Here is a 72,089-nt window from a genome sequence, read left to right on the forward strand (position 1 = left end):
TCAGTGTTAACAGGATATCAGTTGTTACACTTGATGAGCAGTGGGAGCAGCAGTACAAGATTGACTTTCCTGAGTGTGTCAAAGATGACCAAGAACCTTCAAAAGAAGATCAGCAGTTCTTGGAGTTGGTTTCAACATCTGCAAAGCTGGTAAATGGACATTACTGGTTTGGCTTACCATTGAAGGACAGGAAAATCTGCTTGCCTGACAATAAGAACTGCGCTGAACAGAGGACACTAAACTTAAAAAGGCGTTTCCAGAGAGATCCATGCTATCACTTGGAGTACACCAACTTCATGTCTGACATGATATCCAAGGGTTATGCAGAGAAAGTACCAGAAGGGATCTTGGAACGTAGTGATGGCAGAAAATGGTATCTACCACACCATGGAGTTTTGCATCCACAAAAGAAAAAACTTCGAGTAGTCTTCGACTGTGGAGCTACATATCGGGGAGTTTCACTGAACTCTCAGCTCTTACTGGGGCCAGACCTCACCAGCACCTTGATTGGAGTCATAGCTAGATTCCGTAAAGAACCTGTTGTCATTGCTGCGGATATCGAAGCGATGTTCCTCCAAGTGCAAGTACCAAAGGAAGATCGGGACCTGCTACGGTTCGTCTGGTGGCCTGATGGAGATTACAGTCAGAACATGGTGGAATACAGAATGACGGTGCATTTATTCGGAGCAACATCATCTCCAAGTTGTGCAAATTTTGCCCTGAGGAAATGTGCTGAAGACAACACTGGCCAGTTCAGCCCACAAACTATCAAGACCATCTTGAACAACTTTTATGTGGATGACTGCCTCGCTTCAGCAGCTTCAGAAGAGGACGCAATAGCTCTTTATCACGAGTTAAGAGCCATTTGCTCCAAGGGAGGCTTTGTACTCACCAAGTGGATAAGCAATAGTCGTCATGTATTGGCTGCCATACCTGAAACGGAAAGAGCAAAAGAAATGAAGGATCTGGATTTGGACCATGACAAATTACCTGTGGAGAGGATGTTAGGTGTACAATGGTGTGTTCAGTCTGACGTCTTCAAGTTCAAAATCATCCTCAAAAACAGACCACTGACAAGACGAGGGATTTTGTCGACTGTCAGCTCTGTATATGATCCCCTTGGAATGTTGGCACCAGTAGTCCTGACTGCAAAAAGGATCCTACAGGAATTGTGTCGGGAAAAGACTGGTTGGGATGATGTGATACCAGACTCTTTTGTGCAGGAATGGATGAGCTGGATTCAGGAACTCCATAACTTGGAAGACTTTAAAGTCAATAGATGCTTCAAACCTACAAACTTCGGAACGGTAACATCTGCCCAGCTACACCATTTTGCTGATGCATGTCAGGATGGTTATGGAACTGTGAGTTATTTGTTACTGCATGACAACCATGGCCAAACACATTGTGCATTTGTGATGGGAAAGGCCAGAGTGGCTCCTTTGAAGCCAGTCACTATCCCTCGCATGGAGTTGACTGCTGCTACCATGGCAGGCAGAATGGACACAATATTGAGGAAAGAGCTGCAGATGGAACTAGCAGACTCTACATTTTGGACTGATAGCACCTCTGTGCTCAAGTACATAAAGAACAGGACCACACGATTTCGAACATTCGTGGCTAACAGAGTGACTGAAATTGCCAAAGCCTCAGATGAACATCAGTGGAGGTATGTCAACACAAATGACAATCCCGCAGATATGGCTTCCAGAGGTGTGAAAGTTAAAGCTTTCCTAAAGAAGGAAATGTGGGTGTACGGACCTCCGTTTCTTCTTGGTCCTCAGGAAGAGTGGCCTCAGAACCCTGATGGAGAAAAGAAAGAGAAGAGAGAAAGAAAAAAGAAGAAGAAGAAGAAGAAAAAAAAGAACGACAGAAATGGTCCAACTTCACCCCAGGAGACATCGTCGCCATTGTGGATGATTCAGCACCTCGCAACACCTGGTTGACTGGAAGGATTGTGGAGACCATGATGGACAAAAAGGGACTTGTACGTCAGCTTCGGATCAAGTCCAAGACCGGATTTCTGACCAGGCCCATCAACAAAGTCTGCCTACTACTGGAGGCAGAGGATCATTGACTGACCCAAACAAACTTTTGACCTCTTGACTTTGTTCCTGGAGACATGACTTTGACTAATCACTCTTTCTTTGGATTACAAATAATGAAGAAAGAAGATCAAGAAAATATATTTACTGTGTTGATTGTCATGTCAAATGTGTAATTATTATTTGAATTTGAAACATAATAATTAGGGGCCGGAATTGTAGGGGCCAAAATTGTTTATTTTGAAAAGTTATACACTTCCGTTTTGATTGACACATGTGGGTGTGGGTGTGGTTTATATACCAGGGCACTTGTGGCGGGCGAGGGTTAGGATACAAAGGGGGTTAGTGGCGCACCTGTTTTATTTTCTGTTTACCGTCAATTTATCGTCAACTTATCGTCAACAACGTCAAATAACCTTCAATTACAGCAGTTTATATTTTATTTGTTTATTTTCAACACCATCTACATGTTCTCATTCATCCGTTGTAATTCTGCCTTTCATTTATTAAACTCTTTAAACTATACTCATCACCGGAGTTGGAGATTTGTTTGGACGCGTAACTGCCTGGAGCCCATTAAGCCTCTTAGCGGCCTTTATTGGAGAGCAGTCGCTACACCATGTGTTAATTCACTACATATAGCCAACCATTTTAACCTTTTATCCATTTAGCATTAATCCATAACGTTACAGTTTTAAACCATGTATGCTTTATTTTTCAAATTCCCTTCTTGCTTGCTATATTTCTTGCACATTCATTTGCAGTGGTTACAACTGTAGTTACAACCTAGGTTAAAGGTGGGTAACTATTGGTGTTAATTTTTCTCACAATTATATATCTTTTGAATTAAATCACAATTTGTTTAGTTTTTTCGAGTTAAGTTTATTATTTGAGATTGTCACTGAAGTGTATACTGGTTGGGAATATCCACAACTTCAGTTTGCTTTACTTCCATAGCTACCAGCAGAGGGCAGTATAACTCATCCACTGAAGAAAACAACATGCCTACAACAAATGATTTGCTCCATAAAATAAAGACAGCACTTTACAGTGTCATTAACCAACTTTGTTTATTTCCCCAAAAGATTGTTCTAAAAGTGGCCTATTTCATGTTGTCCTTTCACCTGCCAAATATTCATCTCATCATTGAAATTCATGAAAAGACATTACAGCCATGCTAGTTACTACAGGAATTGACATTTACACTGTAGATTCTAGGATACTGTACTGTGGCTTTAGCATATAGGCAGAAACACACTATAGATGTTTAATAATAAAAAAAGACAATTGGGTTCCAAATCAAAACACCATGCAGCAAAAAGTGTGGCACATTTCAAATCATATGCCATATATAAAGTATTTAAAATTGTATCATGGCTTCGAATCAGTTCCTAGAAAAAAGGACACTTTTTAAAAAAACACTTTGACTCATTTTTGACCCATTATTAGAGCGAACAGAATTGCATGGTGGGCAGCCCCAGAAATGTTCTAATTTGGAACAAATAACACCAGAGATGAGAGAGCCTGAGCTGTCAGTCACTGAACGCATCTATCAAATTTGAGTAAATCTGATAAATGCAAATTATGACTGTTCAGTTACTGATGACTCCCATCTCTTTCTGACACCTGGCAATAAATACTTTGACAAACAGTTTTTTGCTCATTCTGACATCAAGAAATACTTGTTTTTTTAAATGTTAGTTTTCAGGAAAATTCTAAGGGAAGACGTACTGTATCTCTCACACTCTAAGAAAAACAATATTACTTTTAGAAACATGCACTGCATAAAAGACACCTGCCGAATACATGACATCAGAAACGGACTGAGAACTGTTTTCATCAGCAATCCAAAAAATGGCCATCCAAACTCAGGTTTTGTATTTGGCCTTAACATTTTTATTATTGGGACCAGACTTTTTGTATGGATTCAGCAAATGTCTTCAGCAGTCTTCAACCTAGTTGTAACCAAGGTTCAATAGAGAAAGAGAGGATTCACAGGCAGACGAAACAGCTGCAAGAGAACACACACACACACACACACACACACACACACACACACACACACACACACACACACACACACACACACACACACACACACACACACACACACACACGCACACACAAGCACACTTAACACACCCACACTGTCACAAAAAGGTAAAGGTAAAGCTGCAGCCCTCCCAACCTGAGAAAATGATTGTCAAGCATGCACACCACATACAAATTTAGTTACTTTCACAAAGTGTGGAAATTATCTATCAATTAGTCCATGGAGATGGTTTGATTCAGAATGACTTTGATACATTTTCAGAGGTTACAGAGAGAAGGAATGATAGCAATTGTAAAAAAACAACGAAAAAAAAGATGACATTTTTCTTTCTTTCTTTTTTTTTTACCAAAAGCAAACCCTGTTTAAGGTCTAGCTGTGTGTGTGTGTGTGTGTGTGTGTGTGTGTGTGTGTGTGTGTGTGTGTGTGTGTGTGTGTGTGTGTGTGTGTGTGTGTGTGTGTGTGTGTGTGTGTGTGTGTGTGTGTGTGTGTGCTTTTCAAACTAAATAATTGATCACATGGCAACGCTAGAATACAAAATAGATATAAGTAAAATCATCAATAATAACAATGAAGTGGTGCTATGGTTTTATACATAATATACACAAGTTAACAGTGATCTCTAGACGTTATTATCCATAGACTTGTCGTATGAGCAAAAGGCGCTAGGTCACAGTGGGTTTCACATTAGTTAACAATTTGGAACGGTAATGCTAGTTATACTCGTTGACCACAAGGGGGGTGGGCGAAATGTGTGAAAGGAGCTGGGATCTCTATAGGACTTTCTATCTGAAGATACCCACCACGATGTTGCCTTCAAGTCCCCGCCATGTGTGGGGACTTTTTTTTCCAGGTGTTGTGCTTGAAACCATGTCATATCGCTAGCTCAGTGTAGCACAGCAGCTAGGCTATAAAGGACTACAAGCGGTTTGTGTGTGTGTGTGTAGGCTATAGCTTTTAACAGAGAGAGATCATCAAGTCGCCGGGAGCCTCCAAAACAACGAAGGAAAGTGAAACTAGCTGCCAGTTGTCAACGCTTCATAAGCTTTGAGATGAAAAACAATGTTTGTACACGGCAATAACAGACTAAAGGGTCCATTAAGTAGCTACCCAAGCCATTCTGAAGAGAGTGCTTTTGTTAAAGGAACTGCTGGCTGCTGTAGGCAGTAGGGAGCACGGCATGACGGGTGATGTAGTCGCAGGGAGGCGTTTTCAGGTGAGTGTAGGTGCTGTACAATCCTGATCTCTCTCAATCTCTCTCATCTTTCTTCCATCCTGTGGTTGCCGTGCTACAGCGGCCCTTTGAACTGGTTCCCGGAGAGGTGCTGCCTGATGGACAGCTTTGATCCCGCTGCATCACCCAGCTTTCTCCACACCACCTGCAAGCACAAGCAGAGGGGAAAAGTTGAGTTGAGAAGGGGGGAAGAGAGAGAGAGAGAGAGAGAGTAGACAGGCAGACGTAGAGGCAAAGACTGAATGGCTAAAACTACTAGGGCTTTCTTCTTCAAGAGTGAGAAAACTTCAAATGCTCAGAGTTTGACTTTGAGCTGCAAAGACTACAAACGCACGCACGAACGCGCACACACACACGTGCACATACACATTACGGTGGAGTCATCGCTGAATCGTTGTCCTCTAAGATCCCACTGCGAGTGAGTAAGTGAGTGAGTGAGAGAGAGAGAGAGAGGCCCCCGGGGGACCCCAGTGATATAACAGAGGTACTATTGTAGAGCTCCCCAGATTCCTGGCCTGTCACATACCTCTGTAAGGGCCCAGATAGCCCGGGCTCTCGTTTTTTCTTTCTAATCAGCGGCCCCTTTTATCCCCGGACCGGGCCTTTCAGCACCGACATAGAAAAAGATGGAGGGAGATGAGAGGGGGAGAGGAGAGGAGAGGAAAGGAAGAATGGACTGGGAGAGTGCTCTTTTCCCTGCCCGCTCCAGTTCAGTTGAATTGCTCTGACAGCTCAACTACGTGCCTCTACTTATGGGGCTTCTAGTTTAGAAGTGAGTTGGCTCCGGAGCAGTGACAAGGGAGTGGGTGGAGGATAGAGAGGGGTATTGAGTGATGGAAAGAAAGAAAAAAAAAGAGCAAGAGAGAAAGCAAGGGGGAGCGCTGTGTCCGGGACACTGCTGCATGTGTCATTACCAACCAAACAAGTATAAATGAGGCTTCCTCATTAGGGAAAGCAGCTCAAAAAACTGACCTGATTTGCACCCAGAAGGGAATGGAGAGAAGAAGAGAGAAAGGAAAATGGACCGATGGAACATAAACAGGAACTTCATGGACACATGGCTCCTTTGTTAAACAGCAATGGTATAGCATATAGTTACAGTTTCTTTTGATTGCTAAACCACAGTGGGCACAACTGGAACGACAAGTGCAAAACTCTAACTACACTATGCACAGCAGCGGTTCATGTGGACCAAACTCTAGATCGTTTTTCATTGCTTAAACACAATTTTCAAAACTTTACACACTTATCTCATGGCTTAACCACAGCCTGCACAACACTGTGGATTTCTAGCACTTTGTTCAAATGCTAACCCACTGCTGTCACAACTGTAGACCACACATTCAAAACAGAATGGATATCAGCCTAGTGCATTTCAAACACTGCTGATTGCAATTTCAACTGAAACACTAAGAAGGTGTCTTGTTTTAGACTTGTTAGTGAACATACTGTACATACAGTATAGGGAAAGCTCAAAAATAGGAAGACAGGTTGTTGGAGGGAGAAGAGAAGCAGTGAGACTGGATGTGTGGAGGAAGACCTAGAAGACATTGAGCTGTAATTTCTGATGAAATACAGTAAGGGCTACACTGATAGACCCTGTTGTGAATCATGGTCCATCATTGAGAGAGGCAGGGTTGAGTGTGCAACGCAATCTGCAAAGATCTAAAGTTGCATCTGTAATACGAATTTTCAAGCAAACAAAAACGTAAGAGTTGCACCCTTACAGTAAATGACAACATTACAGGAATTGATTTCTGACTATATTACAATTATAGAATACTTACACAGATACATACTACATTTGGAAATGTTATCAATAAAATATACAGAATATGTATCTATTGAAGCAATTTCTGATTTTAATTTATTTTTGTTATCTAAAAAAATTTCATATGAAAGAATTTCACTCATTCATCAAAGAAAATATAACGCAATTTGTGTGAAGTAACTCAAATTATTCAAACTGTAGAGATTAAAAGTTTGTAATTTGTGTATTGCGGTTTGATGCCAGTGTTTATACTCTGAACATGTTCTGAGTGACAGTGTGTGTTATCTCAATGAGGCTGGTTCATAGTGTTTTCTGCACTGAGCCCATTTTGCAGGTGAAGTGAACTGTTCAGCTCCAGTGACTGTTGGTAGTGCAGACTGTAGTTAGAGTTTTGCACACTGAGCTACAGTTGTGCCCACTGTGTTTTAGCAATCGAAAAAAAACTGTAAAAGAAAAAGTGTAACAAGTTGTACTGCATTGACTAACAGCATTGACCATACTAACAGACCTGCCTACTTTCAATGTGAAAGAGGTGAAATGACTTTTATCCTAGCATGATGTAGGGAGGGATTCATATGATCACACTCTCACCTCGTGCCCTCCTTAGCTACTCCAAGGGAATAGGTTTTAGTGCTAGTGTTAGGGGGGACACCGGGAGAAGAATGGTCAGGGAGTTTACTATAGGGCCCGTGTTGCACTTACGTTGCACATCTCTCGCACAATGGCCTTCTCCTTTTCACTGAGATCGTCCTCGTAGTCTTCCGGCACCTGCTTGTCCAGGTTCTCGTGGACCTCCAGAACCTAATGGAGGACATAGTGGCGGATGAGTGTGTGTATTTGCGTGCTCTGAAGTCTCACTCAAGATGGCTGGACACATGGCTGTATTAATGCTAATAGGGGAGCGAAAAACAAAACGTTGCTCTTAAAAAAGTTACAGAGGTTTTTTTTTTTAACATTTTGGTAACTATCACGTTGTTATCATAACAAATACATGTCTTTTGAGTAGTTTCCCTTGAAATGTAATTTACAGAGCGAATATTATATTACCTTCATGGCGTGCACCACGGCCTCAGGCTTTTGGACGCAGGACAAGTAGCCTGTGGCAGGAGAGGACTCACTGTTTGGGAGACGGCCATTACCCTGGGGGGAGGGGGAGAAGAGAGTTGTTTAGTATTTTTTCCCACAGTGTAAAGGCAAATATGTGAGCGGGGTGTGGGCAGCATTGTATAATGTATTAACTCTAACAATATCACTTTTCCCAGTAGCGAGAAGTGTAAGGTATCACAAGTTTCAACATAGCGATGATATTAGTTGCTATTTCCAAAAATTGCTGCATTACTGTTTAAGAAAAGATGGTGGTGCTTTGGTTTGACCGTGCACAACTGTACTACCAAAGCCGGTATTGTTTTTCTTCCATGGCAGGCTATGATGTGTAGCACAGCACGTCAGGTCGGCCACTCTCCAAAAAGTAAAACAGAAAGGAGGGAGAGCTGGATACTTTCAATGGCTTAAACTTTGTCATTATTTAGAGTTTGTCTCAGTCAAAGATAGAAAAAAAACCTTGAAGTCCGTTGTAAACTTTGCGTGAGCCACAAAACCCTTTAATCAGTGGAAAAATACAACATTGAATCTATTGAAGCACAGCGATGATAAACTTACAAGTATAAAAAAAAACACTAGGGAAGCCTCTTCCTGTTCATTAATGTTGTATTAAAGTGTCTTTTGAAAGATTTGAAACAATAGTTATTCAAGGAACTATTTCGCATACCGTTAAACATGTCTTGGAAGCTCTATGAACATGTTTTAAACACTCATGCGGAAATGAGTGTGAATTCAAAAACGTTGCCAATTTTTTTTAAATAACTGTTGGAAAGCATGTACTTTGCCCCTCTCTGTAGCCTGTCATTCATGTCTCACTCATGACTAATGTTTCTCGTCATATCTGCTGCCAAACACAGTTTAACCCTGGAGTCAAACGAGCGCCAAGGCCACGAAGCCGCACATGTAAACAACACACTTCACTCAATCAGGGAAAAATACAGCAGGTTCTCCTTATCAGAGTGTACTTGCTTCCTGTGATTTAACAAAGAGAGATGTATTGTACTGTAGCACTGAAAATGCCATCACTTTCATCCAGACTCATATCGCCTCTCCTCCAACTCGTGTTTTTCACCCCCCCCCCTTTTTTTTGTTTTGTTGTTGCAACCGCCATGCAGCAAACCTCGGCCTTCTAGGTGTGCTTTACCTGCACAGTGTGATTTTAAACTGGTGTGATGGGAGCAGCCAGCCAAGAGGAGGGCCAGGGTAAGCTTGACTCATCATCCTACCCCCCCTCCCCCCCCGTTAGTTCCAGACACTGGTTCTCTGTTAGAGAGGACACAGAGATCTCTGGGACACACAATGGCGCCCATTCACTGTAACCTGGCATCGGGGCCCTGCATTAGACACAGTTCCGTGGCTTCAATTCTCCTGCTCGCCAGTGATGTTTTTTTTTTTTTTTTTGTCAGTTCCCTCCTCGCCCGCTGGCCCCATTTAGATGCCAGAATGAGCCCCACCACACAAACTACACTGATAGCAAAATAGATCAAATCATAATCCCACAGAGAGGCCAAGATGCATGTTGTTTGGTGCAACCGTCCATTCACAACATCAAATCTACAGTTATAAAAAAATAGATTTTTGCTTTCAGCAGCATTATTATGCAGAAATGTTAAGCTACATTTAAGACCATGCTAAAATAAATAGAAACAAGTGGCTGACTGGAATGTTAATCTAAAAACTGCAGGAACTTTATTTTGTAGTAGAATGCAAGATACATTAACATAGAAAAATCCTCTAGTGAAAAACACATTTCCCTCCTGTGTAAAGTGTGTTTGAGGTAACACATGTAACTCAATCTTCCATACAGCTCTCAAGCAGTGGACTTTTGAAGTCGGCACCATGTAAATCCCAGCCTCCTCTTGTGCTCTCTGTTGTGGGTTAAAGCTATTGTTTGAAAAATGTGTAAACAAATTGTGATGGCGTCGGGGGGGCCCAAGTTTTTTTTTCAAATATATTTTGCTTTGGAGCTGCGCAGTTAAGAAAAAGAAACAGATTTGGACACAGCCAAGCCCCGGGCAATGTTTATCGTTCATATGGATGTGCATTTGGGGATGACTTAGCAGGACGAGTGAAAGCAAACAATGTCAGAATCAATCAATTGTTTGAGCGTACAGAGTGTGAACCGACTGTTTGGAAGAATCATGCAGGCTGGCCACGCTTCCCTTTTTCTATCCATCTTTTCTTTTTACTTCTCCTCCTTTCTGTTTGGTTTGTTATCGGCAATCCCTTGCACGCACACTCACTGACCTGAAACCGGGCCCAACACCAGAGACAAAGGGACTAAATATAAAAGGATGAACTGATAGATAGGGATGGCTACACACAACAAAGAGTCCGGCTCGCTCGAAGTTCTGCCGATGTCATCTCTCATCTCCTCTCACTCTTTTTTTCTCCCTCTCTCCATCTTCCAACGAGGGCTTGCTGTAACACGCGGGTGAACTCGGGCCACGTTACAGCTAAACATGGGAAAGTCTTCGTGAACTTGTCATGACAACAAATCCATCAAGAGAAGAGGAAAAACTCTAATATGTTGTTTTTTGTGCCGCGTGCACCTGATTTTACGCCGTCATATCGTCAGCTTAATAAAGTCTGTTTGCTGGAAGCCAGGCTACCTAGCAGTGACGTCAAAGACTTCAGGGGGTCTTGTCAGCACCGAGCCAAAATTCCCAGCCTCAAGTCAATATCATGACCTCGGTTTTCATTTTAAAGTGCACTTTGAAATGAAACCAGACAATAAACCAGCTGTATATCCCTTCCCCTGCGTGGAAAGACCTCTCGTGGAGTCGAGCTTCATGGACATTATTGACCGACACAAACCATTTCAAGAAGTTGCGAGGTGGCTCAGAGCGCAGTCAGCCTGCGACTCATGACAAAATATTGATTTTTTTTTTGTTCAAGGCAAGATTTAGTCCTCTGGTTAGTGACATAGCCCTGCTCCGACCTTCCTTTAAGCCGTCAGAAAACAATTACCCAGCCTCTTGCTCCCCAGACACTGGCAGGGTCAGGGGTGGTAGTGGAATGTAGCAGATTATTGCTTTCATAGGGGGATTCAGTTGAAACAGGCTCCGGGGGGGAAAGGGAGCCGTAGGGGTCCATATATTGAAGGAAGAGAAGAGAAATGAGGTATGACTCTTCTTGATTTTCAATCCTTGTCTCTCTCTGTCTGAGTTTCTCTTCTCCCTCCTTTCTTTTCCCTGTCCGTCTCATCACCCCATGCCCTCATTTCACTCTCTTTCTGTTCTTCTGTCTTCTTTCTACCAAGATATGTATGTGCGTGTGTGTGTGTGTGTGTGTGTGTGTGTGTGTGTGTGTGTGTGTGTGTGTGTGTGTGTGTGTGTGTGTGTGTCTGTGTCTTTTTCGCTTCCTGTCATGTGTAAAAGAAAGAGCGGGGTCGTCTGAGGAGGTTATAATTGGAGAGTTAAAAGAAAAGTGAGTTAGAGCTGACTTGAATTGATTCCACTTCAGAGGCACCGGCACCATCTTCCCTACAATTAAGCGTGTGCGTGCGTGCGTGTGCTTGTGCGTGTTTTTGTAACAGCCTCTTGGGTACTGACCATGTGCATTGCATCCTGGCGCTGGGGCAGTGAGGACAGCTGGGACTCGGAGTGGTAGAGGGTCTTTCCCTTCCTCAGGGCACGAAGGTCACCTGGGTTGCAATGCTGAGCACAAACAAGCACGCACAAACACACACACACACAAAACAGAGATACAAGTACAATCAAAGTTATTAATCCAATCCAAAAAAGATGATACACACACATTTTCACACACATTTCAAAACTCTTGCAGTTGCAGTTTTCCGTCATTGCAGTCAACATCATAATTCAATTTACCTGAAGACATAACTTTATATTATAAAAACTGCAACATGTATATCTGTACAGTAAAATACAGTTATTTGTATCAGCAAACTTATTCAGGCTGGTGATTGTATCGATATTTGACATACGCAATGAGCTCCTAAAATATGTTTATTTAAGAATAATGATCCAGATATGTACATTTGCAAACATAAAAGGTGTAGTTTAAACAAATAATTCAAATCAATTTTCCGAGTTGATTTTCGCTTGAATGATCCGACATCTCTCCGAGGTTCTCTCCTCCTCCTACACTGTCACCTGCTGCACTCTCACAGTCACCCTTACGTCAAGGCTTCATTAGTGAAGCTGGGTTTTTTGTTATTTATAAGTCGAGGCTTGCTACATAAATGGCACTTCAGCGCCCTGGGCTGAAAGAGGATGCGTCATCGTCTAGGGCCATTTACGCAGGGGACAGAGGGACTAAGATGTGTCCTCATGAGCAGCCAAAGACCAGTGGTTCCTGGGGGCGGTAACATGCCTGTAGCATAGGAATGGATAGGGCAGGAGCACAGCCACAACACCGTTTTCTTATGACATTTCTCATGTCACGCTGCAGTCTTCCCTCGGCGCCAGGCGTGGCGTGCAAACACACGTGATGTGTGCATGCGCTCGGGCAAATACAAAATAGCCCAGTTTGCGTCTGTGTATATGCGTGGACATTGTGCTGCGTTTTCTTCCTCTGTATTATTTCTGTGTCCCACACACACACACACACACACACACACACACACACACACACACACACACACACACACACACACACACACACACACACACACACACACACACACACACACACACACACACACACACACACACACACACACACACACACACACACACACACACACACACACACACACACACACACACACACGCTCGGCCACATGCACAAACAAAGCTATAATCAGCATTCCCCTTGTCTTGTCTGTCCTTTGATGTTTCCCCTGCTCCTCTCCCAGCTTATTATCCTGCTAGTCCTCCTCTAACCTTTCACTATCTTTCCCTCGGCACTCCTTGATCTATCCTTTGGGTTTCCGTATGCATGCCCTGTGTTCTGTGCCTTTTACTAAGATGTCTTTGGCATTTCTCCGGGCTTTGTGTCAGCGAGCTGATGCCCTAAATGCCCTAAATCTGGAGAGAAAAAAACATCTGTCTAATGAACGAGAAAACCTCACATGGTTTTCTATCATTTAAAGCTATAGTACGTAACTTATTTCGCCCCCCTGAGGTATTGATACAACATTGTTGTAACAACAATATTAACAGCACAGGGGGAAGCCTTCGGTGATCGCGTATGGCTTTTTTAACTTCTGCTGTACGTCCAGTTTGTAAACGCTGCCATACTGACAAATACAGAGAGTTTTGTGGAGCTGATAAGCTTAATCAACTTTGTGTCAACTACTTTAGAGATGGCTCGAATGTGCCCGACATTCATTTGCATGAAAAGGTGACGCATTTATAGCTTTAAAGGTGATTCTTGACAAGCTAATGCTAGCCTCACAAACAAAACCAACAACACTTTTTTTTTCCTTCCTGAGTCGACCTTTACCGTCGAGACCAACAAAGCTATTTGTGTGCCAGACAGCCGGGGACAGTTGACCCTCTGCAGTCTTCTTGGCCTAAAACTCAGGCCCCTCCATCTTTCCATCCATCACTATGTTATTGGTGTTGACGGGGAGAAGCTGTGGACGTCACGCAGCACTTCCTGTTTGAGTTATGAGGGGTCGTCAGGGGCGATGCTGCCTTGACACAAGGGTAGACAGAGTAGCAGCATCCTTCTCGAGTGCTGTGTTGCAATGAGTTCAATCCTGACTTACCTGTGCTATAAACTCTAAAGTCTGTCAATTTGAAACCATGTTCCAATCCTTCCTCTTTAAGCCCATCTGATTGTTCAGTCAACACATCAGTCACACTGTAACCTTGACACGGAATAAGCTACATTTCATTAACCTCCCTACGTTCACTGGACCCTGCTGTGCTGCTGTGTCCACTCTTACAAAATGAGCTCAATTTGTCGGCAGTAAAACGGACAGGGCTTCATCTGAATCTGTCCTTATAAATCATTCAATTTCGCACTGAGCACTTACACGTTAATGATGAGGTGGGAGTGAGCATGTAGGGAAGACTCACACCTCAGTGACTTAACAGAGATAAGTTAACGCTTGAAAGCCAAGGGAGATCCGTGTGGGAGAAGAGTGAATTGTGTAGGCCTACGCGCATGTGGCCGGGCACGTTTTGAGCATGAGCGAGTGCATGACGTGAACAGTCACCTGTTTTGCTCATTGTGCTCACACCTGTGCTGTGCGAGCCCTTTAGAAGCGTAATGTTCACCGTGGGACCTTGTCGTTAACTCCCTCCCCTCTTTAGAAGGCTTCAGTAAAAAGCCTTGAGCCGAGCCGGTCTGGAGGGTCAACATTCCAGCGATAAGACGCCATTGTTTCCCTTCTACCCTCGAAACTAGTTCCACTGGGTCAGTTTCATAACACAGGAAGTTAGGCAATATGTCTCAACTGAGGCGACTAATCCATTGTAACAATTCCACCAGCTAGTATTACAACACATCAGTGAGAAGGTTATTACATAAGAGTCCAATTACACAGGACCCCCCCCCCCCCCTCCCTTATTTACCCTAAACACTTCAGTTTACATTACCAGTCTTAGGGTTGAATGGAAAGGAAAGTTTAATAATGACACAGGCGTGATGTTTTTCAGACTTCAGACAGATATTGCGTCGTTCTTCAGTTGCACTCACACACCTTCTGCATTATTGATACCTGGATCCACCTGTGTGGCCCCCTGCAGCTTAAATTATTCAGCCCCACAAGACGACATGCCAAGACAAGCGTGTGTCATTTACGCACCAAGACACAATGAAGCAAATCATTCACCTCTCGTACCCAGCACAGACTGCGCCATGCAGAAAAGCTCCAAGGTAAAAGAGAAAGGCTTTCCTGCCGAGATTTGAAGCTACAGACAAGCAGGGGCCGTCCGTGCTCATTCATTAGCATAGCATGCTAGCAGCGCATAACAGGGACTGGACAAGGAAGCTGCACCTCTACCATATATATCAATACATCTACAAGGTGAAGCAACATTAATTGGTATTGGATAGAGCCACGCTAGCCGTTTCTCCTTTCCTCCTTTTTCAAGTCTTTATACTAAGCTTAGCTAACGAAATCTAGCAGGCATCCAGAGTTCATTTATGTTTGCATACGGCAGTTGGCAGTAACTACTCCTTTAAACGTAAGCATAGAGCTGATTTAGCTCTTTGTGCGACAGTGTCAAAATAAATCCAGCATTATACAATTCAACGTTACTGCAACTTGTTGGCTGCATTGTAGCAGGTGCCGCTTTCATTGTGTCCATCCTTCCGCTGAAGAAAAAGCGGTAAGCTCATAGCTGAGGAGAAAGTCCCACCACCAAACAGATAAAAGAGTGAATAGGGCAGAAGAGGCTCGACCGATTGATCAGCGGACAAACAGTGAAGTTTCAGGGAAGTTTTACCTTTTTGGTCTGTATCTGGGATAAACTATACCGGCTATTAGCCTAGGGAGAGAAGAAAATGTGTATTGGTTCAGTATGTTGTTATCATTGTCTATAACCAACTGCAATGGCAGCAACTGTACAAAAAAAAGAAAAAAAACACTTCAAAATGTGAAAAGGGACTATTATTGGAGCAGGTTCATACTCCTCCTATTATATGTCTTCTGACTGCTTTGAGACAATGTGAAGCATCTCATTGTGCACAGTTGAGTGCTAATGACGTGTATAATTAAGGTTATTCATATCAGTGATTCCAGCCTACACTCTTCTGCCTACATATAAATCTGTTGGAAGATAATTGGGCAAAGAAAAAAAAGATCACTTGAAAATGAAAAAGTCATTTCAAGTGTGAGATTTGGCCGTCTGCCATCTGACTTGCGTTCAAATGAACTGAATCAAATGAACGATACAGAACAAATGAGATTTATAAAAAAAGGCAACAATGTGTGAATATTTAACAGTAATTAATGAGCCATAACTTTTTTTAACATTTGACTTTTTCACATATAAATCCCACTCGTCTGGGAGTGTGTGTATGTAACGCATGCTCCCCACCTGCAGACTGTCATGAACTCCAAGTGAACCAGACCAGAAATCCACCCTCCTCCTCTTCCTCATCACACTCCCACTCACTCCCTACCTACTCATCTCAACCCTCCTTCACTCCATCCCTTTAACATTTTTGGAAGAGGTCAGAGCAAGGTCAACCTTTAGGGAGAAATACTTTTGCTCTGTCACAGTCACTTAATGCCTCTTTCCGCCTCTCATCTCTCCTCCGCTCTCCCACAGTCCGCCTCGGGGGCTAGCATCACTGCTCCGCCACAGAAACTTACTGACTCCCTATGAATTAAACATGGTTAAACATGTTCTCCAACTAAACAGGCAGGCTGCTGCTGCTGTTGTTGTTGTTGTGAGGGGGCGGCTTCACTTTATCTCATCACAGCTGTCACCGCTTCACGTTCAAATCAAGTGTTTGAGCTTGAAAGTTGCACTAGACTACAGGATGTTGAGTGAAGGCAAAAGTTCAAATTGTACCAGGCTACAAGTGGCGCTGCACACCAATATTTACATGTGCGACAAGGAATGGCGTCCGTATGCGTGTGTGGCTCACCTGTGTGAGGAGCTTTGTGTTGTCGTCCTCGAGGATCCGCACTTTGGTCTCCAGCTGCCTGATGTAGTTGGAGGAGGGATCTGAAAGGAGAGACAGAGAGAGAGGAAGGAGAACTGATTAGCATTTCAAAGAGCTCGGACGGAAACCGTGCAGGGAACGGCCACTGGAGCAAAAGGAGAGCATAGCTAGAGATGAAAAAGAATAACATGGTGTTGGACTTTGAATGACCCAATAAGCCATATGATTCTCAAAACCACTCTTGACTTCATATGATTATTTTGCAAACCCAAATTCAGTACGCAGAAGTTCGCATGTTTTCTGTCGTATGGACTTCTTGTTGTGAATTAGATTACATTTGAAATCAGTGTAAAAACATGAGGTATCCCGATTGACAGAAAAGTCATTTGAGTAGGGCATGCAATGAAGTGTTACTTTCATTATGGTTCTACCTGTCGATTATCAGCACGATTATCCCATTATTTTAGCCTAACGTAACATTTTAGCAAACTGACAAATGCCGGTCCTTATTTCCCCAAAAAGTATTGCAAATGACAAAATCGCACAAAACTCCCAAATTTCCTTCAAATCCTTTTGAGGAACTACAAATCAAATATTTAGCATGCATCTCGTAGCGTGAGTCATACATCATTTTAAACTGTTAAAAGAATAAAGGGACTCTGGGGGCGCCCTTAGCTCAGTTGGTAGGGCGTCCCCCCCATGGGCCTCGGCCAGCAGCGGACCCGGGTTCGATTCCAGCCCGCGGTCATTCTCAGCATGTCACTCCCCTCTCTGCCCCATTTCAACTCTGTCTCTACACTATCAATAAAAAGCATAAAAATGACAAAAAAATATCTTAAAAAAAAAAAAAGAATAAAGGGACTCTAGTGTTATTCTGCAAATCCATCCACCCTGTGTATAGTACTAGGTAGAAAAGGCCCTCATGTGCTACACAAAACTATAGCTGCAGCCGGATGTCAAGGGTCAAGCACTGTGCGTTCCCACCCAGATTAGCAGTGCTTGACCTAACTTTTGACCTCATACTTGACTGGAGACATTTCCCAGTCGGGCCCACATTCTCCTTTGCCTGCTCAAATATCATTGTTATATTGGAGGTTTACGGTGCAAAAACTGCTGTAAACACAAACCGTGGCCTAATTGCTCCTCAGAGATTACCTCAAACGGTTGTCGAGCAGCATTCTGCATTAACATGAATCAACTGTAGCGAGTTCAAACCAGGGACAGGAGCTGTGTGTGTGTGTGTGTGTGTGTGTGTGTGTGTGTGTGTGTGTGTGTGTGTGTGTGTGTGTGTGTGTGTGTGTGTGTGAGAGAGAGAAGAGTGAAGGTGTAGTTCGACTCAGTAGGTGGCAACGGAGCCTGCTATCTAAAAAAAAGGCATGTTTAATTTACAGTGAGATCAAAGCCGAGGTGCGAACACAGGAAGCGCACTCTGGCAACTTATAGGCCTTTCACACCAAAATGAACCAAGAGTCAGTTCCAGGCTGGTGTTGGGGTCAGTTCAAAACTGGTTACAGCCTTATCCCAGTTATGAACCGGTTGGTTTCACATCGACCGGAGACAGCCATGGAGCCGGCAAGAGAGCAACGTCATGACGTCACTGTAAACGTGTGTGTACGTCACCCGACGCCGCTGCTCTTGTGGCTAACGCTAAAGCTACCGCTAGCTTTAAGCACAACAACAGCGGCGAATACGTCTTATTTTTACACTTGTTGGCTCTCGCTTTGCTTTCTTAAGCAAACAGGACCCATACAGCGTATTCTCGCCGGTCAATTTGATCGCTACGTTCGGTAATTATGTTATGTTTACGTCTCGTAGTAGCGGTGTTTTTAAATATGGCGGGCATGAGGTTTGAGTTGCTCTGGTTGGTCAGGATAATCCCTCCCCCAACCGTTCGCGCAAGCAGTTCTTATCAAACCCTGCTCAATCCTGGGGTATGAGTTCCCCCGGTTTTTACGGCCCGGAGCAGGCTCTCTGGCGGTGTGAAACCAAAACACTGGCTCTAACTCCGAACAAGCCCAGAACTAGCTCCGATTTTGCGGCGGTGTGAAAGGCCTATTAGCGGGGAGCTCAGCACAGTATGAACACAGCTTTACTTTATTTTGTTTTCTAAGTGGAAGCTGGCGCAGAGAGACTGATAGATAGGCAGACAGAGTTATGGGGAGATGGGCGGGGAGGCTCATGATTAAACTCCTCGGTTGAATTAAGATTCATATGAGAAGTAACTGCTGTAGGGTGCCACACACGCACACACAGACACCTCATTGCATCCGACCCTAACCAGCCCGTGTTATTCATGTAACCTAGTTGAGCAGCCCTTTGCAGCCAGGGGGCGCTGTTCTGCAGAAATCCAACATTCAAAACAAACACTCAATAGCAGCCTGGATTCTGTATGTTTGCAAAGACAGACAATAACTCCTCCAACCTTATTTGGCAAATAGGTCAACATACAATATGTTTATAATTAATATAAAAAGGTATATTGGAAATGTTTATAGGGTATGGAAACAAGGTTGACATTTATAGCTAGGTGTATGTCTGATGCTTACCTGGCTTTCTAAAGATGTTGTGTTTCAGAAAATAATTATTCTAAGGTGTGATTTATACTTGGTTTTACAGAGCCCTCCCTCTGACTTCAGTCCAAATGCTCCATATGTTGGATCGACTTGAAACCTTCCAGCCTTAGTTCAATAACATGGTGACGGAATGGATTATGACAAACAAATCTGATTACTGGCCAGCTGCCTATAAACACAAGGGTTGGAAGCATATAGTTTATGGCTGCTTTTACCCAGTTGCTTCACATAACTTGGTTTCCCTTTGTGCGCACATGATACAAAGTGAGGCGTACAATGTGTACTAATGTAATACACTTAAAATGTCTCCTCTTGTTTAAGTTACATAAATTCCACCGAATTAATATTGGCACATAACTTGTATTTGAAAAAAATAAAAAAAACTACCAAATCCAACATATTTGCACGTGCACATCACTGATCCTTCTCCCCAAAAAAAACCCTGAGAGGTAAACAGGCAAAGCCTATCCAGTACAAGCCCCCCCTGCCCCCCTGGTGACTTTTTCTAGTTGGCTCCAGTGCAGACAGCGCTATCAGCCGTCTGGTTGGTTGGAACGACGGATCGGACAGCTAGAGGAGGACTGCAGTGGCCAGAGCTGATAATCCTCTGTTCCTCCCTTGTGACCCTCTAATCTGCATTTATCTGCTGGCCTGACCTGCGGCCAGATCTCAAGCCGATTAGGATGAAGGCTCCTCGCCCCCCTTCGCTCATCACCGGCACGCTCCAACAACACAGAACTAGGAGAGGCCTCAGAAAGAAGGGGAGGGGCAAAAAAAATCATGTCCATCGCATTTTCCCTCTTCCCCCCCTTGGTTGCGTGTGTCTGTGTGTTTAGATTACTTGCAAAAAAGATTGAGATCTCGCCGTCAGTAGTAATCCAATAAACTCAGCCATCTGAGTCTGTCGGGCTTATTTTTAATTTTTTTTATCGCCTTAAAACTAATTAAAACCGGAATCGAGATAAGCAATCAAAGGCAAATATCGATACGTAGGTAAGGCAGGCAGTAGTACTCTAGTTTGACTGGAGAAACCAAGAGTTGGCCCGACAGTGAAGAATCCCATTGTCGTGAGCCGTCGTAACATAGCAAAGCACCATGCATCCGTTGCCTTCCCCATGGTTAAACCCTTCATGCGTTAAGGGGGGGGCGGGGGGGTGCTGGTTAAATTCCAGAGCGCATCACACGTATCCTGCTTTAATATGCGCAGATCTGCTGTGGGAACATTCAGGATCACACAACGTGCACAACACCTCCCACACACACACACACACACACACACACACACACACACACACACACACACACACACACACACACACACACACACACACACACACACACACACACACACACACACACACACACACACACACACACACACACACACACACACACACACACACACACACACACACACACACACACACAGGGATCTGCAGGGAGAATCCAGCCGTCACCCTCTCTTTAACACCCTTGCACCAGAGAGTCATCCTGTAGGGAGAATGGGCCAGGCAATTAAACCGTTCCCTGTCCACCCTCCCTTGGGCTTGACAGATACTCTCCTCAATGCTCCTCCATGTAGCCAGGAGAAAAAAAGAAGAGATCACACAACGGTTGTGTAGCCGCGGCTAAATAACCCTGCAAAAACTCAGCACTGCATACACCCTTTTACACAAAACAAGCACCCAGGGAGAAGCCGTTATTACTTATGCATAACCTGAATGGGATCTTAAAAGCTGGTACAAGTGAGTACAAGGCGCTGTGAAGTATAGCGGGGCCGGGGGAAGGTAAAAAGTGTCCAAATAAGCAATAAAATATACAGAGAGAAGAGAGAAGGGGGAACTTTATCCTTACAATGCACAAGTGGAGCTATTTTTACCCCCTGCACAAGTGTTGTTTACCCAATGAACCCAAGGCATTTGAGAGCTCTTGATGTGAGAGCATGCATGATGTGTGTGTATCTGTGCGCGCGCGGGACAAAAGGGGAGACGTAGACTACAGTGGCACAGAGTCCGTCCCCCTTCCCTCTCTGCGCGTCGCCTCGTATCACGTCAGTGTCGCCCGTGACCCATTTCCAGCGGCCGCTCCCTCCTTAACTCCGCTCTCCCGTTTCAATACAGGCCGCTTCGCCTTGACGTCTTTGTCCACTCAATTGATTTACTGCCTTTCAAAAGTGTACACAAATATTTTGGAGTCGATTCCATTGGTGTACTTCGTTGTTGTTGTTTTTTCATTCCCTTTATCAGATAAGTGAAACAGAATTAAAGCCAAGCTCCCCAAAAAAGAAAAGAAAAAAAAGACGTGGCGCAATCCCCCGAAAGGTCCTGACCTCAACTGCTCCTTCTATGTGTCCTACTGTGCTCCAAACATCCCATGATCCCCATCTGTCCATTACAGCTCACTTTGCCGTGCCACAGTAACTCAGCATTGCATAGTTTTCTTCAGCTACTTGGAGGGAAGCGCAATTCTCTTCCGTCAAACATGCAAATGAAAAAACCACAGCAGGACTAAACACTGCATAGGAATGTGTTGGTGCAAAAGACAGAATGTGTAAATATTTTCATCATAAGCCTGAAAGTTTATTCTTACAAGTGTAAGCTCCTGAACTACCAAATCACATGTACATTATGTGTTGACGATGATGTTCCTTCCATTTCCACTTTGCCTTGACATCTGCACATGTTCTTCTCTCCCTCTGTCGTGCCTTCTATACATATGCCACTCCCAGCATGGGGCATTGGGTGGGACTGAGTCTATTGTAGGTCACAATAGGCCAAAATGGGAGCAGTAAAGCCAGAAAGCATAGAGCCAGGCATGCTGGTAAAAGGGTGCTGCAAGAATTAGGATGGCTTGTGTTCAAAATAAATGCACACGTGCACAGATCTACTCCGGGCATTTAGCTGATACTGGTGGGGTATGTTGTAATTAGAGCCAAACCAACTCCAAGGTCTTTGCTACATCAAACAAGCTTTGGAAAAATTGTATTGTTTAAAAAAAAAAAAAAAGGACCAGCCTTCCCTTATGTTTTCAAGTCAGAATTCCGTGGCTTCAGAAGCCTCCAGTGGATTGAAATCACTCTGTTTTTATTATTCCAAGCTCAGCTCTCTGGTTTTCATCTCCTATTCACAGCTGTATCGCAGTGTTTTAGCACAGAGACATGGATATTCTCTCAGCGATATGTGTATGTGTGTAGAATATGAATGTGTGCAGCATATGGACGACAGGGAATACATGTAGGTTGCATGCATGGTCGTCTAAGGTGACGTGTATGTGTATGTGTGTGTGTGTGTGTGTGTGTGTGTGTGTGGGGGGGGGGGGGGGGGGGGGCGCACATGAGAGGGGTATGTGCAAGAAAAGGGATTTTTAAACCCATCTGTGATTACAGTGTGTGTGTGTGTGTGTGTGTGTGTGTGTCTGTTTGCTCAAGGCAGGAGGTTGGGTCAATTACCTCAAGATGTTGAAGGCAGAACCAGTCTAAACACCCCCCTCCTTTCTCTGCAACCAACACCCGGAGTCAAAGTACAGTGAATTCCACGCAAGCTGACCTCACTGCTTCCAGAAAGTCTCATTTATCATACAACATCTCTACACTGCCACCTTAAGAATTTAAAAGAAGCAGGGGACGAGGAAAAACAGAGGGAAAAGTGGATGTGAAGAAAGAAAAAGAAAACAAATGAGAGGCACCAGTCAGAACTTGGTGCTGGTCATGTGAGCTGGAATTTACAGGAATTGAGGGAACTTTCGTTTCTGCTACATTAGGACTGCAACCGTTATTTTCCTTATTGATTAACCTCCTGATTACTTTATGACCACATAGTCTATAAAGGTACGGTAATGACACCCTTCACAACTACCTAAAGCTGTAGGGGGTGTAGAACCAACAGTCCAAAACCAAAATACAGTAAGTGTACAGTCAGCAAACCAGAAAGGTTTAGTCATTTTGATTGATAAATTATACATGCTTGGCCAGCATGCCACCATGTGTCCATGTGTGTGTGTGTGTGTGTGTGTGTGTGTGTGTGTGTGTCTAGCTGGATCTCGAGTCAGGGGTTGCAGCCTACGAAGGCTGCATTTGAAGACTGATTGCGTCATAGCGGCGCGCAAAGGCTTGTTCCATTTGCAACGATTTGCAAGGCTCCTTCATATGCGGCCGAGAAATGCAGCCTTCATTTCACGGTTTTGAAGGCTGCATCAGATGTATCCTTCGCAGCCCAACATGTCCCAAGATTAATTGCGTTTTTCAGAGATGGCATAAAATAAAATAAAAAATAACAAAACAGCAACGTGTTGCTCCATCTTCTTAACTTTTATCTTCCTTTCTTTTTTTCTTTAACTTTTTTTTCTTTTCGTCTGGTAGGCAACTTCTTTTTCTTTTTTCCTCTGTTGACAAGGCTGTTTCCGTTGGCAGCAATCAGGGTTGCTAGGCAGTAGGGGTGTGCACGGTTACACGTGTACACGTTTGTAAATCATAACCGTTTAGGAAAAATCAATAAACGAAAACCGTTCTTTTTTTTCAAATGTTCTTTTTTTCAAAGTTTTTAATTATGTTCTGGAGACACGCATTTATTGATTTTACCTCACTAATAAAGTCATTGGGGATGATAAAAGGTAGTCTGCCGAATCTGTCTGTCCCTCGGCGAGTGTGTGTGTGTGTGTGTGTGTGTGTGTGTGTGTGTGTGTGTGTGTGTGTGTGTGAATGAGTGTGTGTATCGGCGCACACACACACATACGGGGGGAGTCGCCGTGCTGGGGCTCGTCTCACAGCCACGGAAGAGAGATGAAAGATAACCTAAATATTAAAGTTACCCGGTTGACGTGAACTACGCTTGTAAGTAGCCCGAACTTTATAACACCTGTTCAACCTGCATACACGTGGACATGTAGAAATCGTAGAAATGTGCGATAGGCTATATTAATCAGGAAATTAATGAAGCGCGATAATGACGGCGCACATGACAGCCAGGCGAACGTGTGTATGTGTGTGCTATGGACCTATTATAAGAGGTTTGTAAACCATAAAAAGTATATAAAAACGAGCGTGGTTCATGTCAATGTGTGTTTACAGGCGAACGAACGCGTATGTGTGTGTGCACGCGCGCCTACAAGACGGCGGGCGCACGAGGACAATGACGTCACGGTTAACCGTGTACACGAAAAAAAATCCGTCGTGTACACGGTTAGACATTTTTGTAAATGTTCACACCCCTACTAGGCAGCACAGGAGCGGCGAGTCGTCACGCAAGGTAACGGCTTGTTACGCAAACCGGAAATGCTCGTAAACGGAGACCTGCGGAGACCGTCTCCTTTAACAACGCTCGTTCGGCCCTGGTTCGGCCTTCGAATCGGCCTTCATAGGCTATAGCCTTCATAGACCGCGTCTATGTATTGGGATATAGCATGTGTGTGTGTGTGTGTGTGTGTGTGTGTGTGTGTGTGTCCTCTGCTTAGCTGCCAAGGGCTCGGTCATGGCCAGGGCAAGACGACCAGAGGAATGGAGACGACCAAGTGAAGTGTGCACCCATGCTGCATTAATGAGGGGGATGGCAGAACCTGGCAACCCAAGCAAGTAAAACCACTGGCCCCCTGGAAGGGCTTCAAAGGCTCGACTGGCTCGTCAGCTGGCGGAGAGCTAACTCCATCTGACAAGACATGGCACCCGCTCTGAGGGGAAGAGAAAGAGAGAATACCTCACCTCCCCACGCACTCTTTTGTATTTGTGTGTGTGTGTGTGTGTGTGTGTGTTTACATGGGAAAGAGTATTTGTTCATGTGAATATTTGTATGTGTGTGTATGTGAGCGAGCGATACACACACATACACATGCTTGAAGTGAGACGACCAATAACCAGGGACTGGTGTGTGAACGTCAAAGTGCAAAATGGATTACACTTCAAACGAAAGGCTTGTGTGCGCAAACAACTCTCAAACAGTGACCAGGTGAAAGAAGCTTTTTAATCATTTGCCACTTGTCAACACCGAGGCCAAATAAGGCTTAGTGCTAAAAGGCAGGGACAGCTCAGCCTGGCTGTAACTCAGCATTGAACGCCTGTTCTACTGTAACAGACAGTATGTGAGATCATCTCTGTCAAAATACAGAACTCCGACAGGTGATTTCGCCTCCAGGAGTTTTAGAGTCTTAAATAAACAGTAGTACCCTGTTTTGTAAATCCTGCCAGTGTTATAGTATTGTGAAGCCCTGTTTCCTCCTGCAGTGGAAGTAGGTCTGCTGATTGGCTGTGGGTGGACCTTGGACCTTGACCAAATACAGATACTGCATAAAACAGGCTGTGCGTTAACCATCAAAAAGTAATGCTGCAATTGTTACCAGGGATTTCTGTCTGTTATCCTTGCCTCTTTGGCTTAAATGCTTTTCTCAAAATCAACTTCCAAAAAAGCAAAATGAGTGAAAGCTATTTGGAAACTATTTGGGTGGTGCCATTTTTGCATTTTCTAGGGAAAATATCAAAACATTGTGATTCCAGATTATACTACATTGGGTATTATTTGAATATGTACCTGTTATTTGGACAAAATAAATATATTGGCGGAATCTGGGTTTTCTAGCTCAAACTTACTGTATTTCCAAGGTGCATGAAGAACGATTATCATCGGGGGTTGCAGCCCTCATGAAGTGCTACTACTACCCCTCAGAGCAATGGGCTTTTTGCCACATAAAACAGGTGTACGAACATTTTTATTTTGTCTTTTCCACCGTTCAAAACAAAGGTAAAGCTCCTGAGTTCTTATAAACGCACACGACAGTTGCTCCAGTTTCATGCGTCCAAGTTGAACCTCATTCCCTCTATTATTCTTCAATATAAATCAATCTTGCCGTCTGAATTAAACAAGAGGGAAGTTGACTAATTACTTAATTGAATTACATGCGACAGGCGCCGCATGTTCTGTATGTCATTACACCCACTGCAGTCTTTTAAAGCTCAGGTCAAGTGGGGCTCATCCATTTAACAATTGTCTATTGAGTGGAAGCTGAAGATAACTAGTTAATTTATAGGTATTAACAGCAGAAGACAGTATAATACAGACACGTGTCTCATTGCTATCACACGTCCTGTCCAGTAAAAGTGATGCATCTCTGCCCCCGTCTCCTCGTCACCACCCTCGCACGCATTTCACAGGCCCGCAGCTGTGTGCGTCTGGCGGAGAGAAGCGTATGTACGTGTGATGTCCGTGTGCGTCTGCTATTACAAGGGCTCAAGTGTTAACATGTTGATGTGACTTATAAATAAATTCACTGTTCATATGACAATAATGTGTATACAGGTTTGACCTTGGCAAAGTCAAATCTTATCCCAAGTAAAAAAAAAGTTAGTAGTTGGTGGATGATCAGGCCACTTGTAAGTGCTGGTGCCCTATGACCTTAATCTTTTGATTAGGTTAGAAGAATGGCAATCTGGCAGCCAGTTGGATTTAATCCCACAAAATCAAAGCTCTGGGCTTAAATTTGGCCCACACCCTTCATTACTGTCAGTGTGTGTGGGTGGGTGGCTATTCACTCTGAAACAAAACAAAACATAAAAGATTAGTGACATTTTGAGATGGTTTGCTACAGGCCATTGTTGTTTATATATGCCGGGAAACCGGTCGTGTAATGTTACGTTATGTTGCAGATGACCTTTGATAATCAAAACACACAAGAACAATGTTTCTAGCATTTTGCCTTTGGGGTACTGTAATGTTAGACTGAGCCCAGGGTTTCAGGGTAACAACTGTGATTACTAAACTTAAGTCGATGCAAGCCATCTGCTACGGATGTAGTAAGACTTTCTAGATAAACAATATCTTCTCTTCGGCATTTTCCTGTTCTAAGCAGAGATAAAAAGCTTCTCACTATGCCACACTCCGACACTCATGGCCCTTGACACTGAAAGTCAAGGGTCATAACTCTTGACTGATTTGGGGATGGGACACTACATTCCACTCGATCAGTCAACCAGTTAGATTTTCTGCTTGCATTGAAGAACACAGTGGCAAATCACGGTGGAATTGCTACGCTAGTGATTTCCCTTATTTGTTTTAAAGGTCTGCAGAATTTTGTTTGAATACATTTCAGTTTCATACAGGCATTTATATGGGATGCCTTGTTGTGGTGATTGCATGTCTTTTGATAGCAGGGGTCATGACTAGTTTACTTGTTGATTAAAGTTGGAGTAAAATGAGCTCTTTTCAACCAAACCATTGAGAAAATGTCAACCAAAACAGCAATTTAACTTAACGGGTATGTTGCCTATGAACTTCTGGATGCCGTCAACACAATACCAATGAAAGGCTTTGCAGGAGATGCTTGAGAGATGCCTGGCTTTGCTCCGCACAACCCACAACTACACCGCAGTGTGTAAACAAACACCAGAGGGCATTATGGGTAGACGTCCTCCCATAGCCCATGGCCCTCTTTAACCTCATTCCTTTCCCCGTTACTACGGTTTCACCACCACAAACCCAATGGCAACCTCATTTGCATAAATCTGCATACCGCCCCGTTCCTTTAAAAAGCCTGTCTGACTGACTGCTGAGCTGGCAAAGGTTGTGCTTATGTAAGCAGAGTGGAACGGCTATAGCAGTTTGATGGTTAATACAGGCAATGTTCCTTCAAGAAGTATAACCCTCGAACCCCTTTATTATTGGCCTCCCAAAATCCCATCTGCCATGTGGTTTCTGATGCAATGGGCAAACTGCGACTTCTTCCGATCCAGAGAAAATAGCCTTTTCTTTCCAGTGACATCATCTAGTGGCTTCATTACTGTTTACATGAGTAATAACTGCCTTTGATTTCATTCGAATGTAAATCAGAGACTGAGGCAACGCAGACAAGAATCTACTTGTGGCGCTTCCATTTAATCCCAGTGCTGACAAAATCTATCTGGTGTACTGGTTGACTTAATGTCTAAACAAAGCATTGCTTGTGACGACGTGAACAACGCTGTTAAAAAAAACTCATAATGTCTTTTCAAGAATGTAATTGACTGCATTTGCTGTGGTATTATTGGAGAGATTTCTAACAGAGACTCAGCCCATCCATTCACTGGTGTCATCTGGGGCTTTACGACTATTAACCGAGCACTGATGGATAAAAGGGATCTCCAATGGGCTATTAGCAAAGTAATTGCCACAGAGAGAAAAAGATCCTCGCGTAAGAGCCGTCCATATAGACAGTTATCTCACCCCCAACCACGGCTAGGAATTGGATTGATGTTGAACTGGAGTTCCACAGCCTTTGACTCGCCCCGACAGCAGCGTTCTGAGATGCGGCGAAACTAAGCCAAGGCGACAGCGCTTCTTCTAGGCAGTCGCCAGGGAGAGAGGCCATTAGAGAAGGGAACAGGGGTATGAGAGCAAGACGTCATACAGTATAGGGGTAAGGAGACAAGGGATACTGTGCAGACGCAACAGAAAACAGGCATAATAACCAAGGGAATTCTATTACACCCCATTATGAATGCTTTGCGCTGGCTCAGGGTAAGACTGCACAGCTTCATCCAGGTCTCCACTACAAAAGAAAACAAGGCTAGACAGGACTTATTATCCACGTCACAGAATTGATCCCCTTCAACTCCAAATCACAGACCGCCACTGGCGACCGATGTCTCCAAGCTTAGAATGGCAGAAATCATCATCGTTATTTTCTGCAGGGCAAAACGATCTGAAACGTATCCAAACACAGACATGGTGCTGCTGCTAACACAGGCTATTTTTACCCCCCACCCCTCCCCCCAACATAGAATCTTCTTGTAAGACGCAGCGGCAGCAAAATAACATTTGAATCCGTCTGCACACTTCAGAAAGAGAAAGATGCCAAGCAGCTTTAGAGAGAGAGAGAGAGAGAGAGAGAGAACATCCATGCACTTTTTGCGAGTGTGAAACGTGAAGTTGAAGGTGTAAAAAATTCCCAGAGGAAAAAGTCTAGTGAGCGTAAAAAAAAGCCAGTGACCTCTGTAGAGGTAAACTTTATGAGCCCTGGCAAGCAAACAGGCCGGGATGAAGGATGGGCAGCACCTAAAAATATGCTTTCTTTACACGTCTTCTGTTTGATCAGAGCTACCGAGCATTCCCAAGGTGCCTGATCTTGTCTAATTGTTTTCCAGTTGAAATTGGCCTGGGGCAGAATGTGTCCTCCAAAATGGACTGTTTTTGTCTCTTCACGAGAGCGTTTCTTCAACAGCTCGGCTCAGGCGCTGACAGGATTCGTTATAGTCAACAACAATTCCCCCGCTAAATGTTTTAAGTATTAAGTATTCACTCAATAACACAAACATAAAACAGCTCCAATCTCGCTCGGTAGTGATTAATCACGCCACTTAAAATGTAATTGCAGGTAATGAATGGTGTTATGGAGCCGCTTTGTTACAAACATCAACCCCTTCAGGCATTGACTACATCCAACTGCTGCTGCTGCTGTCAACAAGTTAAACATTTAGGGCAATACATTCTGATGGGAGGATGGAGTGGATTATGGATTATTACATCCTGTAGCCCAGTGCATAGGGAAAGCTTTTAAACGTCATTATAAACTGTGCTTCGCTATATCATAAGGTTCCGGTTTCCATAACTGCCACTGCAGCAATGAAAAGTCCCATCCTTTAAATAGGCCAAAACCCCCACCTCTGACTTTATAGCCATTACGTTTATTAGTGTAGGCGGTGGTGCAGGGGGCTCACACAGACATGGAGAAGAATCTCAGGAACAAATTCCATTAGGACACTATTAGTTTATAGCAAGATGGTTAACCTGCCCCTAATCAATCTGATGAAGACTACGGTACAGTGGGACTCCATCTATCTCACACACACACACACACACACACACACACCTATAAATACCTCATAAAGCCTAATGGAAAGTCGTCAACCAGTAATTTTATGATACAAGCCCTCCCTGACACCCACTTGTCAGGTCATCAATTTACCCTTTTCTCACTTTATGATGCATGGCTATCATTTACACAGCAGGGTGGTTACAGAGGCCGTTTGGCTGGATGCATCCTCTGACGGAGGCAGAATCCAAAACCGGTCTCATCAATCTAACACTCGCAGTCTTTAAAAAAAACTTTTTTTTTCTCTCCGGTCTGGGTCCTAATGAAACCCTAAACAATCATATCTGTCCCCAAACTAAAAAAATAAAACTACAGTATATGTGACTGGAAGATTACGGTTGTGGCTGAGGCCGATATTCTGCCACTGGATTCCAAAGCCACTGAACTGCAGGCGATGGCTGAATAAAAATCCTGAGGCTACTGTGGGCGAATAGTTTAAAAGAAGAACATTTGATTTGATGAATCTCTTCAAAACTGGCCCGGAAAGGGCTATTTCAAAACCCCCTTAATTAAATTGGAAAATGTAAAAACTGTTACAGATAACTGGGAGGGAATTGGTCGATTCAAAGTCAGCCGGCACACCTCCATTACCTCAGAGACCTTCGAAGCCACGCCTAAAGGACACTAGTGATGAGTCAACTTCAGCCAAAGCAAGACTATAGCTTCACCTTGGTCAGCACACTTGGGTCAGACACTGCTTGGCCTCCATTGTCTGCCGGCCAGCCAGCTGTCTGTTGGGAGCTGCAGTGTCAGCTCGCATTAGCGGTGAGTGACACAGATCAGAACGAGCCAGCGGTGACCAGGTGGTCCCTCTGACTCAATGCATCTCACTAACAGACTCATGGTCAACAGTAAAATTGCTCACAGAAAGACAGCAGTGGACAAAGCTTCGACGATCAAGGCAGAATGGAGAAAAATTAGACAAATTCTAACACGTTTATATAGTTTAATAAAAGTGATTGTGAATTTATATCAGTGGTTGGCTTTTGGGGGCTGAAGTAGTGCTTACTTGGTCTATACAAGAAGCCTTTATCCGTTTTATGACTTTGTAAATGCATGGTTATCAAATCTCTAATAATTTTACTGTAAAAGCTCCAGATTATCAAAATAGGAACATATGCTACTGTAGCCCTTTGTCCTCGACATCAATATCTCGATTAACAATGGTACTTAATTCATCGTTTTCAACTGATGGAGGCCTTTACAATAGTTTTCCCCTCGTTGGTTGGTTGGCTGGTGTATCAGGTGCTGTGATTGACTGGCGACCTGCCCAGATTGGACTGCCCATCACCCAATGCGTACTAGGAAAAGGGTTTCCGCTTACCCACAAGCCTGCACAGGATAAAAGTTTGTATAGGAGTGAATGGATGGATTATCTGTGTGGTGTCAGCACAGTGACGAAAAAAAAGAGAAAAAATGCCAGCTTGGAATTATAATTACACAATAGTAGTTTATTAAAACTTAAAATGGTGCAGGCTGGAAACTGATGTCAGCATCTTTGCTTCACTAGCTTAATTATTCGCTTATTTCGCATTTCGTATAACAATACATCCTTTTGCCAATACTGCTACGTAAAAATGAGATGTTTGAATAATGCAAAGACAACATCGACAACATCGTTTTTTTACTCTCTGATCTGTGGAATATGAACTTTAATTTGACCCTCCTTATATTTTCCATTTATGCACATTTCCTGTGTGGCGGTTCAGCAGCAGGGCACGTTCACAGACACCGACACCTGACTTTCATAGCCGACTTGATGTTTTTATTACAACATAGTGAGTGACAATATGCTGCGCTCCCTTTCCCTTTGATCCAACTTTCTGTCAGCACACTCTTACTATTGACATTCCTGTCCCCACTCCAAGAGCTACAGTATTTAACATGATCGCAATTTTGCTGATAACGGTAACTCGTAGCAAAACTGTAAATGGGTCACCTTCGGACCACAACTGAGAAATCTGTTGATAGCAAAGCATTGAAGCAGCTGGAACAGCTCCAAGTTGGATTGACTACTTTTTTAACCACACTGTGGTATGCAAGTCGTCTAGAAAAGCACAGCGACTACAACAGGGCTTGCTTAATGGAATGTGGAAAAAGGAGTGTACAGTATGTTTACCTATGTGTATGTACTTGTACTATTGCAATGCAGGAATCTCTCCCATCACAAAGAAAGCAGACCCAAATTGTCATGACTGGCAGCAATATGAATTCCTTGACAACTTCTGGATCCCTGGCTTTTTAGATGAAAGTTATCAGAATCAGTTATTCAAGATTAAAAACCCCTTTCTGAAACATAAATGAATCATGTAGAAAAAAAAGGTTGTTTTTTTTAAGTTGAAATTTTAAGCACAGCGATAACAGCTCTGTAAATTGAGATAAAACAAAGTTTTCCGTTTAAACATTTATTTCTCTTACAATTAAAGTGTGAAAACTGGGCCGGCAAGTCTTCAGTCAGTCCTCGGTAGGGTGCGTTTTTCAGTGCTCTGCAGGTGCAGTGATATTTCTGGCCTTTCAGTTCTTGTTTGAGTGTTAAAGTTTTTTTTTGCCTAACCTCTCAGCGGCAGCAGCTGAAGTTCCAGGGATAGCAAATTTCCAGCTGTGCCTCCTATGGTTAACATCTTTTTCGTTCTCCTCTTGAATATACGCTTTTTGATTTTCAGGCCCCCTCTTTTTTGTCTTCCCCTCGCACCTGCTCCTCCTCCTCTCCTTGTGCCGCTCCTCTTATCCCGCCATAATCCCAACCATCACCCATTTCTCCTACTCCCACCTCTCCCTCTTCAATATTTTTCTTACCAACTCCTCATTCGTCAGGTTTCCATTCTCTTCAGCCTGCTGTCAGCTCGCAAACACTGATGTGGGTTCCTTGAAAAATAAAATAAATAAATACTCCTCCGTCAGCCTTTCCACCCATTTGGTAAACCGCGCTGCCCTGATTCTGTGGTTCATACAACATCAACACAATCGGAATCACTTCCATGCCTCTGCTTTCATTCTATTAGGAGGGGCCTTCTGTGATACTAATCCCTCCTCTGACAGTCAGTGATTAACTTCTGCACGGAAAAATCGCATTGGACCTTTCATCTTGTTCCATGTTGTATAAATATTGCACCAGATGTAGCATGGGTCCGGAGGATTACTAACCAGCAGCACATGGCGAAAGACCCCCTCTTCATCCCTTTCCATCTAAGGCCTATTGTGTTTTTTACCAACAGGTATGTAAATTTTGATGTTACTTTGACACGCTTCGTGAGAATCACCCACACATTCCACAGTCCACTTCTCTTGAGGGAAGTACAGAACATCCCTGGATCTAGATGCATTCCGCTGCAACCAGCATCCACCTGTTTCGAATTTTCCAAAACAAAGAGAATATGGGGGAAATGTGTACAAAAGCAGAAAGAAAGTAAATGTACAGTGGAATGGCACCAAGCTAAAGGAGGCGCCGCGGTGAATAGAATGCGCGGAAAAGAACACCCCATAATACCGAGGGCGCACAGTATCCTAGCAACAAGCAAAAGGAGAAGCTGCTTGATCTGCTGTGTCCTCTGTTGCTCCAAGATCTCCGTCATCACCTTGCATCGTTCTGTTAGAGTTTCTCCACAACAACACACTAGGAAAGACTTTAACCTGACCACCCCCCCCCCCCCCCCCGCCGCTTTTACCCTTCTACTCCCTGTCAGGACACCGACACTTTCATCAAACGTGCATGCCATTTAACACCGTTATGCATTCTAAAGGGTTTAAGAGAGTGCCTCGGTTCATACGGTGCACATCATAAGCAGGGATACGTGCCATGTATTTAAAAGAGTGGGGGGCAGATTGGCTTCCAAATCCTTTTAACGGATATGCCCGCCCCTCCAAACCCCTCTGCCATGTTCTAGAGAGCCACGGCGGAGCTACAACATCAATGGTTTAATCCCCTTACATCTTTTGTTGACTGAGAAGAGAGCCGGCAAAACAGAGAGTATAAGCAATAACGCACGTTAAAACACCTCCAGAAAGCGCTCTTAGCAGGCTTTGCCGATCAATTAACATACTCCAGATTGAGATTTTATCAAAGTGATGGGTAGCCTACGGATGCAGACATGGGGTCAACATCAGCAAAGAAATGGGTGAGGGAGAGATTTTCTGTGCATGTGTGTGTGGCAACGCATGGGTGAGTTCATTGAGTTTACTCACGAGTCCAACCTCACACAGACATCATTGAAAATGTCACAGCTGCAGCGGCATTTCCATCAACAGCCAATATCAAAAGTACGATATATAATGCCACGGTGCAGCCTTTTGGAGGAACACTGAAGTTGTCTGCCAACCTTTGTTGCCTTGCAACTTAGCAGCTGATCCTAGATAGTGCCGATGCTGAACTCTCCCCCCACAAACACATCAGCTGAGGAGTGGGGCACTGTGAGATCAGAGCTAAGGAGGCCACAGCGGAGTGGAGAGCAGAAAACGGGTCAGCTATAATTGACTGTAAGAAGTGTCATCTCTCAGCGTGTGAGTGAGAAGAGTTTAAAACATGCTGCCTTGATCCCTACTGAAGATGAGTAACTTGCTCTATTTGCCTCGTCGACCAAATCCAAGCCATATTAGCTTATCCTGCAGACACAAAAACCGAATGCAACTAAAATCAAGAGAGGGCAGTTTCTTCTATCCTCCATCAATATAACAACAAGAGCTAAGCAGCCTGTGTGTGATCAGTCTTTAATCTGTACAACTGCGGAACACAGATCTGCTGAAGGAGACCCAAGAACATATCCAGAGTTTTAGATACAACGTGCCGTAACATTCCCATAAGGGGAACAGCTACAAAAAGAAAATGGATATCCATAAGCGATTTCAATTGGACATTGTTTCTGAAGCTGCAGCACATTTTTCCTAATAGAAATGTGGCCCATGCACCTTACATCTCTGATGGTTGCTCCACAAACATTAATATCATTAGAAGTATTGTCAATACCAGGAATCTCCTCTCACTGTCAGGCTGCCATTCATCGATTTAGTCAAAATCCTTTTCTGGAAGCCCGTATTTTCGTATGATTATCAGCTTTTGACCAAGCGCTTTATGATTGTGATAGTCACTTCAGTGGAACGCTCCACACTTGGCTGACTTTATATAAATAATGAATCATGATCAGCCTTTATAATCCGAGGCCAAGCCCAGTTAAGTGGGGTGGTCTTAATACGTTGTTGATGGAATAGCAACAGCCATCAGATTGTCACAGGTTATCATGAGCTGCACAACTGGGACGCAGGAAAAAACAGATGAATCCCTTTTGAATAAATATTTGATGTGTGGGGGAATATTGATGATGCATTCAAAACAGTGATATTTAAAAGCTGGCAACCATGTTTATAATCATACAGATATTAAGCACTAAACACAAAGTGAAGCCGATATCAATGGCATTAGCTTTGGAGGCATTTGGTATACCTTGGTATTAAACCAAACTAAGTATTGGAAATTTGACCTGATGACACTATATAAAAAAGATGAACCAAGTTGTTACAATTTAGCCTGAGGGAGACATGCATGTCTCATACGAATCAGGAAAAACTATGTGACTCTCATCGTGCTAGAGGAAATGTTAGAGCATCACCAAAGTTATTTGGATTCATTATCTGGGAACCATGACTGATCTGACCAAATGTTGTGCCCGTCCATCAAATAGATGTTGAAATATTCATGATAAATAGAATGTATGACCTGCGGTTGGTGCTAGGTTCGAGGTCAGGGTATCTCCAAAACGTCATTAGAGTCAGGATTTAAGGGAAAAAGATTATATGGGAAAAGCAAAACAATATTCCCTTTTGAAGAAAGTGACACTTGGAATGTCTTTTCAATCCTCTTTTCTTCATTGAATGTTGTTGCTGCTTCATCAATGTGTCTATGTAAAGAGATACTTCGATGTATATGCCACCCACCAAGTCTTCTAAAAGTTCAAAGAGGAAACATCGACAGCTACACTGACAGATGGCAACAGTGGCCTTAATGTTGGATATTATTTGGAAAGGAAGGTGGTAAAACTGCAACCACTCAAACGCCTTAACCTCCTCCACTGTAACACAAGATATGTTCCATAATAAGGAAATTCCTTCATGTTCAGATAATCATCAAGCACCCATTTTTTTTAAATCATCCCACAGACCAAATCCCCTTTCAATTGATAAATTATCATCCCAATGTTTCAACCACTCCAGGCTCTAAGAAATAATATGTAGTCGAGAGAAATGTCTGTTCCAAGAAGAACCATCCCAAACGTGCATGTTTTCCCAACTATCCGTCCAGTCTTGGCACTTAAAACTGTCCGGACAGAGGAAATTAGCCTCTAGAATAGCAAGAGCAAGGTTACCTGAAACCATCCCCAAAAACTTCCCGACGATGGAGCAACAGTATTGAGACTGTAAAATTCATTCCAGATGCTTCAGCCGACCGACAAAACTCCAAATTATCTCATCCATCTAGAGGGCTCACTGCCAGTTTTACAATTTTTTGCAGGCGCTCCAGTTATGTCCCGACTAACTGTGAAGTTATTACCATCTCAGCAGCCAATCAAGTGCTTCAATATTTCATTGTTGCAACAGAATTTCAAGTCAGCTAAAACCTTTGCACAAATTCCAAGAAAAGATTTACGTCTCTCAACTTGAAACTAATGAGCCACGTGGGACCCAGAAAAAGTGGCCTGAGGTACACATTTTGAACACCAGGGAAAATAATCTATAACAGTTACACTACATGTTGGGAGTGAGGAGACAGCACTATTTAAATGCAAGCAAGGTGAGGACATCTGCTGACTCCAGTCTTCAATGTCACAGCGCCCTAAAGCAAAGAGCTGACAGGCCAAAAAATGTAGATGAACGGGTTGTTCCTTCCAGGCCTCGAAAAGGCGCTGATAAAGAGGTGTTCTGTGTGGGAGTTGCTGACTTTTGGCAACCTGGGACCGTTCCGCTGTCCAAAAGGTCACCTGGGTGTGTTGAATAGAACGAATCAAAATGCTGATGGTGAGTTTGTGGTGCGACCCCCAGATGGGAATTTGTCACTGTGCCACCTGAGCCCAGATAGCTTGTCTCTCATTGGCATCTTTATCAGTTGTTTAGATTTAACATATAACACAGAGATCAATAAGGGTCGTGCCAGCGGTGCAGTACCGCTAATTAAAATCACCTTAAGTCAGTTAAGGACCGGCTGACATTGGGACGGAGGACATGCAACTTAGAGAAATAAAAGGGCTTTTAGATTTAGAGTTGTAGTTCTAGTTCAACTACAGTAGTTGGCGAATGCATATGGGTGAGCCCCAAGCGTTACGATCAGGTTCAATTACCTGCTTCTCTTGATAACCCATTCTCAAGTGAGATTCCATCATCTGATAGTAAAGCCGGAAACTGCTATCATTAAAATATTATATTATAAATTGGAAATGAGTGTGTAACTCCGACCACACCCGTTTTATTCTCTTATGAGTAAGTTATTTCGAACACACACACACACACACACACACACACACACACAAAGCTAACCTCACTCTGGCTGGCATTATTCTGCTCGGGTCAACCAGCATGGAGGCAGACCATGCCCAAACCTATCCCCATCCCCCTATTCCTTATTCCCCTGCGCTTCAGTGACTCTGAGGCTAGGCATGGCCGCCGTCCACTCGCCCCACTGATCATTGCTGTTGCCTAGGCGACTGAGCAACCCAGCCGCTCCAGCAGCCTCCAACTGCCCAACCATCGGAAAAAAAGGACATAGATTTAGACAATGTTTGTAAGAATAAAAAAACTTGGCATGACATCGCATGAATGTCCCTGAAAGATGTCAGTGGCGTGGCGATCACACAAAAACATTTAAAAAGCATTTTGAAAATAGCACTGGAATTGTATCTTGCAGTGAGTCTATGTGTGCGAGGCTCATGCTGGCTCCATAACCTCATTCTGTCGGCTAAGCGCTGTGTTGATGGGAATTAACGGACAGCGTATTAGACAGTAGGTTCAGAGGAATCGAGAGAGAGATGGACGGAGACGCGGGGAGAGGGAAAGACTGGAGAAGTTAGGTCTGTTAGGTCAGGGAAGACGGGGGAGGTAAAAGTTCAAAAAGGGCGACCTAGAAACACACGCCTTCTTTGGTTTTCCTGCTCTTCTGCCCATGCAGTCTAATTCCTGCTGTGTCACCAAAGGGAGAGGGACCCACTTCCTTTTTTGTTTAGCCAGGAATGTGGGACATCCTGACAGGCGGGCTTTCTATTGACAGAACACAGCTGAGAGTTCCCCCTGTGGCTCTTTCTATCTCTCCTGTGTGTGTGTATAGATGCGCTTGTGTTTCTACTCCATTATTATCTGTGTTATCAGCCAAACAGGCCTCACACTGGCAGACAGGGAGCTGGGAAACGCAAGTCAGAGAGTGCAATGAGAGAATCTGTGCTGTGCTTTAGGGGAACTCTCCAACTAAATGTTTCATGTCTCTGTTAACGGGATAACTTTTTTGCAAAACTGGTTTAAATCAAATTCAATAAAAATCCCCCCCAAAGGTTGGTCAAGTGAAGCCTAAAGTTTACTGTATGACAGCATTTCCTTTTGGAACTTTAGATATTAAGAACACTACTGCATGTCTTAACATGGCCCAATGTCATTCCATTAATTGCCTGAAATAATTATAGTCTTATAAGTTGTCCTATCAGTTTAGTTGCCAAGTCGCTTTTTAGTTTTTTGTTTGTCTTCGTTTTGATGATTACACCTTGGAGGTGTCGCCCTTTGCGAGAATCGTAAAATAGCAACTACTCAGGTGTGGCGACAAGAACCCGAGTCAGCTTCTTGGAACACGGAAACATGAAGCAGAGTGTGGACAAACCGGATATCAGCGACAGAAACATCCTATTCCTGCTTTTCTCAGCCCTGCAGACATGCCACACAATGCCTTCAAAACCACAGCCAAAAAGAAAAAACACCATTGTGTTGTTGATCCTCTGGTTTCCTTTGAAATGAGAAAAGGGGCCGACACAGAGAAATGCCAAGGCACACTTTGACGAGCTGGCTGTGATTGATTGATGTTTTCTTAGAAAACAACATGTTAAACACAATACAAGATCCCTGAATTAATTCAAACTAGCTATAGAAATGTTCTCTCAAGAAAAGGGACTTGAGTGTGTGATCCGACTTCCAGAATCCAAATGCTCCAGTCAGAGATGAATATAAATATCAAGGCACTGACTAATTTGGGTTAGCGTGATGAAACACACATACACAAGCACACACACACACTGGTGGTCAACGGGGAAGGCTGGTTCTACGGTTTCATTGTGAGCTTTTAGGTCATGTCACTCCCCCAGGGGAAAAGAAAAAGAAACTGAAAAAAGAAAGCGAGACAGAGAGAAAGAGAGAGAGAGAGAAGCCTCTAAATCAGTGCAGCACCTCATGTATTGAGACACACAAATATAGAAAGACCAGGCGCTATAGACCCCAGTTTAAACCCACGGTTTTATGACTTCTCTGTGAGTTTATTAGGACTAATCTACCCCATTTTGAGCGTTGAAGTGGCTAGGTTCACAGTGACTCAACAGAGTGACAACACATATTGTAGAAACAGCACAGTTTACTCATGTACAGTAGGGGACCAGAGCAAGCAATTTCCGTGGATGCAAACTAATATGTCAAACTCAAGAAAATCCATGTACCGAAGATCTTATCAGTGAAAATCTCCGGTGAATCATTAACCCATCCAACTGGTTTCTGAGAGCCACGCACAGATGAATGAGTAATGAGGTCTGAAAAGCAGTGTCTTTGCAAAGGTTTTGGCTCTAGAGGCTTGGTTATGTGGTGGCTACTTGCAGGGACAACTAAGACAATATCCAACCAGGAGATACTGGCACTAGTAGTAAGACCCCATGTGCTTCTTTGTTGCACACATATGGAAAAAAAAACACACACATACCAGTGTGTGTGAAGGTGGAGGCTCAACTGTGGCTGCATATAAGTGTGATACAACTAGCCTCGGCTGTCCCTGTGCAGCTGGACGAAAACCCATTTACTCATAACATGTTTAATTTTTTGTATGTCCTATATCCTTGTATCTGCACACGTGTCAGTCCAAAATTAAAAACCGTCGCTGTAGCAAACAACCTCTGCCAAGTTGCTGCAGCTTGGTTTGCTGCATTTCTCTTCAGGAGCCTGCTAAAGTAGCAAAATATTAGCCTGGCTCCGCCCGCCCACCTACTTCCGCCCAAATTTAATTTTCCCTTCAGTAGTCAGTCTGGGGATGGGGCGTATTAGTGGGATTTTGCTCGAACAAATTTCTGAGTGTCCAATCAGCGAACAGAGGAAGTGGCTGAGAACGATGACGTCAAAGTCACGCTCCAGTTTCAGTTGAATGCTGCGCTCGGAACTCGAAAATTTCCGACTTGGTAGTTCCGAGTTCCGACCTGTCTGTGTTCCAGTCTTCCAGTGCATCTGCTCGGGAAAGTATGGACGCCTACAACCTTTCTCATCCAAATAACTAAACGTTAGGCTCTAGCACGTTACCGTTGCCAGGTACCGGTAGATCCATAGACTATAATATGTAGTGAAGTCGGAAATGTCCAACTTCCCTGTACAACTGGAACGCACCGTCAAAAGCCGACCAAACGTTATGCGATTGGTTGGCTAATCCAGAGTGGCACTGAGCAGATCCAATAGTTTTAAACTTCAATAGACACCCGCCTCCAAGTGAGTGAACCTATGCCAATTACAGCAGTTTCAGACCTTCTGTACAAATGAAATGAAGTACGATGGTCTGGTAGCACCAGGCTAGCAAAATATGTTGATGTTAACATGAATAGGATTCTCTTTCTCTCTCTTTCTTTCTCTCTCTCTCTCTCTCTCTCTCTGTAAGTAACCTTGCTTTCCAGGCGTGTTTAGAGTCACCTTATCTGAAGAGTCAGAAACATTGTTCCTTTTGAAGCCATTTGGCAGCTAAAAGGCCAGCAGAATGTGTGAGGGTCTGTTAAAGGTCAGCAAACAGTTTTGCAGAGAGGATCCTTATCAGTTCATCTGGACAAAGTCAAAGCAGTACTTTGCTGTCTCGCTTGGCCACTTTGTCTTAAATCACACACAGCTATGCTGAGCCCGCGCAGCACTATAGGGGGCTTAATGCAAGCTCCCTGTGACAGGCTGACAGCATCATATTTCAGGCGCGACTGGAATTGGTTGCTTGACCACCAGAAGCAAATGCAGATGTCGAGAAGTCCGGAAACAGGCATTATTTTTATTGTAGGACATGAAACACAGAGGTACTTGATGTAGAACCCTACTGTTCTTTCTCTATTACTTCAGAACAGAAGCATTCACCCTCCTCAGACACACACACACATACATTCCATTCCCCTTATGCGTGTGTGTGTGTGTGTGTGTGTGTGTGTGTATGTGTGTGTGCTAGCCGTGTCAACGCACAAGAAATTCAATTAAGCAGACAGCAGGATGTCTCCGTAACCCAGCCTCCCTTGAGCGCAATATGCCTTCCTACAGACCCCCACCACTCCACCCTCAGCGTTCCCAGCCAACCCCTCACTGCCATTCAGCCACTCCCCACGCACCACCAAGAGCCATTGATGGTCCTTTGCTGGGCCCCTTTTCATACACTCCTTTCCCAGTGCCTATTTTGCCTCTAAAGAGATGAAATTCTTGATTTGCATTTGGCCTGAAAGATGAGAAAACTGCTAAAAAGGAAAAGGTATAACACACACCTCCAGATGAAACAACTGGTCGGTTTCTACTTTTAGCACACCAAGCATATTAACCCTCATCCTCTTCTTTCTGTGCGTGTGTGCACGTGTGAGTGTGTGTGTCTGGAACCAGACAGATGCTGTCCATTTAGCACTTGAGCTGCAATCCTCGAGCTTGTCTCCTAAAATGCCCAGGGGAGCCCCTGGCATTTGGACAGCATTAAATAAAATCCCTCGGCAGACCTCACACCATGGTCAGATCTGACCTCACAACATGGTCACTCCACTCGGATTTCAAGTGGCCAATGGAGTAAATCTGTGCTGCGGAAGCATTTCCTCACTATAGTCAGGCCTATACAAGCTAGTGTCGGCCTGTGGGCAATTACATTTTCCATCCAAGCAGGTTTTTGAGATGCATTCATTTAGAGGCGTGATAAAATACTTGTTTCATGCGACAACCTTCAGGTGAACTCATGCAACTTGTATAATAGATTAGGATCACTATATAATTGCTTTGTTGGTGTTTCTTTATTGGGTTACATCACAACAATACATTGTCAATAGTAGTTCTGTTTCTTTCTGCACTGAAGATGTGTGATGCTCAGCTTTGTTTGGGACTAGATAGCATTGATCTCATTAGCAATGCATTGATGTTAACAATGCCATTATGAAAAAGCGCTTCTCAAATGGTAGCCGAGTTTTGTGTGTGTGTGTGTGTGTGTTTTGCAACTTTGCGTCATTGTCAATTATGCGCACTGCGTTGTCACATGCATCAAGCAAAAACTGTGGCTTAGCGGGGTACTGGGCCGATGCAGACACAATATCAACGAAGTTGCATAATAACAGAGAAACACCATCCAAAAATGTGCCTGATGGTTTGTGAGTGCATTCGTGTGTGTGCGCGTGTGTGTATGCGTGCGTGCTTCCGGATTAAGGGCTCCCTTGGTTGCCAGTCTTGCATGCTTCCATCCACTAGCAGTTGTTGCCATCACGTTTTTTTTTCACAGTCTACAGTTCCAGGACTTCTTAATGGATAATAAGACCCTTTGCGATATGATTTGAAGCTGCTTGTTTTGAGCTCCTATATTCTACTACTGCTCTGTCCTTATAAATAAGGATAAAGAAAAAACTGGATGGGGGATATTTTTTTCCACTCCTGTGATACATAATGTTGCCTACACCATCATGGCAAGTTATCAGCCCATGTGCTGCTAGATAAACGAGGCTTAGTGTTGACCTGCTCCATCAGGGCTTTTTCAGCCCAGCTTTCAGCCATGTATTTAGGTCTTAAAAACCGGAACATTGATCTCTGGTCCCATGCCATGCATTTCAAACGGGCCCTAAGCAGACGTGGGTGCTACGCTACAACCAAAGACAACAGTGTTAATCAGTGAATGATGCCAATCCTCCCCCCCCTCCCCCCCCCCCCCACACACACACACACAAAAGAAGAAATCTTGACCCCTTCTTGAGCTTGACCTCCTCTTGAAAGCTAACTCCTCTTCCATGAGGACCATGAGTGCAGCGACCTAAATCAGTGCAGATCCAAATGATGGAGCAGCATGGGACTGAAAATGCCTGTGTGCATATGGGTGTGTGTTCTAATCACCCCAATCAAGACTTTACAGTGAGGTTAAGCCAAGACCCCCCCTTTCCCCCACCCAAAACTAATCCTTCACAGCAATTTTGATCAGCATGTTGTCAGTGCTATCACATGGTATACAATGCATCCTGACTATCATCTACAAGTGGTGAAACCAAGAAGAGGAATACAGATGTGTCTTCTGAGAGATCAAGCCCATAGAAATAGCCTACTTGAAATCACAAGTAAAAATAAAATTGTACTTGTGATTAATTGGAAGAACAGGGCCAAACAGCTTATATTTTCAAACTAATGTGTTTCCATATTAGGTCTATTGGTTGGCCCCTTCATAGGCTAACTTTTGTTGTTGTCTGTATGCAGATTAGGACTTGTGTTTCCACAGGTGGATGGGAGAGTGTGGGCCTAGGCCTACTCACCATGAAGCCCATTAGGGATGCTCCTGTGATGTTGCGGGGCGGACAGGTCATCCATGGACCTCCTCGTGGTGGTAGGGCCAATCTTACTGCTCTCTGAGGTGGCCTTGTGTACTCCTATGTGGTTGTGGTTGTGATTGTGATGGTCAGGGCTACCGGCGCTACCTGTGCTCGACGTGCTACTCCCGTCTCCCACGTCCCGGACCGTGCCAGTGCCGCCGTTCAGGTTGGTCAAACTGGACTGACTGTCTATTGAGCTTCTGGAGCCCGCTCCGTTCCTCTCCTCGTCCAGCATGAGGATGATCTCCTTCAGTTCGGAGTTCTCCCTGAGCACGGTCTCCTGGTTGGCCTCCAGCTCCTTCAGCTTCATCATGTAGCCACCCACCTCCTTCCACATGGCGCTGGCGGTGTGGCGGCCGAAGCGCTGCCACTCCCGGGACAGCTTCTTGCCCTTCTGCCGGTCGTCGTCCAGGAAGCAGCAGAGCTCGCGGAGCTCGTGGTTGTCGTCCTGCAGCTTCTGGTTGATCTCCTTGAGGCTGCGGATCTCGTGCAGGTGCACCTGCAGCCGCCGGTTGATGTCTTTCATCATGTTGCTGTGCTCGATCATCAGGTTCATTTTCTCGCCGTCGACCCTCCTCAGCCTGCGGACCAGTTCCTCTTTGCCGCACCGCAGCAGCTCCTCGTCGGTCAGCTGGCTCAGTTCATCGCTTGGTCCCTCGGACGGGGTTTTAGACATGGCTGTTGTGTCTCGGGCGGAGTGTCACTTGTTTTTAAACGTTGGCTCGAGATCAGCAGTCAAAAAGCAACAACAATCCCACTCAACCAAGCCTCAGCTGCGGAATTGTGTGAAAAAACGAATGCATAATGTCCAACATGTGAGAGTAGGCTGATCGTTTCTTCTGCAACAGGCCGATAAGGAAAAATATATTTGAAATGCTATGGCAACCCGTGGATGAATGGAATGAGCTCGCTATAATCTTTTAAAAATGTTAAATTCGTATTGAATCTCTGACACAACTGCTCGTAGGATAGGCTACTCACATTCCGTCAATAACCAAAGCACGTGATTGGTAAATCGATCACCACGAGTGATTTTCTACCATCCGCTCCTCCCGGTCCCCGGCTCCCGTCAGCACAACACACCGCGCTCCGAAGCAATGTGACATCGCTGCATTCAAATGATGATTAAGAGAAATAAGAAAGAACCAATACACTGATATTGTAATGTTAGCCAAGTCCTATTTTAGCTAAAAGATGCTAATTCGCGTAAAAGCAAGACTTCTAAAAGCCCACTTTAAAAAATAAAATAAATGTATTGCTCAGTTTACGCGTTTTCCAGTCCACAGCAATCCTCTGATAAGCCTCTTTGCCTAGGTGGTGCACGGAGGATTCGAATCCTTCCAGCCAGCCAGCTCGGGATTAACAACAGACCCCCCTTCTCCTCCTCCAGCTCCTTGTCCAAACACCCGGGTTTGAATTCATTCAAGAGGATTAAGGCCAAGATGGCCAATCAAGATGTGGGAGAGGAGTGGGCAGTAGGTAGGTGAAGAGCGTGTGGGTGAAGCCCCAGCAGGCACAGGCTCAGCCCCCTTAAAGGGACAGGACAGGTGTTGCGCCGAAAGTTGTGACCCACCAGAATGTGTGACCCTAGAGGGCACTATTCTTATTTGTTAACTGATTTTAACAGACTGTAGGCCTAACAACCCAGTCTCACAGTGAAATGTTTTAATAATTACGTTGCTCCACAGCTCAAAAGCTTTTTACATACATTTTCATACTATTAGACTGGCTTGATCAATAAGAACAGCGCCCTCTAGGGTCACACATTCTGGTGGGTCACAACTTTCGGCGCAACACAGTCAATAACACTTTGATGTATAAACGGTAACAGAGTTCACAAGTCAAAGTTAGTATAGGCTATTTTTAAACAAATATAGCCTAGCTGTGTTATAGAAGTAGGCCTAATTGGCCCAATAATCAAGAACTAGGCTGATTGTTTAAAGAAATAACAATTACAACAACAAATTGCATGCAAGCCCCATTGCATTGACCTCAGCCTATGGCTACAATGTAATTCACCAATTAACATTATTTTGAATGTAAGAATATTACATAAATATTGAAGCAAACTCTAGAAATAAACTGAGATGAGTGTCAACTTTGGAGAGCACTGATGCTCTGGAAATCGTAGTTGAACAGGTGCTTTGGAAAATTATTTTAAAGGTCACAGTGCCCCCCTGTGTACACTTTCAGTAATATGCCAAACACAGTGGGTTTAGTAATAGCCTACGAAACTGATATAGCCTAGGACTTAGCCTATCAGCCTGTATAGTCATAAGTAAATACCACAAAATCATTCTCAGTAGATAGTGTATTGCTTGACAGCAAGTGTTACATTCAGTGTTCACAGAAAGGCCTACAGTATGACAGAAAAAAGCAATCCCCCCTCAGCTATTATAAAACAGGTATGTGGTCATATTTCATATGAATGTGTTTGATATATAGGCAGAAACCAAGAAACGCAATAAAAATCAGAAACAGCAGGGCCATGAGCACTTGAGCGATCCAGATGAAAATCAGTTGAAAGTTTGCCAATGTGTCAACATTGAATAGGAGCAACAACAAATATTGGCTCACACGTTTGTTTCTAACCGTTACACACTCACATTATGAAACAGCTATTACTTGTTTTCAACCGTCTGACGATGTGAAGACCAAGTGGATTGACTGTATCTGCCTGAATTACTAGTCGTTTAAAATTCAAAAATAAATCATATAACCCTATAATGAGTTCAGCTCCTGCACTAAAAAGTGATTAACCGGGGCGCTCCAGTGGCGTAGTGGATAGAGCACGTACCATATTGGCTCCGGCCTTTGCTGCAGGTCCAAATACGACCCGTGGACCTTTACTGCAGGTCATCTCCCCTCTCTATCTGTCTCCCCACTTCAACTCTGTACTATCAAATAAAGCTTTAAAATGCCCAAAAATTATCTTTAAAAAAAAAGTGATAAACCACTTATTGTCATCTTACATGTAAGTAATAAGAATACAAACACGTTAAATTCATCTTAAATAAGTCACAACTTTTGAGAGCAACTGTTGGTAATGTTCTTTTTTTAAACAGCAGAGTGAGTTACATAAAGAAATCACTACACAGCAACCTGAGCAGGAAATGAAACAAGATGGTCAGGCAATGGATTACACATCAGTTTATTAAAAGACAACAAAACAAACAAAATGCTAAGTTATACCTGCATCAGTAAGTCATGGACATGGAAATACCATTGTCAAGTACAGGTCAGAGTTGTTAAGTAATTATAAAAAAAAATTAAACACAATTTGTATTCTCTAGCTATTGTCAGTGTTCACAGATATGATTTGCATAAAGTCAGTCTCAATCCCCTCAACTATTATAAAACTTAAAATAACACACATTACCCGTATACAACATGGCTTGGTAAGTTTACTCAAAGTGTTATTTGAGCTTGCTTCTCATGGTCATGATCCAAAACACATCAACTGTGTTATCTCCCCCCCCCCCTTTTTATTAAATTGTCGAAGGCTTTAAGCTAAGGCAGGAATGCATAGCTACAGAAAGTTAGCTAGAATAAGCAGCCCAACTTTGGTTCCCATTTATGTTATGGTACGTTATGACCATTTCATTCCTGGTGATTCCTGTGTCTGACAGAGCACACCACTCCACTCTTTGGCCTGAGCGTACCAAAGTCCACGATGTCGAAGGACTGCCCCGGCAAAAGGGTGAAGTCAAACCTCTGAAGCAGTTTGGCCATTACCACTTTAGCCTCCATCTGCAAACAACCCAACCCCACCCACCATGTTAATTCAATGTGTTATGTTCTGTGTGTGTTTGTGCTTGTATTTTATGACCTTTGCTACACACCTGCGCAAAGTTCTTTCCCAGGCATGAGCGTGGACCGAGGGCAAAGGGGTAGTAGCAGTAATAAGGCCTGATAACACAGATAAGACTTTAATAAGCACCATTTCCTCCTTTCATCTGAGACCATGATCAGTGTTTCAATATGTCGGGATGAAAATGTAAACATGACATTGTGTGAAAATTGTGTGCTGCTTACTTCGGAGCATCTGGGTGAAACCGGTCGGGATCAAATGTCAGCGGATCCTTGAAGAATTTATCCATTCTCCCAGTCGCATAGGAGCTAAACTGAATTTCAGAACAATCCATTGAACATCTTGATAGTAGGTTGATTATTCCTTGTCATTACCATAAAATAATGGCTTATGTAAGTACATCTTTGTTCTTCATGTATATAAAGCAGAAACACACTGTAAAACATTTTGGACATTCTGACCCACACTTCCTAATTTAGAGGTCCAAAGGTCAAAACGCGTGACTCACAAAAGCTGTGACTCCTCCGGGGATGTGGATACCATCAATGACGATGTCTTCCAATATGTCTCGAGATGTGCCTGGAGCTGTCGGGTACATCCTCAGAGTCTCTTTAAGCACCTGGGGGTGACAGAGGAAGTTGTACATCTTAGGTCACTTGCTTAAAAAACAGAACTACCGCCTGGCATGGCAAAGTAAAAGTACAGTGATGATGGTAGCTGGTAGGCAATCATTTAAAGAAGGTAAAGCTCCTAAGAAGTTACAATATGGCACAAAGTCATTGTGTGGTCACAATATGTAAGGTCTCTGAAACCTTTGACCTCCAAAATCTAAACAATTCATCCTAGCGTCCAAGTTTAAATTTAAGTACAAGCTGAACCTTAGTCTCCTAACTTCATGACATTTACCTGTGAGAGGTAGGTCAGCTTCCCCAGATCGTCAAAACTAATCTCCTGTTTCATCCCAATGACATCATCCACCTCTTTCTTCATTCTGAGAAATAGAAACAAAACTGAGGGATCCATCGTTGACATACATTATAAAAAATCTATCTCTACATTATAACTTCTTACTTCTCCAGTATAATGGGATGTCTCCCAAGTTCCATGATGCAAAAAGCCAGTTGATTCGCTGTTGTTTCTTGTCCTAAAAGGTTATGGATGGCAAAATCTATCAAGAGCATTCCCTTCAAATGGGGCAAATGTTGATGGACAACACACATGAACCAAAAAGTCGGACTAAAAAAAAACAGTTCAACAAAAAATACACTTGAATTTAGGAGTTAAATATTAGTGGTGATAACAGGATGACCACTCTTGGATCAAGCAAAGTATGACCATCAGAATATTTGTTTCAATGCAGATGAAAAAAATGGTGACAAAACTATTTCATTATATACTGTAAGTAAAAAATTAAATGTAAATTGACCATACAATTGTACAACTGTCCACAGAATGCACACTGAAACTGGTAAATAGCTAGCAATTTGAATGACTCGGAATAGGTACCTGTATGTATGTAAACTTAATTAATTCTAACATAGCTGGCGTTTTTCTAAATTCACAATTGTTTTCTACGGATGATAAAGCTGCTTGGTGTAACTGCAAAACTGAGAGTTAAACTTCTGTAGTATGGCTGACAGGGCAAAAAAAAAAAATAGAGTCGGCTCACTTTACTACATTTTATAAAAATGCAACTAAACCCAATATATGTGTGTAAAGGCTGTAAAACCAGCCAACTCGGGAAAAACATAAAAATATAAAATGTCAACAATATAAAGCAGTGCAGCATGTTTCACTGCTTTTTTAAAGCATCTGCTGCACGTACATCCTCAGTGCAGCCTTCCGGCTCTGATGTCGATGGAATTTTCCAAACTAAAAATGCAACCATCTCGACTTTGTTAAGTCAAGGTAAAAATCACTACTGTTATAAATATTCTGTCTGAAGTGATAACTGCACTTAACAGTTGGCACCTGTTTTAAGCACTTTTATGTTCCCATAAAAGTTAGACTTACTTTGTGCTATGGACCAAGTGTCATACACATCAAGCAGAAACAACCCAGACTCACCCGCGATAAAAAATGTCACAAAGTTGTCCAACATCAACTCTTCATCTTCTTCGGCCATGCTTTCCTCTAAAGTAATAAGGCAATAGAATTGAACAAGTAGAAATGAATCATACTACAGTCCTTGTATTATGTCATTTGTAATGCTGGAGTGAAAGTGGAACTCTGCAAGCCTAAACATACAAGTAAATTTAAGAGTGCATTTTATAAATTCTGTAACACTATGCTCCACACTTGAAAATAGATGCTTCATTTATATCAAGACACTGGACCACATGGTTTCATGACATATTTACAACACAGGGATGCTAGAATTGTCTGCTTATTTAATGAAAGAGCATCTGAATATTAGGGAGCATAACCTTCGCCAGCACTTTTGATGATCTGCGTGAGGATGTCCTTTGGGACGTCATCACCGTTTAGCATGGCGGTCTTCCTGTCATTTATCCACTGAGCTCCAGTTCTGCGCAGCAGGATGCAAGCTTCCTTCACTTCATTAACAAATGGTCGGTTCTTTGGATTGAACTGTAAATGGAAAGATTTAGGATCTCAAACCAATAACAGTACTTTGGCCAAACAAACTCCATGCAAACTTTCAGTGAAGTCATACCCTAAAAAAGAAGTCTCTTATACCCCACACCATCCCTTTCAGGCATGCCTCAATGGCTTTAGGGAAAGCTGAACTATTCTGCTGCAGATCTAAATCCACACCGAAAGCCACCTGAAAGTTTACAAGAAAAGAAACATACATTCAGATTGATGTAGAATGTAATCATTTTATAAAATAAGCTTTTCTTTGCAAGTTGGTGCTTTTGTCACACTCGAGAGAATCCCCTTTGTAACTGGGCTAATACAGACTATGGCCTGGTACCTTAGCAATAACATCAAGGGTTACGTAGTTGACTAGCTGAAGCATGTTGACATCGGTTTTGTTGTCAGCGTCATCTGTCAGCGTATTCATCAATTTATCTGCCCTCTCATTGAAAGTGCCCATTAGACCTCTCAAATACCTGGAAATAATTGTCATGTTAGGCTGTGGATAAACAGAGCCAGACAATTCCTGCAAAGCTCCACAGAAATCATTTAATTGGACAATTTAATCCAAAAGAAACATTGGAAAAATACACTGAACATAATCTACAATGATATCTATCACTGAAAGATACCCCATTCGGTCTCTTTTCGTGATTATTAATTAACTCACAAGCTGCTGAATGCAGGGTCCATGATCCGGCGCTGCTTATACCACAGTTCATGGTCTTGTGCAGTTACCAGGCCACTACCTAAGAACCTTAAGGAGAGATAGGGAATACAATTATTTTATAAAGCAAAATGCATACAGTATGTGCCGCAGGTTACTCAGGGGTAGGTATCCCTGAGAATACACTACGCATAATATAACTACTCTGACATTCCAATTAACTACCTTTGACCAAACAGGCTGAAGACTTTACTGTAGAACATTTTATCCTTGGGGTACTTTGGGGACATCAGGATTTCCTGAAAAATATGAGAGGAAACATTGACAATGCAAACACAACCAGCTGATATATATATATATTTTAAAAAAAGGTCAATAGATGGCACTGTAGGGACATTTATTATTATGCAACACTTATACAACTGATGGTTAGTCACTGTTTTACCTTAGTCGCCTCAGGACACGTCACAAGGAGTAAAACGTAATGCAGAGAATTTATCCGGCAAACAGGTCCATAAGTCTCAGACCTGTAAATGGCATCTGAATTCTAAGTTTGAATTACAGATAATATATCATACATCATAATGCATCAGAAAAACATATGCAAACCTGTAGACAAAGTGAAGTTGCAATGGGCACCTGACCTAAGGACACCGTATTATACTGGAAATTACAAAATGGTTGCACATTCATAAATAAATGTACATGGTCAGCAACAATACTCATGTAGGTTGTGATGTTTAAAAATGCTCAATTGGTACTAGAGATAGTTTGGAAGCCCTGAACTACCAAAGCACCAAGCCCTAACCGGACACGCTCATCTTTTGTTTTTTATCTGCTATCCCATGATCACAATATAAATATATTGTGACTAATTACTTAAAATGTTAGGTGTTGCTATCTCAAGATGACAAATTAATTAACTTGTGATCTCAAGATAACAGCAACTAATGTTTATATATGAATCTTATAGGCTGTGTTTTCTCTTGAACAAGAGATAATTACCATGTGAGGAAACAACCTTTTGTTGTGAGTGATGGGGGGAGTTAACTCGTGAGATTGAGGTAATGCACATGTTCTCGTGATAATGGCATATAACACAATAATAGGAAGTGATAGAGCCTTAAACGTACATGTGTATTTGTTTCAACTTTTTTTAATATAACATATTTGTGTTCAACACATTACTTTTAATATTATGGGCCGTTATCTTGTGATCACAAATTTTTCATTTCGTAAACACGATATGAAAAATTAATGAATTCATGAACATGATTTGCTGTTAGCTTGATCATGGTTTATTTGTCTCGTAATAAAGAGAAAACGGCACATTATATAGGCCTAAGTAATGAGTGTTTTTTTTTTGTTATCACAAGATTATTATCACAGGATAACGTGATAGGACAAATAAATAGGCCCTAAATGAACTTGCCTAGGCTGCCTAGTCCAGTGACTGGACTAGGCAGCCTTGAAAAGCGCGGTCTTTCCCATGTTCCCACAGTATTCTCTATCTAGTGCGATTACTTAGAAATGTGGGCACAAGGGACGTAGTCCTACAGTGGGGGTGTGGGAACATGCTCAAAAGCAGTCCATATATCTTAGATTAGTAAATAAGCTCCAATAGGTAGCCTAAACGTTTTTCTCTATGTCGATGCAGTAGCCTATTTCTGTTTAAATTAATTTATTTTATAGGTATGCTGGCATAGAAAACTTTATCGGTTTAACTTGAAAGGTTAAAGCAGTAGGCCTAACCTAGGCTATAATCAGCCACCTTTAGCAGTCTAGGATACATAGGCCCAGGCCCGGAGTGGCTAATCGGGAGAACCGGGAGCATTCCCGGTGGGCCGCTCTGGTTTTTGGGCTGCGAGGGCCGGCCCAGTCATGGCACTGGGTTAAAATATCATTATAGCCTACCTATTGGTGCATTAAAAATCATGTTATTAGTCCGCAGTTAAGTTACTGCTAATGGAAACTGAACATTTCCTACAGCTTCAGTTTTACATTAGAAGCATCTAACTGGCGTAACGTCAGATGACTTTTATTTTGAAGCAGAAACAGGAACTAGGGCCTCCTAGCCCTGCTGCGTGTCTCTCACTAGCAGCATGTCTTCCATGTCGGACTACGCGGTGAAAGAAGATAACTTGTAATTCTGCGCTCATACCAAAGGCTTCATAAGTTAGTGCCAGCCCCCAGTCATTTATTTTCAATGTAGGCCTATGCTCGGGACAATGGCGACTGGAGCGTCGGCTGCACTGGGATGAGCCCGAATCCGAACATTTATTCGGATGAGCACGGATAATGAGATCGATCCGAATATTTTTACTTCCCGAATTATTCGGGAAACAACTATTTATTTATTTTGCCTATCATGCACTAAATTGACGCAGCGCGTTCTGCCTTAACTTGAGTCGCACCTATCAGCTGTTCATCTCCGCTGCCGTGGCTTAGAAGAGAAAGACCGGCTGCATTTATGCCCATGCATAAATGCAGCCGGTCTTTCTCCCGTGAGCTGCGGTCTCTCTCCACTCCGCTGGAAGTTTCTGACCCCGACTCACCTTCAGTCCCTCCCGACTTTAATTTATTTCAAATCTCTGAACGTGAACCGCGTCTCTCTAATGGAAACTGGCCGACGACGCTGAAGTTGGCAGCTGATTCGCAGCAGCCGATTCGGCAGTTAAGGAAAAGTTAAGGGATTCTTAAGGAGCAGCGGAGCGACTGATTCTCCGTTGTTTAACCTCCTAAATCGCCGCGGTAAAGCCACATTAATTAGTCTAGATTATCTAAGAGAGTCTAACCATTCTTTAAAAACAGTTTAAAATTGATGTAACCTTTATTAAGTTTGTTTAAAAGACAGAGAGGGGAGATTTCACTGCTTTTTTTTGCATCTGGACCACATTAGAACTGGTCCTGATTGAAAACCACTGCACCTAGACTCTTCAAATCTGGACTAGAATATCACAGAGAGGCTATACATTATAGAAAACATAGTTTCTGATTTGTGAAACTTTTTTACTATTTGTGAAAATGCAAAGAATGCACATTTCAATGGTTTTTTTGGGGTCCAGACCACATTAGAACTGGTCCTGATTGAAAACCACTGCACCTAGACTCTTCAAATCTGGACTAGAATATCACAGTGAGGCTATAGATTATAGAAAACATAGTTTCTGATTTTTGAAACTTTTTTTCTATTTGTGAAAATGCAAAGAATGCACATTTTAATGGTTTTTAGGGGTCAATGCCACATTAGAACTGGTCCTGATTGAAAACCATTGCACCTAGACTCTTCAAATCTGGACTAGATTATCACAGTGAGGCTATAGATTATGGAAAATTTAGTTTCTGATTTGTGAAACTTTTATTCTATTTGTGAAAATGCAAAGAATGCACATTTTTATTGTTTTTAGGGGTCTAGGCCGGATTAGAATTGGTCCTGATTGAAAACCATTGCACCTAGACTCTTCAAATCTGGACTAGATTATCACAGTGAGGCTATAGATTATAGAAAACCTAGTTTTCGACTTGTGAAACTTTTTTTCTATTTGTGAAAATGAAATAAAGGCACATGTCAACGCTTTTTTGGGGTCTAGACCGCATTAGAACTGGTCCTGATTGAAAACCACTGCACCTAGACTCTTCAAATCTGGACTAGAATATCACAGAGAGGCTATACATTATGGAAAACATAGTTTCTGATTTGTGAAACTTTTATTCTATTTGGGTAAATGCAAAGAATGCACATTTTAATGTTTTTTTGGGGTCCAGACCGCATTAGAACTGGTCCTGATTGAAAACCACTGCACCTAGACTCTTCAAATCTGGACTAGATTATCATAGTGAGGCTATACATTATAGAAAACATAGTTTCTGATTTGTGAAACTTTTTTTCTATTTGTGAAAATACAATAAAGATACATTTCAAGGTTTTTTTGGGGTCCAGACTGCATTAGAACTGGTCCTGATTGAAAACCACTGCACCTAGACTCTTCAAATCTGGACTAGAATATCACAGAGAGGCTATACATTATAGAAAACATAGTTTTTGATTTGTGAAACTTTTTCTCTATTTGTGAAGATGAAATAAAGGCACATGTCAACGCTTTTTTGGGGTCTAGACCGCATTAGAATTGGTCCTGATTGAAAACCACTGCACCCAGACTCTTCAAATCTGGACTAGAATATCACAGAGAGGCTATACATTATGGAAAACATAGTTTCTGATTTGTGAAACTTTTATTCTATTTGTGAAAATGCAAAGAATGCACATTTTAATGTTTTTTTGGGGTCCAGACTGCATTAGAACTGGTCCTGATTGAAAACCACTGCACCTAGACTCTTCAAATCTCGACTAGATTATCATAGTGAGGCTATACATTATAGAAAACATAGTTTCTGATTTGTGAAACTTTTTTTCTATTTGTGAAAATACAATAAAGATACATTTCAAGGTTTTTTTGGGGTCCAGACTGCATTAGAACTGGTCCTGATTGAAAACCACTGCACCTAGACTCTTCCAATCTGGACTAGAATATCACAGTGAGGCTATAGATTATAGAAAACATAGTTTCTGATTTGTGAAACTTTTACCCTATCTGTGAAAATGCAATAAAGGCACATGTCAACGCTTTTTTGGGGTCTAGACCGCATTAGAACTGGTCCTGATTGAAAACCACTGCACCTAGACTCTTCAAATCTGGACTAGAATATCACAGTGAGGCTATAGATTATAGAAAAAATAGTTTCTGATTTGTGAAACTTTTTTTCTATTTGTGAAAATACAAAGAATGCACATGTTAATGGTTTTTAGGGGTCTAGGCCGCGTTAGAACTGGTCCTGATTGAAAACCACTGCATCTAGACTCTTCAAATCTGGACTAGAATATCACAGTGAGGCTATACATTATAGAAAACATAGATTCTGATTTGTGAAACTTTTACCCTATCTGTGAAAATGCAAATAATGCACATTTTAATGGTGTTTAGGGGTCCAGACCGCATTATAACTGGTCCTGATTGAAGCTGATGTCTTTATATTTGTTTTTTTTGTTTTGTTTTTTAAAGATATTTTTTGGGCATTTTTATGCTTTATTGACAGTGTAGAGACAGAGTTGAAATGGGGCAGGGAGGGGAGTGACATGCAGAGAACGGTTGGTTACGTTGTAACCCAGGTTCTCTGAGTGGAGAGACTATCTCTCCACCTTACATAGTTGACGTGGATACTCTTTAAGACACATCACTGGTGGCGGCCACGCATGATTGGCCAGCCGTGGCGGCCACGCATGATTGGCCAGCCGTGGCTATATAAGCTACACGCATGCGTGGCCTCTTCGGTTTGAACCTTGATTGGAACGCGTTTCTGAGCGGCATCTTGGCTGGAGAGATAGTCTCTCCACTCAGAGAACCTGAGTTACAACGTAACCAACCGTTCTCTATCGTGTCAAGACTATCTCGCCACCCTACATATTTCATATGTATGGGGACTTCTGTAAGGCACACCGCGAGGAAACCAAGCAGACCCAGCTGCTTCTGCGGGAGCCTAAATAAAAAAAGGCAGTTGAGTTCGAATGACACGTCACCACCACCAGAGTGTTCACCCATGTGCCCAGTATAAAGGAACTATTTACAATTATACATTATGTACACACCCATCGCCAAGGCGCCAGACGCTACCAAGGCTAAGCTGGCCCTGCAAGACCCTAAAGCCAGCCATGAATGGGTAGATGGCCTAGCCCAAACGCGCACCGTCCTGCTGCATTGAGCCCAGCACTCGCTGCGAGAATGGGGTGCTGGCTGCCACATTCATGCAGTAGAACCGGATAAAAGTTGACAGGGTCGACCAAGAGGCCGCCGTACAAATCTCAGATAGAGGGGCCCCTCGCCATAGGGCCCATGACGTAGCAATGCCCCGTGTGGAGTGAGCCCGCACCCCTACTGGGGTCGGCTTGGTTGCCCTCTCATATGCCTGCTGGATACCATCCACAACCCAGTGGGCAAGCCTGGCCTTGGAGACTAGCTGTCCAAGACGGTTAGGCTTGTAACAGACAAAGAGCTGGCCCGTTGTCCTATGGCCACGTGTCCGATGCAGATACACTGTTAGGGCCCTGACTGGGCACAGTAGTGACCGCCTACTCCACCCTGCTTCACCTTCCTGAGGAGGGTGGAAAGGGTGCAGCTCAATAGATCGACCGGCGTGGGACTCAGACCAGACTTGAGGGTGGAATGCAGGGTTTGGGCGCAGCACCACCCCGGCACCACCTGGCAAGAAGCGGCAGCAGTCCTCATGCACTGAAAGAGCATGCAGCTCTTCCATTCTCTTAGCAGACACAATTGCGAGCAAAAACGCAGTCTTGAGAGAAAGCCATTGTAGCCTAGTTCTATCCAGGGGCTCGAATGGCTCATTCTGCAAGGCCGACAGCACCACCTCCAAATCCCATGGGGGGACAGCTGGCCTTCTGCGATGTGGAGTAACCCTACGAGCGCCTCTAAGAAACTGAGCAATAAGGTTGCAACAGCCTTCTGCCAGCTTCCGAGGTCCAACACGGGCTGCCTTTATGGCTGACACTATTCCCCTCAATGTCAAGGGAGATTTTCCCACCTCCAACATTTCCTGGAGGAACTGGAGAATGTCATGGGCCGTGCAGGCGAGGGGATCCACCTGTCTCGAATTGCACTATGATTGAAACCCTCCCCAACGATAAGCGTATGCTGCCCTCGTTGATGGAGCCCGGGCTCCTTGTAGAGTGCTAAGGGTTTTTCCTGGCTCAGAATGGGCCTTTGGGGGGGTTCGCGACTATGTGCAACAGTAAAGGCAAAACGTTATTGTATTTTAAGAGGGGTGTGGGGTTGGGAGAGGGCAGTTTCTGTCCAGCTACAGAGCATTTAGGTTAGCCTGTCAATCGCTGTGTTACCATGGAGCTTACTGACTGATAACATCACAAAATTAATATCAATTTGTTCTTCCAGGAATTGTAGAATCTTTCAGCCCTTCATTTTGAACTCTCAAAAAATAATCTAGTCTTGAAGAGCTTTTTAAAGTTTGATTTACAGTAAAATGATTTCCTTGATGATTCAGGTGTGTCCATATCAGATAAGTGTAGTTCTTTAATTCAATTATGCATGAATTTCCTTTCCTTTTTTGTGTGCCATATGGTTACAAAAGGTGGTTTTTATATATTGTTGTACAGTTTTGGCATATGGATTATTTTACCTGAGTGGTCCTGCTATTTGTGTCTGGGTTTTATTCTATGAATTGTGAAACGTCTTTGGCCCCCTCAGGTAAAACAGAAAACAGGTGTTCATTTTGTTGTTCTTCTAAACAGGGTTATTACTCTGTTGTTTTCCAAACAGGTTTAAATATGTCTTAACGTACATTTTTGTGTGACACCTAAAGTGTTTGACCTATGTCTTCAGGTTGACACCAGCAGCCAGGTACGATTTGAAAAATGTTCCATGACTTTCATGTCACATACTGAACATACTGCATAGACCAAGCCCAGGTGTCACGACTCACACCATAAGGATGTCTGACCTGTTCTTTACTGCACCTCAGGGGCGGCCCGCGGCATAGGCCATATCTGTAATAGTGTCCTTTGTTGTTGCCTGCTCCTGTGATAAACATAGTGAATACTCAAGAAAACCAATGTTATTTTGTAAAAATCTGTTGAATATTAAGCGATTGTGTGAGTTTTAGGGTATTACAATAAATTGGTAAGTAAGTCAGAAATGTACTACTATTTTATTAAAATGTACTACTATTTTATTTACAGAAACTATGTTTTCTATAATCTATAGCCTCACTGTGATATTGTAGTCCAGATTTGAAGAGTCTAGGTGCAGTGGTTTTCAATCAGGACCAGTTCTAATGCGGTCTAGACCCCAAAACAGCGTTGACATGTGCCTTTATTGCATTTTCACAGATAGGGTAAAAGTTTCACAAATCAGAAACTATGTTTTCTATAATCTATAGCCTCACTGTGATATTCTAGTCCAGATTTGAAGAGTCTAGGTGCAGTGGTTTTCAATCAGGACCAGTTCTAATGCAGTCTGGACCCCAAAAAAGCGTTGACATGTGCCTTTATTGCATTTTCACAGATAGAAAAAAGTTTCACAAATCAGAAACTATGTTTTCTATAATCTATAGCATCACTGTGATAATCTAGTCCAGATTTGAAGAGTCTAGGTGCAATGGTTTTCAATCAGGACCAGTTCTAATGTGGCCTCGACCCCTAAAAACCATTAAAATGTTCATTCTTTGCATTTTCACAAATAGAAAAAAAGTTTCACAAATCAGAAACTATGTTTTCTATAATCTATAGCCTCACTGTGATATTCTAGTCCAGATTTGAAGAGTCTACGTGCAGTGGTTTTCAATCAGGACCAGTTCTAATGCAGTCTGGACCCCAAAAAACCATTAAAATGTGCATTCTTTGCATTTTCACAAATAGAATAAAAGTTTCACAAATCAGAAACTATGTTTTCCATAATGTATAGCCTCTCTGTGATATTCTAGTCCAGATTCGAAGAGTCTAGGTGCAGTGGTTTTCAATCAGGACCAGTTCTAATGTGGTCCAGATGCAAAAAAAGCAGTGAAATCTCCCCTCTCTTTCTTTTAAACAAACGTAATAAAGGTTACATCAATTGTAAACTGTTTTTAAAGAAAGGTTAGACTCTCTTAGATAATCTAGACTAATTAATGTGGCTTTACCGTGGCGATTTAGGAGGTTAAACAACGGAGAATCAGTCGCTCCGCTGCTCCTTAAGAATCCCTTAACTTTTCCTTAACTGCCGAATCGGCTGCTGCGAATCAGCTGCCAACTTCAGCGTCGTAACGGGCCGTGTAATTCATTTAATAAAATCGATCTTTAAATATTTGATCTGCAAAGACTTCGTCTGTTTAGTTCATACAATCTGTTTATAACTAAGAGATTTGCTCAAACAAAGTTTAGTTTTTGTGCGTTGATCACTTACATCACTAGATTATAAAACGCTGTTTCCTAGTCCAAGGTAATTATTCATTGAACCAAGTTAGAAATTAAAAAAGATAGGGAGAGAGATAGCGCGACAGAGATAGGTCTATAGAGAGACAGAGGGAGAGAGAGAGTGAGAGAGAAGAGGGAAATAAACGGGCAAAATAAATCGGTAACACTTTACAATAAGGGTACATTAATTAATGGTTAGTTAATGCTTAATAAGGTTTAACTAACCATTAGTTAACTGTTAACTACGGTGTCTAGTAAGCATTTACTAATGGTATTAATGTTAACTAAGGTATTAATTACTACATTATGTACTGTTTATAAATATCCTATATTAACCTTAGTTAACCAATTAATTAAGCTTGAACCAACAGTTGATTAATATAATAATAAGCATTAATTAACTGTTAACAAATGTCATTTTTGTAACATTACTTAAGCATAATTAACCTTTTATTAATGTTCTTTGTGACCCTTATTGTAAAGTGGGAACCATTTATCCATTAAGTAACACTTAATAAATGCACACCAGTGCTGAATAGGCATTACTTATGTGTAATTAACCATTTACTAATGGACTTTGTGACCCTTATTGTAAAGTGAGAACCATTTCTCATGAATTAACACCTAATAAAGGCATACTAGTGCTGATTAAGCATCACTTAAGCATAATTAACCATTTCTTAATGTTATTTGTGACCCTTATTGTAAAGTGGGAATCATTCATCACTTGTTACACTTAATAAATGCAAAATAGTGCTGAATAAGGATTACCTAAGTACAATCCATCAATCAACATTGCTCTTTGTGACCCGTGTACATTCTCTATAATAACAATATTAAACATACTAAAATATTTCCAACTGGAAATCAATTCATGACAACAATCTGTTATCAACACAATTCAGTCACAATTTAAAAAAGAAAGAAAATGTTATTTTATTTAGAATCTTTAGTTTTATTTGGAAACACGGCTCTCACATTTGACATGAATACCGTCAAAGAACTCCAAAATAGTTTCTTCAACAAATTATATCCAGTTTAATGATTTTCTCTGAAAGTAACAAACGGGTAGCCTGGAAATCCTGACCCTGATATCTTGAACGATAGAGGGTCTGGCGACGATCAATAGTAATTTCCAACTCTAGGGGCGGCTCCTACTCGTGCATTTCAAATGCCACTGCACGCAGTTGGATAGCACTACAACCAATCAGAGCGATGCACAAGTGACGTAAGCCCCGTTCGTTTAGCGAACAGCTGTTAAACTGTTCAATTAAACGTTTGCCGTTGTCGGTCGGCAAAACAGAACATTCCACTTACTTGCTAGTGAAAGCTATGAGTCCCGTCTTCCAATTCGTTAAGGGTCGAGGCCAAAGCAGTCTCAAACTCACACAACATATCCGCAGCCATCTTTGATGTTTACTATCACAGCTTCGACGTCGCATGCACGTCACTGTCGTCATCCGGTTACGTCCTCCCCAGAGCACCATATAAAGGGCTCTGGCGCGCCCATATTAGATAGAACCAATTGAAACGTTATACCAGATTTCTGGTAGTCTTGATAAGCTTCAACGGAGCGTCTCCAGACCAACACGCGCAGCAAATTTAATTTGCCAGCGCCTAGTGGCAGGTCTGGGAATGCCAGGCTAACAAACGGGAGGAAATGGATTACTAACAGCAATGGTGAAACACACTGACTCAACAGTTAGGTTTAACAGGTAAATGTGTATTTTCTACTCTCTTCCTTGAAGTGTATATCATTGTTGCAACATAAACAAAAATAAAATACACAAAGAACATAACAGTTCCATTTTTAATCATGGACTAAAGATAAAACAAAATAATGATCACTCTCTTGTGACTAAACACTAGTTTAACCTGGCCCTATCATTGTTATTTGAATGAACACATATGTATTTCATTTAACCTTTATTTATACTCGAAAGATCAGTTGAGGGGTGACCCTCATTTATAATCTCTCGCTCTCTTTAGATCCAGTTCTTGGGTTTGCTAGCCACTCCAGGCCTGGGTGCTCCTCTCCAAATGAAGCAGTTGGGCTGGAATCCAAGAATCTTGTCTAATCACCAAGTTGATGTACATGGAAAAAATGAAAATAATCAGTTAACAGTTCAGATGCATTTTTGTTTCCTTTATCTAAATCATTATAGCATAGCATTACGGTTCCACATTATGTATTATTATTATAACATAATGCATTGCATTGCTGAAACTGAAATATCTTTGGTACCTTAATCAAATAAAATTCTCACTGAACCTTTAACAAGTTGACACTATTTTTTCATTCAAAAAACATGTAATCTCTATGACGATTCTACACAACACATGCTCAGTTTAAGCCCATTTTAGCCTGGAATAGCAACGTGCACTTTGAATATGGAAAATGCTTCCATGTGTTCACATATGGTTTGGTGTCTATAAACACTCACTTTATTTAGCCACCGCTACAATTACTGCTAAAAGTTACCTGTGAAGCTAGCCAGCACAAGCCTCATGCTAACGGTGCTATGCTAGCGGGAGGCTGCATCACTAATATATTTCACATTATTCATTTCTTACATACACACACACACACACACACACACAGCTATATCATCTCACGAATACCTTAGTTAACTCACCAATAATTGTGTTGGGCTAATGGCAGCATACTGTAATTGTAACCACCACGGGTCTTTTGTGAGAATAAAGCACATAGCTGCTGGCCTGCTGCTTCACTGTCCAGACACACATCCTCTTTCTTGCTGGCTGATCGCTGGGCGAGTTCAAGTGCTTGTAAAACGTGGGTAATCCTAATGTCAATAAGGTTTGTAAAGAAATATTTTTCTTAAGTAAAGTCTCCAAACATATTTTCACCTTCCCAAAGTTGAAAATACATTGCATACATACATGCATTCACTCTACAGCCATTGTTGATTATCAATAGCCTATTATTGATCATATAAATCACCTATAGATCTCGTTTTTACTGGATCCTGGCCACTGGGAGGATAGAAAGACGGATGTGTGCCTGGACAGTAAAAGCAGCAGCTAAGCTACGTGCTTGAAGCCAGCTTGACCTGACCGACCCATTATTCTCACACAAAAGACCTGTGGTGGTTACAGTTATGCTGCCATTAGCCAAATGAAATTATTGGTGAGTTAATTAAGGTGTTAGTGAGATGATATAGTTGTGTGCAGTGTTGCCAACTTAGCGACTTTGTCGCTAGATTTAGCGACTTTTCAGACCCCTTTGGCGACTTTTTTTCAAAAAAGCGACAAGCGACAAATCTAGCTTCTTTTCTGGAGTTATTGGTGACTTTTTCGCCGAAGCAAATATCACTTTTAACGCTTCTCAACGAGCAGCGGGAGCTTCCCGGCCCGTCCCCCGTCACAGAGCATTGACAGACGGCCCGGTCCTTGCGCAGCAGCCCCTCCCAGCTGCGGTCAGAGCAGGAGATACACCTCTCCGCTCGTGTTCCGTTAGCATCACTATTAGCAGTTAGCAGCTTTTCCCACCTCTTCTACGGTCTACGAGTAGTGCAATTCAAAATGTTATGCAGTGCTTTTCTAACCATGAGCATGTATGATTACTGCTAGACTTAACATTACCACGTTGGTTGTTTATGCGATTGTCACGTTCATAACACTAGAACCTCATCTATTCAAATATTACTGTATAAAACCCCTGTCTACAAATATGCAAATTAGGCGATGACGTCATCTACGAATATGCAAATTAGGTGATGACGTCATCTGGCGACTTCTAGCGACTTTTTGGACAGCCAATAGCTACTTTCCTTACTGAAGAGTTGGCAACACTGGTTGTGTGTGTGTAAGAATACTTTGAAATATATTAGCGACATAGCCTCCCGCTAGCATAGCAACGTTAGCATTAGCGCGCTGCTATATGAGCAGCGTTAGCATGAGGCTTGTGCTGGCTAGCTTCACAGGTAACTTTTAGCAGTAATTGTAGTGGTGGCTAAGTAAAGTGTGTGTTCATGGACACCAAACCGTATGTGAATAAATGTTAGCATTATTCCATATGCAAAGTGCATGTTGCTATTTCTTGCTAAAATGAGCTAAAGCTGAGCATGTGTTGTGTAGAATGGCCATAGAGATAACATGTTTTTTGAATGAAAAAATAGTGTCAACTTGTTAAAGGTTCAGTTAGAATTTTATTTGATTAAGGTACCAAAGATATTTCAGTTAAGCAATGCAATGCATTATGTTATAATAATAATACATAATGTGGAACCGTAATGCTATGCTTTAATGATTTATTTCATTTCATTTTCATTTAACTTTTATTTATCCTCGAGAGACCAATTGAGGGGTGACCCTCATTTTCAATGGTGTCGAGTTCAAACAAATTCCAAGGAAAAACAACAATGCATAGATAAAGGAAACAAAAATGCATCTGAACTGTTAACTGATTATTTTCATTTTTTCCATGTACATCAACTTGGTGATTAGACAAGATTCTTGGATTCCAGCCCAACTGCTTCATTTGGAGAGGAGCACCCAGGCCTGGAGTGGCTAGCAAACCCAAGAACTGGATCTAAAGAGAGCGAAAGATTATAAATGAGGGTCACCCCTCAACTGATCATTCGAGTATAAATAAAGGTTAAATTAAATACATATGTGCTCATTCAAATAACAATGATAGGGCCAGGTTAAACTAGTGTTTAGTCACAAGAGAGTGATCATTATTTTGTTATATCTTCAGTCCATGATTAAAAATGGAACTGTTATGTTCTTTTTGTATTTTATTTTTGTTTATGTTGCAACAATGATATACACTTCAAGGAAGAGAGTAGAAAATACATATTTACCTGTTAAACCTAACTGTTGAGTCAGTGTGTTTCACCATTGCTGTTAGTAATCCATTTCCTCCTGTTTGTTACTTTCAGAGAAAATCATTAAACTGGATATAATTTGTTGAAGAAACTATTTTGGAGTTCTTTGACGGTATTCATGTCAAATGTGAGAGCCGTGTTTCCAAATAAAACTAAAGATTCTAAATAAAATAACATTCTCTCTTTTTTAAATTGTGACTGCATTGTGTTGATAACAGATTGTTGTCATGAATTGATTTCCAGTTGGAAATATTTTAGTATGTTTAATATTGTTATTATAGAGAATGTACACGGGTCACAAAGAGCATTGTTGATTGATGGATTGTACTTAGGTAATCCTTATTCAGCACTATTTTGCATTTATTAAGTGTAACAAGTGATAAATGGTTCCCACTTTACAATAAGGGTCACAAATAACATTAAGAAATGGTTAATTATGCTCAAGTGATGCTTAATCAGCACTAGTATGCCTTTATTAGGTGTTAATTCATGAGAAATGGTTCTCACTTTACAATAAGGGTCACAAAGTCCATTAATAAATGGTTAATTACACTTAAGTAATGCCTATTATGGTTAATTATGCTTCAGTAATGCCTATTCAGCACTGGTGTGCATTTATTAAGTGTTACTTAATGGATAAATGGTTCCCACTTTACAATAAGGGTCACAAAGAGCATTAATAAATGGTTAATTATGCTTAAGTAATGTTACAGAAATGACATTTGTTAACAGTTAATTAATGCTTATTATTATATTAATCAACTGTTGGTTCAAGCTTAATTAATGGGTTAACTAAGGTTAATATAGGATATTTATAAACATTACATAATGTAGTAATTAATACCTTAGTTAACATGAATACCATTAGTAAATGCTTACTAGACACATTAGTTAACAGTTAACTAATGGTTAGTTAAACCTTATTAAGCATTAACTAACCATTAATTAATGTACCCTTATTGTAAAGTGTTACCAATAAATCTTATCTAGATCGATGGATCATACAACTTAGTTTAGTTAAAAATAAAAAGAGTGCGCAAGTTTATGATTTACTGTGATGTAATAGGCCTACTGTTTCAGACTCTGAATGTTCAATGTCCCCCAGTCAAACGTGTAGGGGCTCAGACAGTTCATAACTTATAATGAGAGAGAGAAACAGACGAGAAGTAGCCTATGAGGAAAATATCTCATTATTAATAATATGCCAATATTAAATACATTTGAGGCTCTGAAGGGACAATAATTGTTGGTGAAAAAATATTCAGACATAAGCCCAGCCCACTTCCGGTTTCATATCCTAATACAGATACAGATAATTGTGTTTGTTGAACAGATACAGATAATGACGTCTCCGCACACTCCTACTGCACATAGTAGCACCATGGCAGGCACCTGAGTAGGCTACACAGGAGCATTTGAGTCCACACACAGTCTAAATACACAGAATTACAAGGGTGCAGAGAACAGTGCACTTTTGCAGACGTACATATTAAGGTTGTTATTACATTATATTAATAATGTTGGTCGTGAACTAAAATGGGCCGGCCTGAGGCATGAAACTCCAGGGCTGAAAATGAGTCCCACAAGGCATGTTACCAGCATCAGAATTATCTGCTAAAGTTCAAACAAACTTTGCCCATAGGCAAGTTCATTTAGGGCCTATTTATTTTTCCTATCACGTTATCCTGTGACAATAATCTTGCGATAACAAAAAAAAAATACCACTCATTACTTAGGCCTATATAATGTGCCGTTTTCCAGGGGCGGATCTACCGGGGTGGCATGGGGTGGCAGCTGCCACCCTAAAAAAAGCCTTGCCACCCCAGCTGCCACCCCAGTTGGCAGCGCCAAATTAAACATTTATTTCTGGCTGTTAAGAGACATTTACGAGCGTGAGTTTCAAATGTCCGACTGCAAGTGAATGCAGCCAGGTAATATGGTAATATTTAATAGTAATTTTTATGCAGTAATTTGTGTCTTCTGTATTTATTTATCGTGGACAAGTTAAGGAAAAGACAACTAGCTCCCATTGACGCAAATCTAATGGAATATAAATTAGTAAGGCACTGAGGCATTCTGTATTGCATTCAAATATTTATTCTACTTTATTGTTCAAAACTTTCTGTACATTGAAAACGTGTCACCTTTTGGAGTGTTTTTTTGTAGGACTCACTACTCATGATGCAGCAGCAGTGTTAACTATTATGACACTATACATTGGAAATAAACAGGGTAGGCTATCAGCAGTCAACTAGGCAGATAGTTCCATGGCTATCAGCAGCTAGCTAACGTTAGCTTGTTAGCTAAACTTTAGGCAAAAGAGTTAGAAACCAGATAATGTTAGCATCCTTCCTTAGACACTTGACCTAATCTAATTCACCTTGAAGGTGAGAAAGTGCATCGTATTGGGCTTGACAAGCTCACTATCTACTTACATTGGGACCACTACACTGCCTGCTGCACTGCGGGAGGCTGACCCCAGACCCCCCATTTAAAAAGTGTCCTAAACCGAGGTTTAATCATAACCTACACCCTTGAAATTCATTAATTATTTTGTTTAATTTTATCTATAGGCCTTTGTACAAGGATACTTCCTAATTCTTATCACACTATTTTAAATTAAAGTCGTAGGTCGTGCTTATCAATTGCTCATAATAACCAGTAGACCTATTTCTGTGTGACATTACTGAACCTCTTCCCATTTACAGTGTGTTTAACAGGTCACTGTTTGTGACCAAACATAGGAAAATGCCGCACAATATTTATATGAATGATGTTATCTGTATTGTATGTAAATTACTAGAATATTTGAATAACTTGATATTTGCACTCAAGTTTGACTGATGATTGACATCTGATGGGAGTATCTCATATTAACACAGACAAATAGGGCCTACCAAAGACTCACTGTTAACTAAGTACTTATTGCAGCCCTATTTGCATAAATTTTGAGCCCCATGCTGGTGTATTAGTGCAGGTGTTTGTTGTGAGGCAGGTAATGTAGTAATTATTCAGTAATAATACTCTTTAAACATTTTATGTTTAAATGTAAGGCTTCACTCGTGCTACAATACATTAAGTATTATGTTATTTAGTCAACATATCTAAATGTGGGGGCTTTCCCAAGTAAATATTTATTTATATGGCTTTAATTAAATCGGCATACTATACATCCGCCACAGGTTGCCACCCCTTAAAATCTCCTGCCACCCTCTTGCCACCCCATGAATATTTTTCTAGATCCGCCCCTGGTCCAGTGTAAAATCGCTTTTCCTTACCACTCCAGAAATGAGTCATGTATCACTTCGCCATTTCTCATCATCCTCGAAAACGTTGGTGCATGTCCGAGTAAGAAACTGAAAGAAAAAAAAGTCGAGTTATTTCAATTCTATTCAGCTAACGTCAGCTAAACGAGACAAATAGACGGCAACGGCGGAGTCAACTAAACAACGACCTTCACTTCGCCTACCTGTCTCTCGGTGGCCCAGGTATGTGGTCATACTTCAAATGAATTCGTTTAATGTACACGCAGTAACCAATAAACGCAATCAAAAACAGAAACAATAGGGCCATGAGCGCTTGTGCAATCCAGAGCAAAAGCACTTGGAAAAGTGCCATTTTGGTCAAGTCAAGTGGCACCCAGAAACGCTGAACCGCTGGTAAGCTGCTCCACAGTGAATTGGCAATTGGTGATTCTTGTCAGCCCGTAAAAATGATGCTACGTCAATGTCTCCGCCTCTGTAGTCTCGCAAAGCCAGACCAAACTACCGCCTCTGTAAACCTTTGACACAGAAGCAAACCGGGTACCATGACATTTTAGAGATATTAGCGTTTTAAAATCGAATGCCCGTTCAGCAGGCTCCATAGCTCAGTGGTTAGAGCACTGGTCTTGTAAACCAGGGGTCGCGAGTTCGATCCTCGCTGGGGCCTAGCTGGTGAGGAACGTTTTCCTGTGTACAATTGCGAAAGATATACCTTCTCAAGATTCCTTGATCTTGTTCTTGGTTTCGGTCTTACCTTTTTATCATAAACTTGTCATTTAACCACTGGGTAGCATTGATATAAGCAACATAGTCAAATATATTGTAACTTGTTACTTTAATCTCATGGTGAATAATTCTGCTCTGCATCTTGGCTTTCCATCAACAGTAGGCCATATACACGGTAAATAAATCTGCCTATTCGCTCACTATACTACTATCATTCATAGCCTATCTAAAGTCTGATAGCCTTAACACCCAACCAAATTGTTTCCATCAGCTTGGATTCAGAATATTATTTTTATTTGGTTGTTATATCGATATGAAGGTCGGGTAGCCTAGGCCTAAGAGGCCTACCGAGCATAATGAAAACCATAGGAAATATCATGGTAAAAGATTACAGTAACCATTATAGCCACCAAAACAGATGTTCCTATGTGGGAAATATAGTCTTAATCAGATTTTATATCAGACATAGCCTAATTTGTGCCAGTCATGCCAGGACACACATTCTTTCAGGGAAAATAGCACATATTAAAACAAAGTAGGCTATGTTTTTTATTGAAATACATTGATTACACTGACAACCTAAAGGTTAATTTTTGATCCAGAAGAGTGACATTTTGAACATAACAAAGATTGAGGGGAAATGCGTCAGTGCCATCCGTTATTTTTCTCTACTATTAACTTTCTCTCGAATCAGGTTTGTGTCAACTCCCTAAAAAGAAGGCAAAATAGATGCATTCTTAATAAAGCACAAGCAGGCCTATGTGGCCCACTGCACCCTGTAAACCTCGGTTTATGATATGGAAATATCATATGACATGACGCAGAGGTAAGTAAGGGTTGTCATGACTTCAAAGCTATGAACTAAATTGTATTGCCTCCCACCTCCAAATGCATCCCTCACTTATCCATTTCAGCACGGAGGAACAAGGGAATCCCTCCATTACTGAAAATAGGACCAATTCTGCCAATTGGAGCATTAACCTACGTAGATAGATGCACCTCACACATGAGATGAATCGATGAAGCCCTCACTCGGTTTACACAAATTAAACTCGAATCTCCTGGAGCACCGGAATAACAGGGTAATTAATTGAGTCGACAAAAGAATCTCACATAGGTTAAATACAGATATGCATGATGAAAAGTAACAGGCTAAGTCGTGCAGATGGACATTGTGAATCAAATGTGCACTTCTGTCTGCTCGTGTAAATATTTGATCATTGTTGAACACATTGTGCAGTGCTAAAAGGGGCTAAAACGCCGGGACAAAGTCAGCGTGAAAGGTGATTTACCCTGATTCATTAGCTTGTAGGCTATAGCATCTTTTTTTTTTTAGGAAATACATGGCGCTCCATATAAATCTAAGATACCAAACAGTACTGTCATTTTAACAGGTAACATCCCCCCCGCCCCCCCCTGAGCACCATTTTAGCCTGTGTGTTGAGATGTTAATGCCGTTTATGTTTTTTGGCAAGACAAAATCTCTATTTAGAAAAGCATGGCCTTTTTACATCCTTAGAGCTAAAGCAATATTTCTTCTGAGAATTTGGAAAAGACGGTATGAAGGAGAGATGGGGAAATTAATAAATGGTTAAACTAACCAGTTAACAATGTAAAAACAAATCCTAGAAACATGAAACATTTTGTCCTACTTTTTGTTCTGCTTACTGATGTGAATTCTGATGTGGTTTCAATTGATGAGTAATGAAAAAAAAGATTCTTCCATTTGCACTGGTCCCAGACTCTTAATATGTTCTTTGGTTTCCATGATAGAAATCTAAGTGCTTTTGGGTTTTGGACTGTTTGAAGATGGGCTGTTGAAAAACGTGACATGTTTACATAAAAAGCAATGACGTGATCAATTAATTGTGAAAATGATCACTGGAAAAATCCCTAATGAAAATAAAAGTTAGTTGCCGCCCTATAAAAGACATGACTTCAGACTGTTAACAGCCAAGGTGGTCTATGAACTTTTTTTTCAAAGTAGGAACAATCGACTCCTACGATGAAATAATGTAACAAATAAATCACTGAATTTTGACACCAGTGCTGAATAATCTGGCAGAATAATAAAAGGTGAAGTCAACACTGAGGCCTGTGTACTAAGTCATTGCAGACAGCAGGGAGTGCTCTTGGTCAGTTCCCTCAAATTTCCATTACTTTCCCAACTCTGCTTTTTCTCCCTTTGAGAACATGAACCGTAGACTAACTAAGAAAATATGATGGATAATGATGTTTTCTGGTGTCAAAACATGCCCGTGCATTGTGCATTTTAAATGGGAATGTTGTCCTCTTTTGTTACCGATCATCCTTGCCTGACAAGATCTCCAAGGCGTCGAAGAAAATCTCATCTGACCTGAAGTATGATTCTCTTCCTACCTAGTTGCTACTAGGATCTATCCACTTCTACCACTTTGGCCACTTCATACCTGTACATATTGTTCGCAATAACCTTCATGCTTGTCTGCATTCTTATCTTAAAAAGAACGAGCAATCATATTTTTGGTCCAGGGTCTTGGCTCTGTGTAAACGCTGGAGGCTAAGGGCTGTTTGATGTTGTTATGGCTGGCTGGCTGCTGCCTCAGTACTACTGGATCTGCAGGCCCCTCTCATGTCCAAAGGTATTATGTTGGCAGCTCTTTTGATTATATTATCAACAGACAGAGAGAGATGGAGAGAAAATTAAGACTCCCACTGGACATGAGTAAACAAACAAAAGTTTGTAGAGTCTGGTTCATCCAAAGAATGTCAGTTATTCAGACTAGTCTGAGGATATTGATGTCCACCGTTGGGATTATTGTGCTGAATATTGTTCTGGCTTGATAAAACAATTTGCCTGGAATCAGTCTGCAGGATCGAGGAGCTTTAAGGGAAGAACATTTAGACACTAGACACAGTATAATTTTTCTTTTACATATAACCAGCATTGCTAGTGAATGTAAGAAAATATTGTAAGGCAAGGCACGGACTGAAATATCTCAGCACCTATTGGATGGATTGGACCATGGCCATTTTTGGGCTGACATTCAATGTTCCCAGAGCATGAATCCAACTGACTTGAGTGATCTGTTCCTCTAGCACTAACATAAATTTTTTTAGTAAAGTATTGTAAAACTATTTTTGAATGCATTACAAATATGGTGCAGGCATTCATTGGGTCCCAGAAGATGTATCCCAATGACTTTGGTGAGCTCCCTTGTTTTGCATAGTGTCACCTTGATATTTGATGGTTATTGTTTTATCGAGACAGAATTCATGTTGCGTTGATTTAGAGACCTATAATTGGGCACATCTG

General features: G+C 42.2%; 2 protein-coding genes across 3 annotated transcripts; both read right to left on the reverse strand.

Moving 5' to 3' along the window:
• Positions 1-4,471: 4,471 nt before the first annotated feature.
• ccdc85cb (coiled-coil domain containing 85C, b) lies at positions 4,472-45,303 on the reverse strand. 2 transcript variants are annotated; one of them, XM_080047373.1, is made up of 7 exons: positions 43,843-45,303; positions 16,719-16,798; positions 15,569-15,610; positions 11,756-11,860; positions 8,148-8,240; positions 7,803-7,901; positions 4,472-5,474 (listed from the first exon to the last, which is right to left on the reverse strand). In XM_080047373.1, exons 1-7 carry the CDS (start codon positions 44,573-44,575, stop codon positions 5,385-5,387), a joined length of 1,242 nt encoding a protein of 413 aa, XP_079903499.1. In that variant the 5' UTR covers positions 44,576-45,303; the 3' UTR covers positions 4,472-5,384. The 2 variants fall into 2 exon arrangements, with proteins under 2 accessions (XP_079903499.1, XP_079903500.1); XM_080047374.1 differs by lacking the exon at positions 15,569-15,610.
• Positions 45,304-47,499: 2,196 nt separating this feature from the next.
• cyp46a1.2 (cytochrome P450, family 46, subfamily A, polypeptide 1, tandem duplicate 2) lies at positions 47,500-68,423 on the reverse strand (the record flags this gene model as incomplete). Its single annotated transcript, XM_080047690.1, has 15 exons — positions 47,500-47,649; positions 47,742-47,808; positions 47,935-48,023; positions 48,219-48,329; positions 48,617-48,701; positions 48,782-48,854; positions 49,778-49,843; positions 50,137-50,299; positions 50,385-50,495; positions 50,646-50,784; positions 50,979-51,065; positions 51,201-51,274; positions 51,421-51,502; positions 68,084-68,161; positions 68,275-68,423. 15 exons carry the CDS (start codon positions 68,421-68,423, stop codon positions 47,500-47,502), a joined length of 1,524 nt encoding a protein of 507 aa, XP_079903816.1.
• Positions 68,424-72,089: the final 3,666 nt, after the last annotated feature.

This window comes from Ammodytes marinus, assembly GCF_949987685.1.
Source record: "Ammodytes marinus genome assembly, chromosome: 19".
Classification (NCBI taxonomy): Eukaryota; Metazoa; Chordata; class Actinopteri; order Uranoscopiformes; family Ammodytidae; genus Ammodytes; species Ammodytes marinus.

Coding starts and splice junctions, on each gene's coding strand:
- ccdc85cb (XM_080047373.1), bottom strand. CDS start 44,575: ATGTCTAAAACCCCGTCCGAGGGACCAAGCGATGAACTGAGCCAGCTG. Junction 16,799..43,842: donor CATCCCTAATGGGCTTCATG/GTGAGTAGGCCT, acceptor CTCTCCTTTCAG/ATCCCTCCTCCAACTACATC. Junction 8,241..11,755: donor GCCAGGATGCAATGCACATG/GTCAGTACCCAA, acceptor CCCTCCCCCCAG/GGTAATGGCCGTCTCCCAAA.